Source organism: Phoenix dactylifera, unplaced genomic scaffold, assembly GCF_009389715.1.
Source record: "Phoenix dactylifera cultivar Barhee BC4 unplaced genomic scaffold, palm_55x_up_171113_PBpolish2nd_filt_p 001027F, whole genome shotgun sequence".
Classification (NCBI taxonomy): domain Eukaryota; kingdom Viridiplantae; phylum Streptophyta; class Magnoliopsida; order Arecales; family Arecaceae; genus Phoenix; species Phoenix dactylifera.
In genome coordinates, this window is record NW_024068380.1 from 557 (window position 1) to 72,645 (window position 72,089).

The 72,089-nt window shown below is 39.1% G+C and overlaps 1 pseudogene; it reads left to right on the forward strand.

The window, feature by feature from the left end:
- The first annotated feature begins 925 nt into the window (after positions 1-925).
- LOC103698671 lies at positions 926-57,687 on the forward strand (annotated as a pseudogene).
- The last annotated feature ends 14,402 nt before the right edge of the window (positions 57,688-72,089 follow it).

Genomic DNA, 72,089 nt, shown 5'->3' on the forward strand with positions numbered 1-72,089 from the left:
AATATGCTATGTTAAATAATTTAATATTATGTTATATTATGGAAAATTAATTTATACTAATAATTATAATATTTATACCTTTATTTTTGTATTATACTATAAATATAATATCATATTATATTATATCATAATACATTAATATGTTATGTTAAATAATTTAATATTATGTTATATTATGGAAAATTAATTATACTAATAATTATAATATTTATAACTTTATATTGTATTATACTATAAATATTATATTATATTACATTACATTACATTATAATACATTAATATGTTATTTTAAATAATTTAATATTATGTTATATTATGGAAAATTAATTTATAATAATAATTATAATATTTTATACCTTTATTATTGTATTATACTTAAATATGTATTATATTACATACATTATAATACATTAATATGTTATTTTAAATAATTTAATATTATGTTATATTATGAGAAATAATTTTTACTAACAATTATTATATTTATACTTTTATTATTGTATTATACTATAATATAATATATATTACATTATATCATAATACATTAATATGTTATGTTAAATAATTTAATATTATATTATATTACCAAATATTAATTTACTCTAATAATTATATTACTATTATGCTATATTAACATAATATTATTTTATATTACAATAATATTATACTATATCGTATATTTATGTATTAATTTATGTTATGTTTTATTATGTTCTGTTGTATAATACTATGGCAATGTCCTTTATGTTAATTTTGTCCTACAAAAGTACTTTCTCAATTTGTTTACCAAACATAAAACAAAGTACCACAGCACTTTACGAATGTAGTTACCAAACAGCAAACAGCTTTTTATAACAGCTCTACTTCAGACAGCTCTACTTCCAACAGCTCTACTTCAGACAGCTCTACTTCCAACAGCTCTACTTCTAACAGCTCTACTGCCAACAGCTCCCCCAAACAGGGCCTAAAAGAGTCCAGCTGAAACTTCTTACAGAATAGGAAGCGTATGAGCTCCAAGGGCATTTCCGTTATTCTCCGCCTAGAAAGGTCCCAGAAGTCATTTTAATGGACCTGAAGGGCGACCTCATGAAACACGTCGGAATGAACAGGGACGCCTCCGCCGGCCACCGCTTTTCGACCAGGGACTCGCCCCAACTTTTTCCCGAGTTTCTCTTCCTCTGATTTCATCACCTAAACGAAGAGTTCTCCACCTCTGATCGCCTCTGTGATCTCTTCTCCCCTCGAGAAGAGGTCAATTCCCAAATTTCCAGGTTTGATTCGATTCCGGAAGCAATCCGATCGTTTCTTGATGTCTTGGCATGGAATCCGATCTATTTTTGAAAGAAATCCATGTGGAATGGGTACATTTTTTTTTTATTCCTTGATTATCTTTTTGGTTTTTTTGTGAATTTATTGAAGAATGTTCTTCACGGGAGATGCATCCTCTCGGAAGAGAGTGGATTTGGGGGGACGGAGCTCGAAGGAGAGGGACCGGCAGATGCTTTTGGAGCAGACGAGGCTCGAGAGGAAGCGCCGGTTAGGGTTACGGCAGCAGACCAACGCTGCCATCAAGATCCAGGTTAGTGGGTGATCATTTCTCTGCGTGTTGTTCTCATTTGATGCTGGGTGTGCCTTTTTCATGTATTATTTAATTCTCTCTGGATTGGAAAGCTCTATCATGGAGTTCTCTATCTTCGAATTGACTATGAAGAGAACCTTAAATAGAATGTTGAGTTGGTGACTTCCATTCTCACTCTTCTTCTCCATTGGCTAGTTTTAAGTTTTAGGATTTCACTTCAGGAAAGCCTCTGGAGGTGAACAGCAAGTTGGTTCGATATGATGGGGTCATGTTGTCGGTCAGAATTTGGTGCTTGCTTGTAGAATTCACGTTACGATACTTAGTAACTTGTAATCTTGTATGGTGCTAAGTTTGACATAGGAGCAGAGTAGAATTGGTTTAGGAGAATGAATATACTTTGTACATACCAGATGCCCGGAATTTGATGATTCGACACAGCGTGATGGACTTTCCCTAGGTTTTCTTGTAAACATGATTCATTGATGAAGATCTTTTAATCATACGTGTCTGTCTGAAATTTTAAGGCCAATTTTGGGGTCACAAAGACCCCTACAAAGAAGCTAATCTCACAAAGACTCTCAAAGATAAAAATACCTAAATAAGCCCAAAGGCTATCAAAATAAAACAAAATCACTCTAACCCCAATGAAACTGGCTGGATCATTTTTCTGCGACGACTGTAGACCTGAGTGACGGGTGATCTGGTACTGGTGTCTGCACTATTACAACTCTCAGCTGCAAACATCGAGTAGAAAACAATAGGTGCTGCATCTAAAGCTGTAGCTTCCCAAACAGAACAACTCTAGCCACTTGCAACTCAATTACGTGCAATTCTTGCTGCATGCAACTTTGAGTTGCTGTGCATCTGCTGTTGCAGTGTTCCCAACAAACCCTAAGTATTTTAGACAATGAAAGGGTCTTTAGGGTACAAAAAAAGGCTAAAGGGGATTTAAACATGACATCTTGCGATTTCAAAACTACCATTTTTTTAAAAATACTATGGAAGATTTGCCATTTTTGTGCTGAAATCAGTAGGGAAAACGAAATCTAATGAATAAAAGATCCATAAACAGCTAAATCTGAAATCTAATGAGTGAAAAACAAATGTGCCGAAATCTATGTTTGTTTGGAGAAAAGTTAGTGCAAAATGAAAGGGTATGCCACAACTTTAAGCTGTCCTATAAAAGAAACCTGTGCAAACTCTGCATTTGGTGTAATGCTTGAAAGTTCTGAAGTTTGAAATGCTCACTTTCGATCTATTTGGAGTTGCCCTTGTTTTTTGTAGCACATTCTTAGGGATGCATAGAGGTTTCAATTTTGTTCTGTTTGGAAAGCTCCTTTCATCAATTGAGGAGGAAAAATGTGTTACATGTCATACCATATTTGGTGTGGAGGGCTTTTAAAAAGAGAGGAACGAACATCTTTTCGAAAAAGTCTTCAGTTGCTAGTGGATTTTGGCCAAATATCACTGAAGTCTGAATGGTTACCATAAACTGGCCCATGTAATATATTCTCTTCATTTCAAGTGTACTCACACTACTGAAAAAAATAATGCAGTTATTTTTGAAGGAGCAATAATCTAATGAACTTCTACCTAGTTTTAGAAAAACTGCAACAATAATAAATGAATTGATTTTAAAATATGAAAAATCCATCATTATCAATTAGCATAGAAATATGATTGCAACTCCATATGCTGTAGCTTTTGTGAACCCTAAAAGGTGAATTGCCCCAATTAATATATTCTATGAATGACTATATGCATATTTCATATTTTGTTTACTGTCCCATGTGACCCGCACTGGGATAAGACAGTCATGGTTCTTTGTGGATGATATTTGTAAAACTTATTGTAGGTAATATAATCTTGTTATCATGTTTTGTAATGATTTCCAAGAACTTACATTTTTGGTTCATTGGTGTGATGATAAAATGAGTTTTTTTTTGTGTGTTTTATACCTACATAAATGGGGCGGCATTAACTTTCTGTTCTTATAAATAATCATGAATTTATCAACTCAAACGGGCAACATCATCTCTTGGTTTTATTTATGGTTATCTTTTTTTTGTAGGATTTGTCTTCCATAAGATAATGCAATCAAGTGTTTGAAACACATTTATCGAAGACTTGGCTTCCACTTTTTTATATATAATTTTAAGGAAAGACATCCTCTTTACTCTTCCTTTCCTCTTTATATGGAACTTGACTAATTATTAGCTGCAGAAATGCTTCAGAGGGAGGAAGGCTGTTGAAACAGCATGTTTAAAGGTGCGAGAGCAATTCTCCTTTGCTTTTGGTAACCGTTGCCAAAAGGCAGATTGGTAGGTTGATTCTTATCTTCAGATTATGTTCTCAATACTATCTACCTTTGCCATATATTCTTCTTGCATTTCTTTTTTCTAATGCTTTGTTCTTGTGAAGCCAGGCGTTGTTTTGGTCCTGATTCAGAGTTTCTTCGCCAGTTGCTTTTCTTCTTTACTGCCAGCAACAACGGTGATGTCACCATCCTTCTGGAGGCATGTCAATTGTTGCTCCAATATGTTCACCATAATGGTAAGCCTAACAGGTGTACTGACTATTTTGCCCATCAGTACCTTGTCTTAACTATATCTTATTTTGATAACTAGAGCCAAGTGTTCGCAGTTCATTTCACAATTCACATTGTTCCAAACATGTGACAACAGCTGTCACATGTTGAGCCATCTCTCACAAGCTATGGATCTGTGTTCGAGCTTGTCAGATTCAATTATTCTGTGTTTTTACTTCGAATATCTACCTGGAGAAACAGTAGAATAATGCACAGGGTTTCTTGTATTTTATTATATTTAAGAGGTATATCCACATCATGGTACTATTTAGATTCTTGATGTAAGTGTAAATTTGATTTTTGAACTGAAAGGTAATCATGTATAAAACAGTACACAGTACTCCTTATAGATGAACATTACCATATTTGAAAGACAAAGCAGTCTCACAAAAGAAGAAACCAGAAGCTAGTTTTTCTAGCTACTCCTGAAAGTGCCGTTTTGACTAGGAGAGGCACTTCTCAGATGATGTTATCACACACTTATTTTTTCAGGAAGTTCTTTATTAACTTTAGAAATTGTAAAAGGACTTTCCTTAAGTAGCTTCAATTATGCCCTAAACTATGAAAAGAACTGTGTTATTCCATTCAATGTTCTTCTTCTTCTTCTTGCTCCCCTTCTTCCTCCTCCTCGTCTTCTTACTTCAGTCATCAAATTAGAAGAATTGTTAATTGGAAACTAAAGATTCATATGCTCGATGATGGAGTGTATGTACCAATAAACAGAAGAATGTTTGAATTTTGGTACCAACTTATCCTCTCTCTAACTAAATTCATATTCCAGTTCTATTCTGCCGATGTAACAGTGTTTGACTATAAACAGGTATGCAACAATTTTGAAGCTTCAATTTATAATTAATTTGGACACGTAGGTGATAAAGTAGTAAACATGGTGAATCTGTCAAAAACACCATGAGGTGCCACGAGAGTGGAATAAATCCAAAGTCGAAGACATATTGAATAAGAGTTAAACATGCAGGAAAATATAATGGTGGTGTCAAGTCTGTCTGGTATGGAAGAAAAAAATTGTATTGTGTTCCCCTTTCTTTGTAGTTTCATAACCTAGCTTGCTGCTGCTGCTGGCAGATCTCATATTGGGATATTGCATTTGTTGTTTTGTGAAATCTAACTTATATTGCAGTATTTTTATGTCTTTTTTGCATTCCTTTCAAGGGAGAAAAAATCAAGGTTTTGTTAGCTGTCTCAATATTTCATATCATGTAGGACTCGTTTGGTTCATGGGAAAAGAAGGGGGGGGGGTGGTCAACAGGAAAACGAAGAAAGAACTTTTGTTTAGTTGGAGTTTTCAAAGGAGAAGGATGGAAAAGTAGCATTCCCATAGGAATAAAATTTCATGTTTTATGGGAAAGAAAAATCCATGAAAAATATGAAAAAGCTACTTTTCCACCGGTTGGAAATTGGAATCTTTTTTCCAAAACTACCCTTAAGCCATCAAAATCCACAGATAAGATTTTTCTCTTTATTAAGGGTATAATGGATATTTCACACAACTTTTCGAGCAAGGTAGATGCTCAATCAAACATAAGTCACTCTGGAATGTACTATTTTTCCATGGCCAACCAAACATGCCAAGATCATTTTTCTAGGCATCTTATTTCAGGAATAAACTTCCTAAAAAAAATATTCCGGTGAGAGAAATTTTTTTTTTGCGAACCAAACGAGTCTGTAAAGTTTTCACCAAAGGATGAAACAAAAAGACCAAAGAAAATTGCCTTTACTATGAACGATCTTTTGCACTCGTGAATTCTTATTCATTTATTTTGAACTTTTTAGTCCATGCCAAAAATAACAGATGTGAATCCTTAAATGCAAGATCCGCCGTACCGGTTGGCAGACGGGTCGGTACCGACATATGGTATGCTTGGGCATGCCGGTTCCATACCAACACACCTATTTTTTAGTTTTTCAAGTTCAATTAATTGGTAATCAAATTTTTTCAAAATTTTCAATGATTTTAAATCTAATTTGATGTTTTTTTGATTTTTTTTGATTTTTTTTGATGTTTTTTGATTTTTTTTTTGATATTTCTATGATTGTGGTTTAACCTAAATGATGCATCTTGTTGTTTTAGAATGATACAAAACATAAAATGATTAGTGAGATGTTGCATACTACAAGAAGCAATATGAAATATTCTTAAATCAAGTAGTGAGGTAAAAAATATAAAATAATACAATCAATTACATATATTTAAAGTGCAATATACATACCGATATTTAAAATCTCGTCGAGTGGCGATGCCTTTCGTAGATATTCGGATCATTAGCATAGTCAGGAGGTACATCGGCCCATCCTTCTAACCAAGCGGCCTTGTAGTCTTCTATATTTATCCCATAAGGAACGCGCTCTGGATTATAAGCACTCTTGAATCTCTTGCTGAAGCTCTGGCTCTGAGAGGTATCCTCTAGCTGATAAAATGGTTAGTAAAACGACTGTGAAGGAGCCCATCCAAATAAGTCGGCAGCAAAATTCAATCCGTAAGATGCTTCGAGCTACGTAGGATAGTAGCTACTGGAAGATGCCTCGGATGCACCATATCCATATCTGTATCCGTATGATCATAGGTTGCCATGGCTGCGGATAATAGGATCCAGTATACGACTCGGAACCTGATATGTCTATGGATTCTACTCCACATGCGAGATCATCTACAACTGCATTGTGCTCTCTTGAATGATCTTGAGGTGCTCGTTTTCTATATGCAATTGTATCCTCGTGGGCTCCACTAGATCGTGCATCATGGTTCCTATCTTGTGTAGCGTGGATAAATTGGGACTCATCAGTGAATCAAAGACCACTCTGCGGCTGTCTCATAAACGGTGGTCTCATCTTATCCACTCTTCCTGGCCAACAAATCCATAACCACTATCTCTAAATCTAAGTGAATTGGCTTTTTCTCCACACTTTCCATTGGGGCTGCAAATGTCTTTTGTTTTTCTTTTTTGGTATGTTGAGCAGCTGTCTGCTTATCCTTCGTGCCACTCGCTTTCTGCTTACTCTTTGTGCCACTTGCTGTCTGCTTACCTTTCGTGCCACTCTTTATCTGGCTATATTGGGGAATGTATGTCACCTTCCTGACCGAGTCGACCGGATAGCTTAGTGGCCTCTTCTAAGCATCTCTCAATCATGAAGGCGTCCTCGCTCATCAAGCTCTGGCTCCTGCTGCTGGCTCATAAACCATCCTATTATAGGATCATCCTCACATCAACGAAAGCACTATGGATCAGATTCGTGTACTTAAGCTCTACTTCCTCCTGAATGTACTTCAGTCTCAATCTTAGATTATAGTGAACATGTGCAAGGTTGGTGAGACGCTTCTGTGTTAAACGGTTTTTCTGCTTACTGTGGATGAGGACGAAGGTGGACCAGTTGTGCTTATAGCTACTAGAGGAGATCGTCTATAAGAGGATCCAGATAGCTAGCCTCTTAAAATTTTTTACGAAATATTGAATTCAAACCAAAATAAATCCACCATTCATCTACAAAAATATTGAATTTTTTTTTATAAGATTGTATCATATTAGTAACCATCTAACGCCAGGTAAATGCCCTCATGATGTGTAATATATCTGAATTCATACTTTTCTTACTTACGACAGCTGTCGAGACTCCAAAGCTGTCAGTGTCCTCTCTAAATATTTTGGTCTGTAAAAAAGAACCGTGTTGTAGTATTTTAATAATTGAAGATACTAGTTAACTTACATGTTATTTAAGTTAACTTATTTCTTCTAGACATAGTGCCGCAACTTCTGAATCAGGCTCTATCTTGTAAATCACATTACGTAGAGCGGCCGAAGCTTGTCATCCATATTGATTCCAGCTACGATGTACTGAAACCTCGGTTTAGGTAGTATACTGCAGATAGAGTTCGTTAATTATCTTAGTAAAATTGTACAAGTACAGAAGCAGTCTAATTTTCAATGTTCTTACTTATCTGCTAGATACAAGTCTCTACTCATCTAGCAGTCCTACCGCCGCTCAATAATGTTGATATACTTTTGGGCATACGTCGAATCTGCCTTCTTGATCTGAATCTTTGCCCTCTCCATTATATGATACAAGAAGCCCATCTAGGGGTATCTTTTGCAGTCCATGGCCCGAAGTACTTCATACAATGGTCTGATAGCCTTCACTATCGTAGTGTCTTGCTGCTAGAATGTCTGTATTATCACCAAGTTCTCGACAATGCTTATTGGTCCTCATATCTGTACTTTTCTGCCACTCGAGGCTGACAGATATCTGATGTAGTACTGCTTTCCTCTTAAGAAGGCTATCAAATGCAACGTAGTTGGTAGCAAATTATGTGACTCCTAGTCTCAAGATCTCTTTCTTTCTGATACTTCTTTATCAGTGAAAAAACCTATGTATGGTTATAAATATATCTGTTGATGGTTTGGGCTGTTCCATTATTTGCTGCACTCTATGAATCTTCGCAATGTCCATCAACATGAGGTCGATACAATATGCAACAAATAGGGTCTAGAAAATATTTGGCCGTCGCTCCATCAAGATCTCTCCGACGGCTTTATATTGTGGCCCATTATCAATGATGACCTGCACGACATTCTTCTCTCCTATTTTATCAATCACTTTCCTTAATTTGAGGATGTACGTGGCGTCATGCACCTGATGGAAAGCATCAATCGATTTATGGAAGAAAGTCTTCATATCACAATATGTTAAGAAGTTGATAATGCTTCGTCTGGTGGGATCGGTCCAATCATCACACATCACCGTTAGTTTATATGTGGGCCACTTGATCTTGTATGAGGCAATCCACTTCTTTAGCTCTTTAATATTGTCAAAAAGCTCACCATAGATGTTCTTCAGTCTTGGAGGATCTACACCGGGATCGACAATCTGTATGAAAAAATGACAGACCTATAGTACGTATTGTCTACCATATTCGCTAGGATCTGGCTAAAATGGAACCAGGATCCAATAGCTCGCCACATATCCTTCTTCAGTATTGTGTCAATCCTCTGCTGCTTCGAATCTCCACTAAGGAAGGCATGTGGATCTAAATCATGGATGTTGCTCCTGCTGAAATCTCCTTGGATGACTTTTTTTTTGCTACCAAAAGCTCCCAATATAGATGCAATACGGCCATCGCCTCTGCTAACGGCCTTACTGACTGAGGTTCTCCTGAACTCTAAATCTGGCCTACTGCTTGCAGAATCGAAATCCGACTTATAATACGAGAGCCCAAATCGAGCCCTATGCTTGGCCACCTCATCCTGCTGCCACTAATCATCCAGGGTCGCCTGCATGGCAGCCTGGATCTATGCTGTCTTGTCATCTGGAGCGGACACCTCCTCTGACTTCCTCAAGTGATAGGAAGGGCGCTCTGCCGTTCGACGGTCCACCTCGGCCTTCCTTTTGGAAACTCTCCTTCGCTGCTTTGAAATTAGCGAAGTGCTTCTTCATTAGTTGTCGAACTTCTTGTGGGCATTTCCGACATATAGATATGTCGAAATAACCACCAGCTAAGTGTTGCTTCAACTTGGTTACTCTTTCTTCCTTAAACTCTATGTTGTACCAGTTGCACTTCCAATGGTGCCAACCCGAGAGCATTTGCCCATGATCCCAACCAATATCACGCTCTGGTTTCTTTTTCTTTGATGGTTCCATTTCTGACAGTTTATCAAGTACGCCGGTTTATCAATTATTTAAAAAATAGCAAAATTTTGTTACGATGAAGATAATCTTTTTATCTCAAAAAATATATCCAATTTATCCAATACATAATACTAATCTTTCATATTTATTCATTATAATATTTTAATAATTTTTAAATTTAAATATTCTTTAAATATCATAAATTCAGAAAATATGTTTTCTACTTTATAAAATACTTCTGAATTATTCAATATGTACTACTAATTTTTTATAATTTTTGGTATTAATTATATATTTTTAGTTATTTTTTAAATTTAAAAATAATTTTTTAACATAAATATTTAAAAAAAATAATTTCAGCTCATATTCATATAGAACTCAATAATGGATGCTACATATATTTTTTTAGGCTTGTGGGTATGCATTTAAGGCTATGTATTTCTTTTTTTTTCAAATTTAGGCCTAGGTCACTGTGTGCATGATCGCATCAAAACTTGAATAAATAGAAACCAAATTTTTCTGAAAAGTAGCTTGCATGCCCCAAATACGCTTCTGATTTTACAATTTTTTTCATTTTATTATATATATATTTTAATTATTTTTTAATTCAAAAATATATTTTAAATTTTTAAAAATTATATATAATAAAAAATAAATTTTTTATGTCATCGTGTAACTCATCCATAGATCTACAACATATCGTAATATCAAGCCTAAATTGGAAATTTTTGACATGATTTTTTCTTATTTTGTAAATTTTGAGCTATTTTTCGAACCCAAAAAAATAGAGAAAATGAGATAGGGAAGAGGAAGTACATCTTATTTAGGCTTGGGTCTTTCTTCAATCGTGCTGAATCAGTATGATTTTGTAAATTGGGAGGAAGGTCTAAAGTAAACAGAGGAGAAGATGTTGGAAAGGATTTTCCAACACCTTTTAACAAAAGAAGCAAAGGGGGAGGGGGCCCAGCTTCGAACTGGATCGACTCGGTGCGAATCGGATGGTTCCCACCAAATTCGAAAGGAACTAGCCGGTTCCGGCCAGTTCCAACCCTTTTCGGCTGGTTCCGGCTGGTTCAGAACTCGTTCCGGCCGGTTTGGATCCGGAACCAAATTTAATGGAACCGAGTCGGCTCCGTATGGGCTGAACCGGACGGTTCAGTCCGGTTTGGCCAACCTTGCTTAAATGTATATTTGGAGTTTTAGTTGTGTTTAATCGAAAAATCTTCTAGATTAGTATCTCTTGCTTAATATTTTTAATAAGGGAATTTTATCTGCTTTGTTTATATTACCATGTACTACTCTGCATTATGGTGCAAGATGGTCAGCTAATACCATAATTTTCTAGTCAAAAGCACTACATCATCAACAAAATCTGTAGCAAATGGTAAACATTATGCTTCTACCCTACTATAAGTTAATCATATGAGTTATTTGCCGATGGTTGCTGCAAAGAGCTAAAGCAATGATGGAGATAGGGGTAGTTTGACGGATCTTCCATGGAAATGTGACAAGAAACTAGATGTGCTGGATGCATGGTATGCTGAACCGGCCTGTACCAGCCAGTTCGGTCTTTGACTAGTCTGATTATGCAGTGAAAAATGGGGCTGGAACCAAGCGGTACGGAGCCCGTACCGGCCTGAACCAACCGGCATCGGCCGGTACAAGAGTGAACCGGACGGAACCGGACTGGTTCTGTCCTGTTTGGCTAGTGCGAACCGGCACCGAAACTTATGGCATTTAAATGCCCCGCGCGCACACTGTGCGCTGTTGGCCGGTTCGGTACCGGTCTGGTAGGCGACCAGTACGCCTACTGGTACCGGTACGGCATACCTTGGCTTGATGCCAACTGAAATCATTGGCCAAATCTAAATTCTCTATCACAACCTTTTTCTGTGCTGTCTTATGCATTTCCCTTGTTTTTTCTTGCTCAACATAATTCTTAATTTTGTATTATATTGTCCCTGAATTCTTTGTTGTAGATTCCCAAGTCATTTGGTTTGGCTCTCCACTGTTTGAGTGTAAACTATTGGATTTGTATACTTTCTTTGATTTTGTTCCGACCATTGTCATTATTAGTTTTACAAATAATCCACTCAATATATCTTGATAAGTTAAATAATTAGGTGAATTATCATAATTTAAGATAGGAGAAAATGTTGATTAGCGTGTTTAATAAGGGAGTTTTAGTTGTGTTTAATCGAAAAATCTTCTAGATTAGTATCTCTTGCTTAATATTTTTAATAAGGGAATTTTACCTGCTTTGTTTATATTACCATGTACTACTCTGCATTATGGTGCAAGATGGTCAGCTAATACCATAATTTTCTAGTCAAAAGCACTACATCATCAACAAAATCTGCAGCAAATGGTAAACATTATGCTTCTACCCTACTATAAGTTAATCATATGAGTTATTTGCCGATGGTTGCTGCAAAGAGCTAAAGCAATGATGGAGATAGGGGTAGTTTGACGGATCTTCCATGGAAATGTGACAAGAAACTAGATGTGCTGGATGCATGGTATGCTGAACCGGCCTGTACCAGCCAGTCCGGTCTTTGACTAGTCTGATTATGCAGTGAAAAATGGGGTTGGAACCAAGCGGTACGGAGCCCATACCGGCCTGAACCAACCGGCATCGGCCGGTACAAGAGTGAATCGGATGGAACCGGACTGGTTCTGTCCTGTTTGGCCAGTGCGAACCGGCACCGAAACTTATGGCATTTAAATGCCCCGCGCGCACACTGTGCGCTGTTGGCCGGTTCGGTACCGGTCTGGTAGGCGACCGATACGCCTACTGGTACCGGTACGGCATACCTTGGCTTGATGCCAACTGAAATCATTGGCCAAATCTAAATTCTCTATCACAACCTTTTTCTGTGCTGTCTTATGCATTTCCCTTGTTTTTTCTTGCTCAACATAATTCTTAATTTTGTATTATATTGTCCCTGAATTCTTTGTTGTAGATTCCCAAGTCATTTGGTTTGGCTCTCCACTGTTTGAGTGTAAACTATTGGATTTGTATACTTTCTTTGATTTTGTTCCGACCATTGTCATTATTAGTTTTACAAATAATCCACTCAATATATCTTGATAAGTTAAATAATTAGGTGAATTATCATAATTTAAGATAGGAGAAAATGTTGATTAGCGTGTTTAATAAGGGAGTTTTAGTTGTGTTTAATCGAAAAATCTTCTAGATTAGTATCTCTTGCTTAATATTTTTAATAAGGGAATTTTATCTGCTTTGTTTATATTACCATGTACTACTCTGCATTATGGTGCAAGATGGTCAGCTAATACCATAATTTTCTAGTCAAAAGCACTACATCATCAACAAAATCTGCAGCAAATGGTAAACATTATGCTTCTACCCTACTATAAGTTAATCATATGAGTTATTTGCTGATGGTTGCTGCAAAGAGCTAAAGCAATGATGGAGATAGGGGTAGTTTGACGGATCTTCCATGGAAATGTGACAAGAAACTAGATGTGCTGGATGCATGGTATGCTGAACCGGCCTGTACCAGCCAGTCCGGTCTTTGACTAGTCTGATTATGCAGTGAAAAATGGGGCTGGAACCAAGCGGTACGGAGCCCGTACCGGCTTGAACCAACCGGCATCGGCCGGTACAAGAGTGAACCGGACGGAACCGGACTGGTTCTGTCCTGTTTGGCCAGTGCGAACCGGCACCGAAACTTATGGCATTTAAATGCTCCGCGCGCACACTGTGCGCTGTTGGCCGGTTCGGTACCGGTCTGGTAGGCGGCTGGTTCGGTACCGGTCTGGTAGGCGACCGGTACACCTACTGGTACCGGTACGGCATACCTTGGCTTGATGCCAACTGAAATCATTGGCCAAATCTAAATTCTCTATCACAACCTTTTTCTATGCTGTCTTATGCATTTCCCTTGTTTTTTCTTGCTCAACATAATTCTTAATTTTGTATTATATTGTCCCTGAATTCTTTGTTGTAGGTTCCCAAGTCATTTGGTTTGGCTCTCCACTGTTTGAGTGTAAACTATTGGATTTGTATACTTTCTTTGATTTTGTTCCGACCATTGTCATTATTAGTTTTACAAATAATCCACTCAATATATCTTGATAAGTTAAATAATTAGGTGAATTATCATAATTTAAGATAGGAGAAAATGTTGATTAGCGTGTTTAATAAGGGAGTTTTAGTTGTGTTTAATCGAAAAATCTTCTAGATTAGTATCTCTTGCTTAATATTTTTAATAAGGGAAGTTTACCTGCTTTGTTTATATTACCATGTACTACTCTGCATTATGGTGCAAGATGGTCAGCTAATACCATAATTTTCTAGTCAAAAGCACTACATCATCAACAAAATCTGCAGCAAATGGTAAACATTATGCTTCTACCCTACTATAAGTTAATCATATGAGTTATTTGCCGATGGTTGCTGCAAAGAGCTAAAGCAATGATGGAGATAGGGGTAGTTTGACGGATCTTCCATGGAAATGTGACAAGAAACTAGATGTGCTGGATGCATGGTATGCTGAACCGGCCTGTACCAGCCAGTCCGGTCTTTGACTAGTCTGATTATGTAGTGAAAAATGGGGCCCGTACCGGCCTGAACCAAGCGGTACGGAGCCCGTACCGGCCTAAACCAACCGGCATCGGCCGGTACAAGATTGAACCGGACGGAATCGGACTGGTTCTGTCCTGTTTGTCCAGTGCGAATCGGCACCAAGTCTTATGGCATTTAAATGCCCTGCGCGCGCACTGTGCGCTGTTGGCCGGTTCGGTACCGGTCTGGTAGGCGACCGGTACGCCTACTGGTACCGGTACGGCATACCTTGGCTTGATGCCAACTGAAATCATTGGCCAAATCTAAATTCTCTATCACAACCTTTTTCTGTGCTGTCTTATGCATTTCCCTTGTTTTTTCTTGCTCAACATAATTCTTAATTTTGTATTATATTGTCCCTGAATTCTTTGTTGTAGATTCCCAAGTCATTTGGTTTGGCTCTCCACTGTTTGAGTGTAAACTATTGGATTTGTATACTTCCTGTGATTTTGTTCCGACCATTGTCATTATTAGTTTTACAAATAATCCACTCAATATATCTTGATAAGTTAAATAATTAGGTGAATTATCATAATTTAAGATAGGAGAAAATGTTGATTAGCGTGTTTAAATAGTTCACCTTTGTACAACAGTAATCAAATGAAATCCAATGGCAGTTTGTTGGAAATCACAGATACATCAAGGTTTTGGATTGGGGAATGTTGTAATATTATATATATCATGAGAAGGTTATCCCTCTTTTCTTAAACTCTGTATCATACCAGTTGTACTTCTAATGGTGCCGATCCGAGAGCATTTGCCTATGATCCCAACCAATGTCATGCTCTGGTTTCTTTTTCTTTGATGGTTCCATTCCTGCCAGTTTATTAAGTACGCTAGTTTATCAATTATTTAAAAATAGTAAAATTTCGTTACAATGAAAATAATTTTTTTATTTCAAAAAATACATCTAATTTATCTAATACATAATACTAATTTTTCATATTTATTTATTATATATTTTTAATAATTTTTAAATTTAAAATATGTTTAAATATCGTAAATTCAGAAAATATGTTTTCTACTGCAGAAAATACTTTTGAATTATTCAATAAGTACTACTAATTTTTTATAAATTTTGGTATTAATTATATATTTTGAATTATTTTTTAAATTTAATTTTTTTTTAAAATATAGATATGTAAAAAAATTAATTTTATCTCAGATCCATATAGAATCCAATAATGGATGCTACATATATTTTTTTAGGCCTGTGGATATGCATTTAAGGCTATTTATTTTTTATTTTTTTTCAAATTTAGGTCTAGGTCACTGTGTACATGATCACATCAAAATTTAAATAAATAGACACCAAATTTTTTTGGAGAGTAGCTTGCATGCCCCTAAATACGCTTCTGATTTTATAATTTTTTTAAAATTTTATTATATATATTAATCATTTTTAATTCAAAAATATATTTTTAATTTTTTTAAAAATTATATATAATAAAAAAATTAAATTCTTTATGTCATTGTGTAGCTCATCCATAGATTACAATATATTGTAATATGAAGCCTAAATCAAAAATTTTGACACGATCTTTCCTTATTTTGTAAATTAGCTATTTTTTCGAGCCCCGAAAAATAGAGAACATGAGATAGGGAAGAGGAAGTACACCTTATTTAGGTTTGGATCTTCCTTCAATTGTGCTGAATCGCTGTAATTTTGCAAATTGGGGATAAGATCTAAACTAAACAGAGGAGAAGATGCTGGGAAGAATTTTCCAACACCTTTTAACAAAAAATGCAAGGGGTAAGGGGGGTTGGTTCTGAACTGGGTCGACTCGGTGCAAACTGGACGGTTCCCGCCAAGTTCGAAAGGAACTAGCCGGTTTTGGCCAGTTCCAGCCTTTTTCGGTTGGTTTCGGCCGGTTCGGAACCCGTTCAGGCCGGTTTAGATCCGGAACCAAATTTAATGGAACCGAGTCGGCTCGGTATGGACAGAATCGGGCGGTTCGGTCCGGTTTGGTTCGATTTGGCCAACCTTTCTTAAATGTATATTTGGGGTTTTAATTGTGTTTGATCGGAAAATCATCTAGCTTAGTATCTCTTGCCTAATATTTTTAATAAGGGAATTTTATTTGCTTTGTTTATATTACATGTACTTCTACTCTGCATTATGGTGAAAGATTGTCAGCTAATACTATAATTTTCTAGTCAAAAGCACTACATCATCAACGAAATCTGCAGCAAATGGTAAACATTATGCTTCTCCCTACTATAAGTTAATCATATGAGTTATTTGCCAATGGTTGCTGCAAAGAGCTAAAGCAATGATGGAGATGGGGGTAGTTTGATGGATCTTCCGTGGAAATGTCATAAGAAACTAGATGTGCTGGATGCATGGTATGTTGAACCAGCCCGTACCGGCCGGTTCAGCCCGTACCGGATCAGTCCGATCTTTGATCGGTCTGGTTTTGCAGTGAAAAATGGGGCCGAAATTGAGCGGTATGGGGCCGGTACAAGAGTGAACCGGACGGAATCGGACCGGTTTCGTCTGGTTTGGCCAGTGCGAACCGGCACTGAGTCTTGTGGCATTTAAATGCCTATGGCATTTAATGCCATAGCGGGATGCTACAACTTGCTGTGGCATTGTGGTTGTGGCATTTAATGCCTCGGCGTGCCGCGCGCGCATTGCGCGCTGTTGGCTGGTTCGGTACCGGTCCGGTAGGCGACCGATATGCCTACCGGCATCGGTACGGCATACCTTGGGTAGATGCCAGCTGAAATCATTGGCCAGATCTAAATTCTCTATCACAACCTTTTTCTGTGCCGTCTCTGCATTTCCCTTGTTTTTTCTTGCTCATCTGGTTTGGCTCTCTACTATTTGAGCGTAAACTATTGGATTTGTATACTTCCTTTGATTATGTTCCTACCATTGTCATTATTAGTTTTGCAAATAATCCACTCAATGTATCTTGATAAGTTAAATAATTAGGTGAATTATCATAATTTAAGATTGGAGAAAATGTTGATTAGTGTGTTTAAATAGTTCACCTTTGTACAACAGTAATCAAATGAAATCCAATGGCAGTTTCTTGGAAATCACAGAGACATCAAGGTTTTGGAATGGGGAATGTTGTAATATTATATATATCATGAGAAGGTTCTAAGAAGTTCCTCCAAATATTTGAAAGGTTGACTTGATTGGAATTGAAGTGCTCTTTCCTTGAAGGGTGAAGAATTTAGAGTGATTGTCACATGAAGTGTCGAGTTGGTGAATGTATTGAGTTGGTCATGCTTGCTCGTAGCTGCTTCCTTCTTACAGTGAAGGATGCTTCAACTTTGTCCTTGAGATTTAAGTTAGCATGCCAAAACAGTGCACAGATTGCTTATAGCTGTTGCTAAACATAATGCAGCCAATCTAGAAAGAGATCAGAGATGGGGATAGAGGCTGAGGGGTGGGGATTGGGTTTGACAGCTACCTGTTGTGATTTTTAATCTTGTTCTTGCTCTCTTCCTGACATGTTTCTCGTTAATTGCTTCTCTTAGATCTCTGTTAACCAATCAAAAGATGCACGTTTAGGTGTTTGCTCTGATGGCATATCTGGTTTCAATGACATCCTCTGCTTTTCTTTTTCTCCCTTGACAAATTAAATAATTACTTTAGTGCTTCACTTCTTCTTATTTTGCCTTTTCTTGACTTCTTGTCCAATGTTCTGTTGGATTCTACTATTTTTGTAGCGATTGGTTCACTCTAGTTGGATCTTTTGTTATTGCTGACATGATTTTCTTTTTTACAGGGAATATTGTCTCTTTGCCGGCCTGGATTACTCTTCAAAACATTTTCTTGTGGAGCATAGAGTAAAAAAACTTGCATATATCTGTCTGCAAGCAATCTATCAGAATAGGCGAGTTACACATGTCATGCAGTTTTTGAAATAGCTGCTTGGGCCTTGCAGTAATGAGCACTTTTAATTTTGGTTTCCCATGCCTTTTAATCATTTAGAAGTGAGGTTTGGAGAATCTAAATGTCTGGTACGTCTTTGTCCTTCAAATTTGTACTTTCGAGCTCTGTATTGATAATAATGGAAAATATAATTGGAAAAAAAACAATTTTTTCATCATCCACATCAAAAGGATCTGGTTGGCTTATTATTAAGTTCATTTAAGATTGTCCTTTCAGTGAGGGTAGCTGTCATTGAGTCAAGTCCTGATTGTTTGCTGTTAGGATGATGCATGCACTGGTTCTGTGACACTGAAAACCTCATATGGTGGTTATCGGTCTGCAGGGCCGGCCCGAGCCCTAGGCGACTGGCCTGAGCCCTAGGCGACCGAGGCGGTCGCCTAAGGCCTTGGCCCAAAGAAAGGCCTCCGGGAGGCAAAGAGAAGATAACCACAGAAGGAAGGGAGAAGGCAAAAAGGCACCGACTTGCAATGAAATAAAGAGAGGAGAGGAGAGAAAGAGATTGAGAGAGAGAGAGAGAGGGGGGGAGGGAGGTTCCTTACCTTGTTTTCTGTGTCTGACCGTGACCAAAAGGAAGCAAAGGCCCCATATAAAAACGGGAACAAGAGCTGGCTACGAGTCTTCCCCCTCGATGGAAGGGACGTGGAGAGTTTCCTGGCCTGCAGAGGGGCAATTTGGGAAGTTGGGGACAGTAGTTTTGTTTTGGGCGGAGAGAGAGAGAGAGGAGGGATTTGGTTGGCTTGATACACTTGTCTGAAGCCACTCTTATCTTTCATCCCTTCTCTTTTTTGGTTTTGGTCTTGGTTTTCCTTCCCTCACATTACTCGTGATCCAGCTGGGCCATCAGCAAGAAAGATAGGGGGATTGGAGATGGACTTCTTGGAGGGTGGAGATCCTTTTAATTTTCTCCTCTCTGTTTCTTCTCCCCTCTTGGGTGGTAGAGAGAGAAAAGGAGGGAGGGGGTTGAATGGCTGCTGTGCTGTGATGTTGCAGTTGCTGCTTGGGTACTCACTTGAAGGGGAGATGGTGGGATGGGACTTTTATTAATTAGATGGAGTGAATTTCCCATAATGCCCCTACTTTCTCTTATAGAGAGGTCCCTTTCTGGACAAATTTTTTTCTTTACCTTGACCACGAAATGCCATGGGATAACCTTTTCCTATTCCGCTCTTGCTTGACATGGTAAACAGTATTGCCAAGCATTATCTCAGTTATTTAATCAGTTTCATGGCCTTCTTTTAGAGGAATTACTTTTCCATGCTTCCATTCAAGAATTATATTAAACTGAAGAGGCTTCTTGCCTATCTTTATTAGATTCATGCATCTTTGTTGAAATAGTGTACTTGACAGCTATATATTTCCATATCAATTTTTTAAGTATTTTATACTTATTAAATTTTTTTATTATTTAAAAAAAAGGCCTCATTCACTGACTTCGCCTTAGGCCTCCAAATGCATTGGGCTGCCCCTGTTATCGGATCATCCATCATAATTTTTTTTCTATGAAGTGGGATTTTGAATAGAAAGTAATGCAGGGTGAAGCCTAAGTCAGATTTAAAATTTAGATTAGTATAACTGTATAAGTGTATAACCAACAGTAGGTAAGGATGTTCCATTTGTGTAGGAAATTTGGTCTTGTTAACGACAATGAAGTCCTTGATCTCCTAGCACAACATTCTGCAGTGTCCGGTTGAAAGTTAAGTATTGATATTTCAATAAAAGTACTCAAGCTATCATTATGGATTAGACATTTTGTGAGAGTTTTGTAATGAATTTTGGGATATATATTTTTTTAAATGGCCTTTTCAAGTGAACTGCTAGTGGAGATTTTGATGGTTATTAGAGCTGAATTCATCTTCTATTGACTTAAAAATAGAATTGCTTGTTACTGTTCAACATCTTGCCTTAATATATATAGTGGTGGTCTAGATATATTTACCATGCTATGCCCAAAATATCTACAGAACTACTGTTTTTTTTAACTCTCCATAAAACTGTAAGCAGTCTTGAGTTTTCCATGCATTAATTAATTGTTTCTGCAAACTTTTGATACAATGTTAATTATTTTTGTTGCTAGAGCTATCTATAATGCACATATTTACATGTGAGTCCCTTTTTACGTGGCATCGGTTGCAATTCCTGATCTTATTTTTTTTTTCTCTTTGTGTAGGAGTCATTTGAAAAATCAAATTCTGATGCCATCCAAATACTCTAGCATGCCTGCAATCATCTTGCTAGAAACAGTAGTTTGTTTAACAAATCCCGATCTTCCATGGGTCTGCAAGGTTATTGATTATCTCCTGCAGAGAAAAGTTTTCTCTTTGTTGCGTGGCATGCTCCTAACTGGTGTGGTAAGCATTTTATTTTAAATTATATACCAAATTACATGTTACAAGATGACATCAACTTGATTAGTACACATTATGTACAAAGAAAGAAAATAGCCAAAATTGTGTAGTGCCTTTATTTGTATCCTCATGCTGTGATCTTCCTGATAGAAATGTCTTTGATGCAGCAAAATGTGAAGACTCTAGAGTCCCGTGAAAGTGTATCTTCCTTGGAGCATGTTCTTATCCTAATTGCTTCACATATTTGTCAGCATCCATGTTGTTGTTCAAATGTTGACCCACAATGGAGTTTTTCCTCACAACTTCTTACCATTCCTTTTCTATGGCATCGTCTACCATACTTCAAGGAGGTAAATTTCTTCAGGATATCTATGTAGATGTATATATTAGGACAATGACTTTTAGAATAGGCGCTTCTGTCAGTAGAAATTTCTGGAAGGGAGTCAGAGCCATATAAGTTGGATGATGTGGTAAAGAAATTCTTCATGTTAAAATTTCACCATGTACAACCATGATATGTTGAACCGGCCTGTACCGTACCGGTCCGGATCCAGACCGGTACGGTTTAGCTGTGGAAAACGGTATCAGGCCTGTACCGAGAGAACCCAGCCGGAGCCAGGGAAGAAGAAGAGAAGGAGAGAGCGAGCGAGGGAGGGAGGGAGAAGGAGAAGCCTCCGCCGCGCCCCCGCGGCGAGAGAGCGAGCGAGGGAGGGAGGGAGAAGGACAAGCCTCCACTGCCCGCGGAGGGCCGCGGGGGCGCGGCGGAGGCCGCGGTCGCAGCCGCGTCCCCTGTTTCAAAAGAAATAGGGGATGCGACAACGGAAAAAAATTTGAGGCCGACTTTACTTAAAAAATTTCAATTTTTTTCCACGGTCGCGTCCCCTGCTTCAAAAGAAATAGGGGACGCCGCCGCGGCCTCTGCCGCCCCCCTGCAGGCTCTGCCGCTCCCCCGCAGCCTCCACCGGCCCCCTATGGCCCTCTGCGAGCGGTGGAGGCCTCTCCTTCTCCCTCCCTCCCCCGCACGCTCTCTCTTTCATCTCGTCTTCTCCGGCTTTGGCTCTCGGTACGGGCCCGGTACCGAAATGGTACCGAGAACGAGGAACCGGTTCGATAAGCCACCGGTACGCCGGCGGTACCGGTTCGGAATATCTTGTGTACGACTACATTAAATTGTTCTTGAACTAATCTGAAACCTATTTTATAGCTAATTCTGAAGTAAATTATGAAATTTCCTACAACTGATAAAAAATTAAGATTTGAGCTACACACTTTACATTAATTCCTTCAGAAAAGGAGTTAATGATTTACAAGCAATGATGGACTGTACAAATTCAAGATCCAAATTGTTGAACATGATTTATACTAAAAAAATGATTAAAAACCAAAATTCATGTTTTTTGGTGGTCTCTAAACTAATCATCAAGAAGGTGCTAAAATGGATGATTTTAATAGCGTGATGCTATGTTTTACTATCATTTAATTATCAAAACCTGATGAACTTATCACACATGTTTTAAGATATGTAGATCATGACCCAAAAATGGATTTTCAACTTATGTGTGCTATCATCTATTTTATTACACTAGTGCAATTGATACTGTTCATTTTTGTACTGACTTGATCTATAGTTTAAAAACCACCAAAATGTGCTAATTCTGGTTGCTAGGCATTTTTTGTGTTGTAGCTTATATTCAATGGTTTGGATCTTCAATTTAGATGACATGATTGATTTTAAAATCATTAAGTCCTTCTACAAGGAGTTAATGTAAATTGTATAATCTAAGTCAAAAATTAAAGGTCTAGTTATTGGGTGAGTGTAAATTATGTTGTTAATTGTATGTGTGAAATCTATCAAGTTAGCTACAGTGACTAGGCTTGAGTGGCCATAAAAAAGTTATACCTTCTTTGCATGCCAGTGGTTTATTCACAAGCTGTTACTTTGGTCTTATATTAAGTGTTTCTACTTGGATTAAGCTATTGGTGTTTCAGGTTTTTTCAACCAAGCGACTGGGCAAATATTATATTCATCAGATGGCATCATGTTTGCCTAATCATGTCCGTGTCCTTCCGAATGATGCAGCACTTGAATATCCAGGCTATGCCTGCCTGCTTGGAATACTAGAGGCTGCTGGTGTTGCTTTGTCTGAACGAAACTGTGCTTCTAATACAGTAAGGGGCCTTTAAAAACTTGTGACTGGGTTTTAAGCTGTTTATCATGTGAATTGCTGTTCTTTTGTATATGATCTAGGAAGACTAATTTTGTTGCTTATATTGTCAACCCTTTATTTTATTTTATGTTCATATGAAGGAAACACTAATTTTTCATACGTTTGCTTTACATTCAAGATTAAAGCATGTCCCAAGCTTACTGCCATTTTTCATACATACTAAAAGAACAGTGTATTTCACAAGTAATTGCATCACTATATGCTTTGCTTGTTGAAAAATGAAATATGCAAATTAAAGTGAAGATTGTAGAGAAAGAATAACTCGTATAGTTGAATGAACCTCTCAAATAATTTTTGCCACTAGTTAATTGAACAGAACTTTGAGATAGAGAAAAGGAACTTTCAGTATAGTTCGATGAATTTATCAAATAATTTTAGCCACTAGTTAATTGAAGATAACCATGCCATTGCTGTTAGTGGTCAACTTGGACATTTATGGAAACAATGCTGGTTATCTGTCTTGATCTCTTATAGTGGCCTTAAAGTTGTATTTAGTAGTTGAAATGCATACTTTTGACCAGTCCCCAAAATTACGATTCCATTAGACTTAACTCAATTATGAGTTACATGTTATCTTGATAAAAATGCAGTCATAGCTTGGTCATGACCTATACTGGTTGACTATTGGCAGCTGATAAATGTCATGGCACTTAGACCAAGCACCTGTGGCATACTTATATTCATAACCATTGGTAATGATCATATTTCGTAATTACGAATTATTGCAGATTGTTAGTCAGAAGTTGTAAAATAAATTATTTAATATAGTATTGTTTGTCAATTGTTATTATTATTTATTTGTGTTTATAACCCAGTTCTTTAAATATTATTTGCAATTTTACATGTTTATCATTTCGACAACTTCCAAAACAATTTTCTGGACAATATTCTCCAGGCTCTAGAGTACTTCAAATGCTTGATGTTAGGCACATTTGTAGGAATTATATTACCAGAGTACCCTTCAAATAACAAGTAATTGCATTGTCTTGCTAGTCATTCCAATATTTTTTCCCTTGGTCAAAGTAGAAGTTGATCAACTTTCTTCGGCCAATGAAATGCCTCCTCATCCAACTGATGCAAGAGCTAGATTCTCCATTTCCCTCCATTTGCTTCATTTTATGCCTGCCATCTTGCTTTCTGCCTCATAGCCTAGTGATCTATAGCTTCAAAATTCAAAGCCTTCTTCGTTTGCCTTTGCCATATGTACATCCTTCGGACCCTGACAATACCTTTGTTGTGGTTTAAAACCAGTTGATAATACTGAAGCTCACTGAAGCTCAGCTTCGAGAGGGGTCCTCTGGCTGATAATATGGTTGTGGAGGTCATATCCAAATATGCGGATAGCTAAATCCAACACGTGAGGTCTTTTCTTAAATTCTGTGTTGCACCAGTTGTACCTCTAGTGGTACAAATCCGAGAGCATTTGCCGATGGTCCTAATAAATATCACGCTTTGAATTTAGTTTTTGGAGACATGCATTTTTGGTGGGCTTTTAACTTTGAGTAGTATATGTTACAACCAGATCCCCTTGATGCTTATTACTGCTATAATGAGATTGCTTTCGTTCTATTTTTTCCGCCATTTTTTTTTTGGTTTCTTATTCCGGTGTTTTAACTTGTAAGGTTCTTTTAATGTATCTGTGATGAGTGTTCAGAACCAAGTGACAATGATGTAATCATGGAAGAAGAGTTCAAGGAAACTCTGAATATTGATTTGGAAAGACAAATATGCAGTGCAATGGATTCATGCCTTTTTCAGCATTTGGTATGCTACATCTTTATTAATTGTTTTAGCCAATTACCTTCCATAAGGGTCCATTCCTCTCTATGCATATGTGGATTATTGTCTCTTCCTGGAGCTGAAATTTACATTCTGAACAGGTGTGCTTTGTTTAGAGATACATTACATGCTGATATTTCTGATAGGGATGGGCCATCCAGTGAGGAGGTGGAAGCTATAAGTGCTGTTTGTGCTTTCCTTCATGTTACATTCAGTACACTGCCTCTTGCACTCGTGATGACTGGACTAGCTTACAGAACTGAGCTTGTTCCTGCACTTTGGAATTTCATAAAAGGATGCCGTGAGAATAACAGATGGCCAATATATTCTAAGCTAACAGCACATTTACCTGGAGATACTTCGGGTTGGCTATTGCCTCTGGCTGTTTTCTGCCCAGTATACAAGTAAGGCTGCTTATCTGATCTTGATATTGCTCAAAAACTATTTGTTTGTATGATCTTTTGTATGAATGTGTTGTCATTTCCTTACATCAAAAAATTGGAAGGTTTGCCTGCTAAAAAAGCTTCAATATAGCATTGTAACTGGCACATTACTCTATGATCTATCAGGCATATGCTGATGATTGTCGATAATGAGAAGTTCTATGAGCAGGGGAAACCACTCTCACTGAAAGATACTAGATCTTTAATTGTAATTTTAAAGCAGGTAATTTGTTATTTAAAAACTTCATAATGAATGTTTCTAGAGTATGATGACTGGCTTAATGCAGTGACTAAACTGTAATTAGATTATGGTGCATGTATCTTGTTTTTTATAACTATGTCCATATATAAGTGAAATGCAATTCATTTTGAGGCATGATCTCTTTTGCAGGCCCTATGGCAGCTCCTCTGGACAATACCTATGCATGCCTCTTCATCACAAAAATTTTCAACCAGTCTGTCCTCCGGACATAAGAAGCTGTCTGTGGAAAGTATCAAAAACAGATCCAAGGATGTAATATCTGAACTTCTGAGCCAGGTACATAAAACTGCTGTGGACCTTTTTCCTTTTTTATTTTAATTTATATATTAATGTGTACTTGTAATTGTGGATGGAAGCACCGATGCTTAACAGCTGGTGCCAACTGTACTGTCCTACAGTGTTAGGGTATCATTGCTGCTATGCCCCTATATACCATTTTGCATCAGCACATGGTACAACATCTTAGTTCTACAGTGTTAGAACCAGGAAGTGTGTTGTGTTTGAAATGCTTAAGGGGGCATTTGGTGACCCAAATGAGATCACCGTGGTGTTATAAGATCACCGGTGATCCTCATCCTGGGGTAATATAATCTCTAGTGATTTAAGATGATCTCATTTGGTCTGCCATGTTCTTAGCAATTAAAGATCTTCGGGTATCCACAAGTAATCTATTTGGTATGTCATTGGAATCTAAGATCACTAGCCGTACAATACCAAAAATATCCATGACCATAGTTTGTCGTACTGGCCTGAACCGGGTGGTACGGGACGCACTGTACCGTACTGTACTGGTTTGGTACTGGTATCTGGTACGGATAATGTACTAACACTCGGTATACTGAAAAGACTATGTACTGTACTATGCCAACCAAGGTCCGCCGTACCGGTACCGGTCGGCGTACCGGTGGCCGGCCGGACCGGTACGGTACCGGTCCGGTACGTACCGGCCGGTACCGGTACGGTACGCGGTGGTTTCAAAAACCACAGCGCACGGTGCTGTGGTTCTAAAAAAAAAATCGTACCGGTGGGAACCGGCCGGTTCGCACCAGTACGAGGCCGGTACCGGCCGGTACGGGCTCCGAACCGGCCGGTACGGATAAAAAATCGGAAAATACCGGTTTTTTTGCCGTTCCGGTACCGGTCTAGGACCGGACCGTACCGGCCGGTACGGGCCGGTACGGCATTCCATGGTACCAACAAAGTGCTAGTGTGGTACAAGTTTGGGGTCCGGTACCAAGATGACAAACCTTGCCCATGACATAGGTCAGGTAGATCTCTTAGGTGTGTTTGGTTCATGTCCGGAATTGGAATCGAAATGGATTGGAATGGAAAGTGGAATGGTTATATTCCCCGACGCGTTTGGTTCGTAACCGGAGTCAGATCAAAGTCGTAATAAGATTTGAATGCTAGGTGAGAATCCGGATTGGATTTTGGGGGATTGGGGCATTCAAATAATTTCTCTTAGAATCGGAATGGAAATGGGACTCTCCCTAACTAAACAGCTGGAATGGGAGTCAGTCATTTCCATTCCCATTCTAGAATCTAACTTCCTCCAACCAAACATGCCCTTTATGTATTTTTAATTCTCATGAATTAAGAATGTGAGCAAATATGCTGATTCTTATGGCAGCCCTATCATTTTGTCATAGACTACTTCTAATGGCCCCTACCTCTAGAAAATTAGACTATGTTCTAGTTCTAGATATGATATATCTCTAGTATAATGAAGTGCAAATAACATCTCCATTGACCCCACAAGGTAAACTAAGCTCACCCCACATGGGGTGGGAATAGATAGATCAAAAATACTTTTCTTGACATGGTCGGCGGAATCGTCCCGAACCGTCCGGTTTGGGGCGTCCCGAGCCATACCTGCTGCGGACCGAAACGATTTCGGTAACCAAACCGAGACGCCATCGCCGGAGGGGGAGAAGAAGAAGGAAAAAGAGGAAAAGAGAGAAAGAGGGAGTTTAGGAGCCCGGAGGGTGCCCCTTTTATTTTTGCAGATTTTAAGTTGAAGTCGGCAAACCAATTGCCGACTTCACTTAATTTTTTTAAAAAATATTTTTTTAATTTCACGATATTTAAGTGAAGTTGACAAACGATTTGCCGACTTCACTTGAAAATAGCGAAATTTTTTAGCGTCCGGATCCCTATTTCGAACAAAACAAGGACTAACTACGATTTCCGCCTCCTGTCTGGGCAATGGCCTCCTCCGGCCTCCTTGTCCCTCCCTCTCCCCCTTCTCTCTCTCTGCCTTTTCCTCTCTCCGGTTTGCTCTCTTCTCTGCCTCCTCTACTGTGTTGGTATAGACCCGGCACAGCGCGGGCCCGTATCGACTCGTGTCACTAGGCAATCGGTACGGTGCTCGCATAGCAGACCGTGCTTCTTGACATCAAGTTTGGACATATTGAATTATAGTTAAATCTTTTTAGGGTCAACCATTTGCAGCATGTTCTTATTATTCTATTAAGGCCACCATGACCTGACCCAATAGCCAGTGAATTTATTTTCATGGTCTGGGTCCCTTTCAAGTACAAAATTTCTCAAGGATCTGGGCTGGCCTAGAATCTGCGTGTTGATTCTAATTAATGGATTTGCAGGCTATCCAGTTCCGTTTGATTCTGTTAATTGAGCAATTTGATCACATAGAAGTGGGTAGATTGGGCTTGGATGTAGCTTGGTCCCGAGTAAGCTTGCTTCAGATTTAAGATTCAGACACAATTCTTAGTACGACAGATCTAAGGATTTTAGATTTAGGTTCAAGCTTTTGACTTTCTATTTATGCGGCCATGTTACATTTTGGGCATGATTATTTGTAAATTTAATAATCACTTGGAAGTTGGCACTCAAGCTCCATTTGTGTGTGATTCATGATTTCGGGTGTGGGCCAGGTCTATTCTATGATTTATTTTCATGATTGTATTTTGACTGCTAGACTAACATAAGATTATACTTATGGACTGTCTCTTTGACAGTGTCAATTCAAAACTACAATTAGAGTTTGTAGGAAATAAAATACAGTAGTTGCTTGCCTATATCAAACATTTGCTGTTTCATCATGCTGATATTGCAGATCAGGGATATGAACTTTGCAATGATTGGCTCAAGTTTTGTCTCTCGAAAGCGATGGAGTCATCCCACTTATTTACATCCTGACAGTTATGTCCAGTGCAAGTTTAGAATTGCAAAATAAACCAGTATACCACTACAAATTTAAATATCCTACACAGAAAATAGCTAATTAAAAGAAAGGCTCAAATATGTAGAGGTGCACTGCGTAACTGTTTCCTTCTCTGTTTCACTGTAGTCCATGCGTAACCAAGTATAGCATTTAGGATAGCATGAAATTTTGTGATGAGAACATTGATTCTCTGTCCTATCAAAAAACTTCATCTGAAATTCATTTAGAGTGCAAGAGATTATGCTATAAAGAAAACAAAATTGATCCTAGTACTAAATTATTCTCTGCACCAGATATGAGCATATCTCACAAAAAAAAGGGGATGACGCTTCCATTTCCTCTCCTCTTCTTCGATATCTCCATGGCTAAAAGGGGATGACTTTGCTCTTCCTCGGTCTCTCCTCTTAACCACCGTAGAAAACAATGCTCAGAGGAGAGACTCTTCTATTCCTACTCTCCAGAGTCAAAAATGGGGGCAATCTCTCCTCATCCTCTTCCTCTAAGTTCCTTCTCTTCCGTGGAGAGGATGACACGAAAACCCTAACCAACCTTTCCTTTGTTTGCATAGAGTTATTTGAGAGGATGGAGTTCCTTCTCACGAAAGACGTGTGGCGATTATGAGGGGCATTTTGGTCATCGTCTTGCAGTTCAATATCGTTGCACTAGGGTGATCTTGGATAACTATCCTCAGGGATGGGTTTACCATCACCGGGTTATGTGATGATTTGAGAAATGGGGATAATCTGGAATCACTGCCACGTAGAATCACCGGGGTGCAACCAAACATAGTGATCTCGTTATCTTCACCTAGATCACCCTTGATCCTAGGGTATTCATGTCATACCAAACGCCCCCTAACAAAGTTCGTCGTTTCGGTACTGGACCCTGTACTGGTGCCACACCATCACAATGTTGGTACGGTACGATAAGAAATTTTTTTGGTGTACCGAGTGTCGATACACCATCCATACCGGATACCGATACTGAATTGGTACGGTACGGTATGCTCCGTACCGCTCGATTCGGGACGGTATGGCAAACCATACCCTTTAATATACTATTGTATAATGTCAACATGAGTATACCTTGACTGTAGCTGTATTTTTTTAAACATATATATATATATATATATTGACATCAAAGCAAAGGTAATCATTTTTATACATACAAGGGATTGCGAGTGATCCTGGTGGGCCATGCTTAACATCGTCCAAATCAAGGTTCTAAAGTTAGTATCGTGTTGGTATTGGCTTATGTCAGATTGTTACGTTACTAGTTCATCACATACCAACACACGGTATTAGGCTTTGTCTCGGTACCTTACTAGGATTCCAAAAGTCTCACTTTCTTTTAGTTTTTCCTTTTTTCTTAAGGCTTGTTTTGCTATTGGTGTGAAATTTTTTAGTGTTTTAGTTGCATTTTCAATGGATGGATGTGCAATACTTGAGTGTCGACATTGGTATTGAACTGATTGAGTTCACATGGATTAATAAACTAGCTGTATTGATAACTAAAAATGATAAATAAAGTATAGTATTGTAAAAAGAGAATGTACAATAATTTACTTTATAAATTTAATCTCAAGGAGGATGTCTATGTCCTCGTAGATGTTCGAGTTTTGTTCATAGTCCTTACTTGGTATCTTGTTACCAACCAAGAAATTTTCCCCATCCTTGGTGGTCATAAGATGCTTGATGGTAACCCGATGAAGCTTTCGATACTATGGTTATGTATGTGGTAGTCATAGGAGACTGACCCTCCCTGCTAGGAGGTAGCACCGTACTCTATCCCCTGTCTATACCTATATCGTAGGAGGGACAATGTGCACATTCGGATCCCCTCAAATGAGTAGAGGAATGCTTAACGATCATACATGGATGGAGCAGACAGTCCACTCTATCTGATCCAATAGAAGGTCCACCTCCTGCATAAGATGAGATGTGTCATGCATTGTAGCTATCCGATGCACATGCAGATCTATACAAAGGTCCATTCTCCCATTCGGCATAACAACTCTCATGTATTCTTATTCGGCTACTTATCTCCTTTCACCGCCTGCCTAATTTTTGCCATCAGCTTGGCTTCTAATATTCCAGGTACTATAATCCTCCTAAGCCTGAACATAGCTTATCTCAACCAGCTCTCCAATTTCTATATATCTACCCCCATAATTCTGATTGAGTGTGACATGAGTTGCAATATCCTTGGATCCTCTCCTTCTGTATGATATCTCCTTGTCATGTCTCGATTTTGTTCAGATTGTGAAGATCTGATCCCATGTGGTGTATGAACTCTGCCTAGCCGGTGGATGGACTGAACCGTGGAGAATAACTGCCACCATCTCCAGACCATCTATCCTGACCTCTAGACTCATCACGAGAATTGCCATTATTGTCATCGCTGATATTGTGAGATGATATAGGCAAGCTGGGATGCGATGGCTTCGATGTCTTATTCTCATCTTCCTAGTTGAAATGTCATCAGCTACCTCAATGGATCGATAACTGGTGCTTTCCCTTTGGACTTGCTGTACATACTGTCCTTGCTGCCCCTAGAGGGTTGTCTACTGCCCTGGGTTGCTGATAGTGTTTGCAGTGGGGCATCCTGGTTGGCTTGTCTACTTGTCCATACAAACCCCAGTTCGGCTGGTACAATGCATGTTGCAACTGGAATAGAAGTACCTTGACTATAACAAGCTAAATCACTTGACAAGCAAGAGGTTGCACAACTTGATTTTCGTGCACTATAATATAAGGTTGTGATAGAGGTAGAATCAAGTCAAGGAGAACAGATAAGAAGACCTCTTTGCTGATGATTTTGTTTGTAATGATGATGATCCTATGATTCGATGGGTTGTAGATCAGCAGGCTCGAGATGAGCCTGTGCTAGATGAGATAGGGGATCCTCCATGACTAGATATAACCATCGTGAGGAGGTGTGTGCGCATGAGATGGACAGATTCACAGAGAAGAATATTTCACTCACCATGAGTGAGACTAAAAAGGAGACCTGATAGGAGTTAGAGAACTCATTGGCAATCCGATTGGCAGATGTTTGGGTCATGCCACAGTGCACGGGCCTGTAGGGCTAGTCATGGTAGTAGGCAGTGCAAATCCAAGGGGAACCATCAGTTAAGGTAGCTAATGATATACCAGTTCAGGAAGATGACAGCGAGACACTAGAGCTACCATATCTTGGCTTGCTTAGTTCATCTCATGATACTAGCGTCGATGATAATGATATCTCTAGTGATGGGTCTGAAGTGGTGGTGGTTATTCTTGGGGGCTTAGTTTGTTCATCGGTGAGGCGGAGTTCACCCATGCCATATAGAATCGGCTTCACAGGGCTGGAACAAAGTCTGGATATGATAGGAAGATGCTGCTCACAAAAGGAGAGGTTTTTGTGTGCAGCATTATGAAGGTGATGTTCAGAATTAGAACTGTACTTTGTCATTGTAAACAATGAATACGGAGAACAAAGAGAAGAGGAGCTACTGCCTGGTGGGAAAGAAAAACGTGTTACTAATGATAATGTTATTCAGTTCATTCATCTTATTTCAAATCATAGATTGAATTATCAGGTAAGATCATCTATTGCAAGTTTCTTTTCTGCAGCTGTATCTCAAAGGCTTATATGTTTACTTTTTGTTTCTTTCGTGTGTGCAGCTTTGCCATCAAAGTTCACATTGTTTACGAGGGTTTGAACAGCTTATTCAGAAAGAATGGATTGGAATGTTCAATGAACATGAAATTCAGGTAAAGTCATTTGCGGACACCTATATAGCAGATCTATGAGTGACAGATGCTCGTCTATTCTTAACATCTCAAGGATTCAGATTATTGATCCGAAATTGATAGGATAAACTTATAGCTGGCTTGTCTGCGAGGACAACAACAAAACTTCTAGCTATAATACTGCTGTTATTTTGATTGGCCCATATTATGGCTCCATTTAGAGTTCAATTTATTAAATAGCATCTTTTGATAGTTCAACAGATCACACTGTTCCTCTAGTCCTTATTCATGTCACACTTTTAGAAATGAGAGTTGAGTCTTGCCCATATATTACATGTGATTTCCATCTGAACTATAATATGCTTTTTAGTGTCATTTCAGTAGAATTCCTGATAAAAATTATTCTAATAACCTCCTTTCACAGATTCTCAAAGAAATTATTTTCTAAGTCTAAGATCTGATGCTATTATGATGATAGTATTTTAAATTTGTAGGTGGTGGAAAGATGATAGTAATGATAATTTAGTTGTTCTCATTGGCTATTTGATATGCAGTGTATTCTCTTTCTCTATTAATTTGCTAGTTTTTTTTCCAATTTTGCCTTTCTTGGTTAGCTCCTGTGCTGGTCCCATAGAACTTACTAAATCAGTTTAGTCCATTAATTTGATTATTTATGTCTTAGATTTATCAGTTATAGAAACATAAGAAACCTATTTTTCTTTGAATGGTTTTTAAAGTGAAATTTCCTTTTGTTCTCTTTGTTTCTTAAACCTTTAATGTTTAGTTTTTCTGTTGTCAATGTCCTAATGAAGGGTTTATATAGTCTACAAATTCATATGCTTGTAGGATTAAGAAGCATGAGCAATTTAGCAACTATTTGGTAAATCTTATTCTCAGTGCAAGTAAATAAAATAACATATAGAAATTTAATCAAGAGATTAAGTGAATAAGTTTTAGTGGTCTGGAAATTGTTTTGTTATTTAGTAACTAATTTCTGTTATAATCTACAGTTTGAATAATCATGGAGACTTGCTCCTTAGTTGCATGAACACAAACTGCATAACCAATATAACAGGTCTCCCAAGCTGTCAACTGGTCTTTTGGCTTCATGGTTGGCTTGCCTCTTTTCCAAAGTTACATTGACCAGTTTATTGGCACTGACTCGTAGAGGAGTCCTGTTAAGTTCTAAGCTGGTTGCAAAACATTCTCAAAGATGGATGGTTTATATCATGACTCGTAGAGCTGTTCCTCTTGGGTTGGACAAAAATCCGTCGGTTAAGCTTGCTCTCTAGTTATTGTTAATTGGGGAACTCTTTATCCTTATGAGCCACTTCTTAAGAGTATCTGTCCACAATACAGGTTTGTTAGAGATCTCTGTAAATTCTAAGGAATCTAATGTATATTCTTGTCTGGCTTATATTTTTGTTTCTATTAATCAATAACTAAAATGTTTTGATCTTAAAGATTCGGCTGACCCATCTAACAATCCATTCTTAAAATCAACTGGTGCATGTCTATTTTTGCTAATTACTTTCAAGATTTCACAGTGCACCATATCATTAATACTTAAGTAAACGAATATCCAAAAAAAATTATATATTTATCATAATTAAATAAACAATTTGAGTTTTAGATGATTAACTAAATTGAGTGGAATCAACCATGCTGATTAACAGATATGTAGAGACAAACAAGGTTTTTATTTGCAGAGATGATTAAATCTTCAAATTAATGCATACAAATCAAAGCAACATAGCAAGCGGTCATGCTAGTAATAGAATCACAATAGTTTTTCTGGATTCTCACAACACCAGATCAAGTGATGGAAGAAAAGTATCCTCTTCTCTATTGTTTTGGATGATAAGAGTGCTGGTAAAGTACAATAATATTAAACCTAACTCATGTAAGATTGGCATAACCATGGTCTGCCGTACCGGTCGGTACGGGCCGGTACCGGCCGGTACATACTGGTACCGAATCCTACCGGTACGGTACATCTACATATTTCGGTACCGAACCGTACCGGCCCGTACCGACCGGTACCGATGCGTACCAGCCCGTACCGACCGGTACCGACCCATATCGACTCGGTATCGGCCCGTACCGAACCGGTCCGTACCGGCTCCAATTTTTTTTTGGCTTTTAGCCCCATCGGTACAGTATCGGTTCGGCTCGGTTTGGTCCGGTACCATACCGGTACCGATGCCCATCGGTACGTCGGTACAGTCGGTACCGCATACCTTGGGCATAACTGTTGGACCATCTTGAGTACTCTTGACTTTATATAATCACCTTGAGACGGCCAAACAAATGAATCCCATTGAAAGCCACTATTGAACAACCAAGAAATGGCCTCTGGAGAAGATGCTCGGGACTGAGTTTCCAACTAAAATCTGCCATGAGATACAGTTACTTCCACTTGGACTTCAATCCTACTTTCATCTTTTTGGGTCATCCACTTGTAAGTTTTTGACAATTTTTAAGCAACAGCTGAACTTAATAGTGTAACAGCCATTCCTGTTATTATATCCGTTATATAACAGGAATAATGGCTGTTTACTTTTCCACTATTCAAGGTTTCGCCAGATTATTTCTTTAAGAAAAAAATTGAAATGTCCATAACAGCTCAAGAAAATATATTTTATAATACAAGTAGCCCCTTCCTAAAAAAAAAGAGAGAAGAAAAAACCCGATCTGAGGGAAAAAATGATTGTGGAATAGTCACTTGAGCAAATAACACTGTTGTTTTCCCATTGTTGTCCATAATTTTCTCATTATCACAGTGACTAGTTCTGTTATAACAGTAAGCATTTCAAAGGGTTTCCATCATCTGAACTTCGCTACTATTAGAACCTTACTTTTTGTTCAACTCATTATCTCAAAGAATTGCAAATTGAGGTTTATGCCAATGGTCACAGTGTTTGATTTAAAAACCACAGGTTCTTAGTTTGATTCATGGGTGGTACATCCCTGAGGATTTGAGCCTAATTATAGTGTCAGTAGGTCACCCTCCCTCTCTCTATCAGAAAAAGAAAAATCTCATGGAATACACCATTTATTTTACAATATGCTAAAATTGATATACTATCTTGCCCCACTTGAAATGCCATGATTTCTTTGTTGATTCAGGTGCTACATGGTAGCCATAGTTAGGATATGGACAAATTCACTTTTAAAGGCACAAGTTTTATTCTTACTTGCTTACCGATTTTAAAGAAGCTTAAATTATGTAGACTGAAAAACTTTAAGAGAGAATAAAGGGTCAAAGATTCATGTAGATGAAACAGTAAAGTTTTCAGCAAAATGTGGGACAAGTTTGAAAATATCATTCATTTGCAAAAATCATCAAACTAGAAAGGGATTCTTCCAGTGAGTCGTGATAAATTCAAGGACAGAACTGCGTATGAAACTTGGGGATAATCTGAGAGTTTGGTGGAAAGCCAGAAATGTTTATCACTTTGCAAGGGCATGACAAAGTTACTTAATGTGAAAAATCTGATGGCCCTGTTTTGCTTTGTTGTCTTCTCTTTGTCTGATAAGAAAATCAATTTTCCCAATTAAAAAGCAAGAAAAAGAGGTATGTTAAAAAGTTCACATGTAATATTTTGGGCGGGAAATTACTTTTCCATCCCTCTAAAGACCCTACTGTAACAGGAGGTCCCTGTTGACCCAAAAAAACTTCTGGTCCACCGCTTCATGGATCTTTAATTTCCGGTCCCTAAGTTACTGTTTCCTTTAAAATATAGTACCCAAAGTGCCCCCAGGTTACTTAAGTACCCCCATGTTACTGGAAGCGGAAAAAAAATATCTCGCGTTCTGTTTTCTAACCGGAAGACACTCTGTTTTTCTCTACCGAAGATGCTCCCAAGTAAAAATCCCACTTGCAGCCCTTAAGCGTAGATGCCCCTGGTGATCCCACGGAAGATATTTACCGAAGATGGCTTTGGAGGAATATTTTGAAACGGAAAAAAAGGTGAAAAAATAGCCCGCAACAGGGTACGCGTTTTGTCTCCGTTCTTCTCTATTTTGTCTTTGCCAATGGAGATTGTTTGGTCTGGGAAGAGACAGGCATCCATTAGGATGGATGCTAGATGGATAGGGAGAGAGCATGTCGAGCCTTTGTGTTGACCTAAAAACGTTGAGACTCTCTCTTACTCTTTACCTGTTCCCTGTTTGACAGAACGGTGATAGTCCCTCTTTCTCTGTGTAGTGAGACTCTGCTCCACTATATTCCTAAGTCTGTTTGCAATTCGGAATTATCTGTTCATTGCCTCCTTTTTTCATTGTCATGGCTTCGGAAGACACTGCTAGCTCTGTTTTTATGGCCATTTGTTGTTATGGTAGCGAAGCTGTGATTATTTCCATCTCAAAGGACACAATTCTTGATCAAATTTTTAAGGAAATAGTTGAAAGGTGGAAACATTTATTTTCTACAATGATAGAAGTTAAGTTTTATATTCCAAACAAGTCTAGAATGCTTGTTACGCTCATGAGCGATAAGGATGTTCGTAACATGCATCAAATACACGTCAACTTAAATGCCAAGGTGGTCGAGATGGTTGTTACTCATTCTCCAACCTTGATCGAAGGTGCTGCTGTGGTAATTGAGAGGTATTCCGTTTTTAAAATTTTAGTTTGTACAACGGACTTTAGTAAGTTTGCTAAAATAATGTTTATCCTATTGTATGGAAAGTGGCTCATCCCATTGTGCTGAAATTAGTTTGAGAGGGAAAATTTTTTCGAAGGGTAGCTCAAGTAATTTTGGTCAAGTTGTTGAAGAAACAAGAGCCGCAATTGAAGAGGAAGCAAGTCAAAAAAATTCGTTGGATGATTGGAAAAATAGTATAGAGGGTGTTGGTCAAGAGTTCATGAATGTGGAAACTCTACGTGACACCATTCGCAACTGTTGCATTGCAAATTGCAGGAATTTTGTCTTCGTGAAGAACGATCGTGATCGAGTTACTGTAGAATGTGTTTATGAAGGTTGCGAATGGCGTATCCATGCTTCTCGCCTTGGGAATGGTGAAAAGTTTGCAATTAAAAAAATGCACTGTAACCACACATGTGGAGGACGGTTGCAAGTGCGGTCTTATCCAAAGGCTTCAAAACGTTGGGTTTCGAAAATTATTAAAGATCAACTTCAAGATATGCCGTTATATAAGCCAATTGATATTGTAAAAGATATTCGTCGACAATATGGTGTTGAATTGCCGTATCATCAAGCTTGGCGTGGTAAGGAGGTGGCTATGATGGATCTTTATGGTAATAGCCGGCTATCTTATGAACGGATTCGCTGGTATTGCGATGCCATTCTTCAGACCAACCCCGACAGCATTGCAAAGTATGAAACAATTGAAGGTCGATTCAGACGTCTATTCATTTGTTTTCATGCTTCACTAATGGGTTTCATAAAAGGATGTCGTCCTCTGATTTTTATGGATGGCACATTTATAAAGCATAAGGATGGAGGTGTACTGCTTGGAGCCACTTCCAAAGTGGAAATGATGATTTGTTTCCTATAGCTTATAGTGTTGTAGATACAGAAAGTGATGAAAATTGGGAATGGTTTTGCCGGTTTCTGAAATAAGCTATTCATAGTTGTAGTGAGTATCGTGGTCAACAGTTCACATTTATGACGGATAGACATCAGAGCATTATTAAATCCGTGCCAAAGTACTTTCCTGATTCTTACCACTCATATTGTATACGTCATGTGAAAGAAAACTTCAAGAATCAGGTTTGCATCGTCATATTATGAATAATTTAAACTACAAAGTATCTAAGTAATATAGCATGTGGTATATCTGATTTTAATTATCAATGCAGGTCCTTGTCCATTATCGTGCAGTTGAGAGAAAGAGGCTCATTGATTTACTAAATGCTGCTGCCTATACACTAAGGCTTAGTGTATTCCGAAAGCTAATTGCAAAGCTTACATCAGAAGCCCCTGGTGCTACCATCTTTCTCCTACATGCAAAGCCGGAGCATTGGGCGAATGCTGTATTTCCAGGTCCACGCTGGGGTATCATGACATCGAATGTGGCAGAGTCTTTTAATAGTTGGGTCATGGAGGCTCGTCATCTCCCTGTGCCTCAGATGGTTGACCATATAAGGATCCAAATAATGCAGATGATGCATGAACGGCGTAATCGAGGATATAACATTCAATCTGTCCGGATGCTGAGAATGTGTTGCATAAAAATGCTGAAGATGGTCGGAAATTAGCTGTATTTACGTCCAACATAATGATATATGACGTAAAGGATACGAACTACTCATGCAAAGTTGACCTGCAGATGTGTAGCTGCTCTTGTGGCGAGTGGCGAATCTTCCGCATGCCATGTAAGCATGCTTGTGCATGCATCGAGAAGGCCGGCAGATCACTATACCAATTCACTGACAATTGCTTCCAAGCTGAATTGTATAGAGCAACATATGCCGAAGCAATTAGTCCAATTCCTGATATGGAGAAGCCCCAAAGTGCCTCTGAAGAGATTCACATTCTACCCCCTATCAGAAAGACACGTCCTGGCAGGCCTAAAAAGAAGACAGGCCTAAAAAGAAGAGAAGACCTTCACAAGTAGAGTCGGTATGTGAAATGAGATGTGGACGATGCGGGAAGGTTGGGCACAATAGGAGTTGTAATGAGGTCATCAACTAAAGAATATGGAGATTATGAAGAATGTATCGAGATACCTGCAATGTATTTTCATGTTAGTCACAGCATATTAAGTGGGAAATCTTGTATTGATGTTAATGAAGTGCAAACTGAATTGTATATGTTGATTTTTTGTTAGATTTTGATTTTTGTACTTCAAACCAGAATGCAGTTAAAAAATTGTTACAAACACGTAATGATACACAGTTAATCAACAGTTGGCACAGCATTCCACATCAGCTCTGACAATTATAATAGTTGAATTTGGCGTGGACAAATATATATTGACACCTAAAATCCCGTTTCGTGGCTTTCCTTTGACTTTGCCTAACTGTGGAATTATCTGAGACTCTTAACGAGTCGACTCCGAAACTATTGGAGTCGACTCGAGCTGTCTAGATGTCGACTTGGTAGGAAAAGAGGTCGACACTTAGGCTTGGCTGAGCTAAGGGCTTCTCTCTGTCTTTGTTCTGTCCCACTTAACGGGGCGACTCGCCTTTCACCGGGGTCGACTCGAACTGCCCAGAGGTCGACACTTAGCCTTCGCAGATTTCCGCAGCTCTCTGTCTTTGCTCTGCGCCACGTAAGGGGTCGACTCGCCTTTCACTGGGGTCGACTTGCCTTTCACTGGGGTCGACTCGCACTGTACAGAGGTCGACTCAAAACTCGGTGAGGTCGACACTTAGGCTTCGCTTATTTCGGCTGCTCTCTTTCTTTGCTCTGTGCCACCTAAGAAGTCGACTCGCCTTTCACCGGAGTCGACTCCCACTGCACGGAGGTCGACTCAAAACACCGTGAGCATGACACTTAGGCTTCGCAGATTTCGGCTGCCCTCTGTCTTTGCTCTTTGCCACTTTAGGGGTCGACTCGCCTTGAAATGGGGTCGACTCAAAATGTGGCAGTTCGACCCAACTCATAATGGGAGCACAGTTAACTTGTCTGGGAACACAGTTAACTTGTCTGTGAACACAGTTAAGTAGGTGTCGGGGAACACAGTTAACTTGTTGGGTAACACAGTTAAGTTGTTTGGGAACACAGTTAAGTAGGTGTCTGGGAATACAGTTAACCTATCGGAGAACACAGTTAACCTATCGGAGAACACAGTTAAGTTGTCTGGGAACACAGTTAACTTGTCTGGGAACACAATTATGGAGTTTCTGGGAACACAATTAACTTATCTGGGAACACAGTTACCTTGTCTGGGAACACAGTTATGGAGTTTCTGGGAACACAGTTAACTTGTCTGGGAACACAGTTATGGAGTTTCTGGAAACACAGTTATCTTGTCTGGGAACACAGTTATGGAGTTTCTGGGAACACAGTTAATTTGTCTAGGAACATAGTTATGGAGTTTCTGGGAACACAGTTAACTTGTCTGGAAACACAGTTAACTTGTCTGGGAACACAGTTATGGAGTTTCTGCGAACACAGTTAACTTGTCTGGGAACACAGTTACCTTGTCTGGAAACACAGTTATGGAGTTTCTGGGAACACAGTTAATTTGTCTGGGAACACAGTTATGGAGTTTCTGGGAACACAGTTAAATTGTCTAAGAACACAGTTAAATTGTCTAGGAACACAGTTAAATTGTCTGGGAACACAGTTAACTTGCTGTCTGGTAACACAGTTAACTTGTCCGAAACACACTTAACTTGTCTGGGAAGGCTGTCCCGAAACCAGAGAAACCAAAGGGTCGACCCCAGTAAGTCGAGTCGACCTCGGCACCGATTGAGTTGACCCCAATGATATATGGAGTCGACCCCATAACTCTCTCAGAGTATTTCAGAGAGCACCTGCGTACCCATCAAGAGGGAGTCGACCTCCCATCAAGAGGGAGTCGACTCCATTTCCTAGGAGTCGACTCGGGGAGTTATTCGAGTCGACCCGTAACTCGAATAACGAAATAAAACCCCGAGTCAATTGACTCCCTCTTCCCTTCTATTTTCGTGGAGTCGACCTAATTTCTTCCTTTCCCGTGCTCCTTGCGTCTTTTCGTTCCGATTCCTTGCTTCCCTCCTCTCTATCTATCATCCATTCGTCGCCATGCCGAGGAAGCAAGTCATGCGGTCTTCAAAGAAGAGAAGTAATGTTCCCGAAGCTACCGAGCGAAGGTCCAAGGCAAGAAACGATGTTCCTCCTCCTCGTCCGCATGCTCCACCTTCTCCTCCTAGGCAAGTACCCTTGGTAACTCATCCTGTTTCTCTCGGTAGGAAAATAGATTTCGATTTCTTAGAAGCCGAGGGTTTTACCATAGGTCTGAAGCTCAAAGCCATGGGTTGGAAAACCCTATGTTCCCTTAACATTCCGATGTACCCGAACCTTGTTCGCCAATTCTATGCCAATCTCAAAACCGGAATTGCTAGCTTTGAAAGTGTGGTAAATGGAACTCCAATCTGCTAAACCCGGAAACCCTAGGGAGTGTTGTGAACATGCCAACCTCTGGTTCAACCGAAGATTTTTTAGAAAATAGAGTGTTGGGCCTTCAATATCTTCTAGGTATAGAAAATGTACGTCCACTTGAGGAAATTTCAGCCAACCGACTTAGTGTGGAAAATCGACTATTACATCATATTGTTAGCCGAATCCTCTTTCCGAAAACAGGTAGGTTTGATTTTGTGTCCGAAAGAGATATTCTTGTTATATTCCACATTCTGAACGGTAGCCCTCTTAGTTTACCTCACCTGATGATTAGACACATGCTAGAGTCTGCCTCTAGAGCTAAGACATCCTTGCCATATGGAATGCTCTTAACCTTAGTCTTCGAGGAGTTCGGTGTAAATACTGAAGGGGAGCCATCTACAATTCTTTCACGTTGGGATACTTACAATGACCGGTCCCTACATCGAATGAGTTTTCGTAAGAAAGATGGTCAATGGATAAGAAAAGATGAAGGGAAGACCAGTGCGTGCCATAGAGAAGAGCAGCGACCTGTCGAAAATGAAGAATCATTTCATCCTCCCACTGAAGAACCAATTGCCCAACCTCAGCAGCCCACTGAAGTTAGACTTAGTGCTGAGCAGTTCAGAGCACTAAGGGAAGATATCGTGCAAGAGTTAAGAAATTCTAGAGATGTTGCTTGTACAGACTTGGTACCTTCCAACGCAACCGTCTCTCAATTGGTCGCTGATATGAGGGCAGAAATGGTCAGTCTTCGATGTCTTGTTCAAGGACAGTACCAGAGATTTGTGGACATAGAAGAGGAGACAAAAAAGCTTCAACAATCTGTCAGAAAGGACATGGAGAAACTGAATGAAAATGTAGAGGATGTATGCAACAAACTTCTACAAGGACTTCATAAGAACAATCAGACTTTAGCTCAGCTGAACAAGTCCTATCTCTAGTCCAATTTTGAAGTTGCAGCCATTCTGCAGAAAGTTACAGAGGTACTAAGTCTTCTATTGGGGAGACAGGCATGAGCTTCTTCGAGTTTCACTGCCCCTTGATTTCTTCTTTTCCTAGAAACTTAGGTTATTTTGTCTGCAAGAGTTTAATAGGTCTCGAGGAGACTCATTGTAATATCTTTTTGTAATCTGTACAAGTGCAATGAAATGTTCTATTTTTGACCAACATGGCTTGTATAATGATATTTTTATTCTATGGTAATTGTGTATTCGTAACATCGAGAAGATTGCTAAAAAGGGGGAAAGAAATAAAAGTTAACTTGATTAAAATTTAAAACAGAACTTGTGTGAGTTAAGTAGTCTGGGAACACAGTCAAGAAGTCTGGGAACATAGTTAAGTAGTCTGGGAACACAGTTAAGGAGTCTGGGAACACAGTTAAGGAGTCTGGAAACACAGTTAAGTAGTCTGGGAACATAGTTAAGGAGTCTGGGAACACAGTTAAGTTGTCTGGAACCCAGTTAATAGCTGTCTGGGAACACAGTTAAGTTGTCTGGGAACACATTTAACTTGTCTGGAAACACCGTTAATTAGGGTGCTCATTATGGAGTCGACCCCAGTCAATGGCGAGTCGACCTCTGGACATAAGGGAGTCGACCCTTAAGAGCGGCTGGGTGCTAGAGTCGACTCCAGTCTAAGGGAGTCGACCCCAGTGAATGGCGAGTTGACCCCTTAAGTCGCACAGAGCAAAGATAGAGAGCAGCCGAAAACAGCCAGAGCCCAAGTGTTGACCTCAGGCAGACTGGAGTCGACCCTGGACATAAGGGAGTCGACCCTTGAGAGTGACTGGTGTGCCAGAGTCGACTCCAGTCTAAGGGAGTCGACCCCAGTGAATGGCGAGTCGACCCCTTAAGTGGCATAGAGCAAAGATAGAGAGCAGCCGAAAACAGTCAGAGCCTAAGTGTCGACCTCAGGCAGACTGGAGTCGATCTCTGGATATAAGGGAGTCGACCCTTGAGAGTGGCTGGTGTGCCAGAGTCGACTCCATTCTAAGGGAGTCGACCCCAGTGAATGGCGAGTCGACCCCTTAAGTGGCACAGAGCAAAGACAGAGAGCAGCCGAAAACAGCCAAAGCCTAAGTGTCGACCTCATGCAGACTGGAGTCGACCTCTGGACATAAGGGAGTCGACCCTTAAGAGTGGCTGGTGTGCCAGAGTCGACTCCAGTCTATATATTGAGTCGACTCGTGGAGGACAAGTGTCGACCCCTGAATTTAGGAGTTGACCCCAGGAATGTAATGCTGAAGACAGTTTCTCAAACTCCGACACGCTTTATGAAACCAGAAATGTTGATGCATATCATTGTTAGTTTAGTGCGGGTTGATAATGTTGCGATGAACTTGCACTGTACAAATCGATTTTCAACCATTCTGAGATTGCATTTGATTTACGAGAAATTTTCAATATGAATTACGTGACAATATGAAAATACGTTTAAGTGGCTCAGTTTAATAAGTCACCGTGGACTTTTCATTTAAGCGATGAGCATGACAGGAAGTTGAAAAAATTGCCAATCAATATGGACAAAAAAGGGGAATAATGATATTATCTGTGAAAATGTTATATTACACAGAACATGAAAATTACAGTTGGACAAACATCCTTTAGAACACATTTACAATCAAGTTTTACAACTCATTTGCATTCATGTGATACAACAAGTAGTCTACGATTTCTCTGTACAAGTCTTCGCATGGTACATTGACCTAAACCTATCAAAGGCAACGCTCCCGGAATGTAATAGAATACTCCCTACAGCCCAGCTCCTGTATAAAGATGGATCCTTCAATTCTTCCTGCAATGGTCTCGTGCTGCCTCGGGTAAGTCCCTCTGCAAACATAAGCATGTATGCCCCGCAGTCAACACTATCATTTCGTTGTTGTGCACATTGTCGAATTTCACAATATGCTAATTCAGGGATACGAAATCCGACATAGTCGTTTAGCCACGATCTCAAAAAAGATGCCTGCAATAATGTGAAGAATGCAAAATTTTAAGAACATACCTATGATAAAGAAGGAAATCAGTAATATCAAATTTCACAAGTGATACCAACGTATCTAACAGTGTCCACCCCAACGTTGAAACTCCACAAGGAGTTGTAGCATTCGAAACGCTGGTCCTTCAAGTCCAGAGAAAGTAGATACCAATGCCATCCCGTATTCATCGGAATGAAGAGATATCTACACTTTTGAAGATCGGCACATCTGAATTCTCGAAGCCATGTTTGAATACTGGGCACCAATGACTATGATTCTTTTGGTAACATTAATGGTAATTAAGAGGTAATCCAATGGTAGATGCTGGAGCACGGCAGCCTGCATACAATTTATTTGTTACAGCCCCGTTGGCACGCTGAATTTCAATTGGAAAAATGTAAGGACGAGACATCATGAGCAGTAAGTCAAAACCTGGATCTCGCAGTGCAAATATAAACACGGATTGTCAATAATCTCAGTATACGCACAAGGCAGAAGTCCAAAATGCGAAAGTACATATTGATTACCTGTACGCAATAAAAGTACGCAGTCAATACCAAATTATATTTCTCCAGTAGTAGTTCATTGTAGGAGCATACATCACTCCGTAGTGGCTTGTCATGCAGGAGCTGCACTAAGGCATCAGGGCTGCATGCAGGTTTGGTACGATCTTCGTCCTCCCATATTATATCCTTACATAATTCAAATGTTTAAGCAACTTTCAATACGATAATTGTGAAAAACGGTAAGTTACCAAACTCATGTTCTTCAAGGAAGAATTTAATAGCTTCTTCATAGTAAATAGGGAGTATACCTGTCCCCTTCCCATGAAAGCTACGTTTCAGTGCCACTCTCTCAAGATCATTAACTTTAGTGGACGACACTATATGCTAAGTTGAATAAATGGTGAAGACATATATTTTGGTTAGGAAACTTAACTGTATAGACTTAGCAAATTCAATATGGATAAATAAACACATATGGACGAGACAACATTTCTATACTGTTCCCGAGGGGGAGGTTTCCTCCCATGTTGGAGCAAATTTGTGGAGCTTCATTAATGAACTTGTCGGTGGGTCGAATATGTTGGTTGACCGAGCGGGCGAATCCTTGGTATCAATAGTAATTCCCGTACAAACCTCACCTATTTGGGCAACTGTGACCTTTTTTTAGCCCTTTTATAAGTCTTTGGCTGGTGTGATATGGCCTTCGCTTTCTCCGATGGTTTGCGCTCGCGTGCTCCCAGCTTCATGCGCTTGCATAAGGAGGACACATATGAGCTCGGAGCTCCAGCTTTCTTCTTAGCTTCAGCATCAGTGGACCAAATAACCTGATAAGAAAATGCATTTTGAAGACAATTTATACTACCATTCTAAAAACTGCGAACACTACGTACCAAAAAATTACATACCTCCATCGAATCAGCACTATGCTGCATATGATCTTTCTGAAGAGCATTGTTGTGAATAGGTGGATCAACTGTAGTATGCTCCTTCACGTAACCAAGGAAGATCATATTTAAATCAAGCAAGTCGAGTCATATTAGAACTGATAGTTAACTTGTCAGACCTTATACAGAGGAAACATGCTTACCTCAGCGGGAACTGTAGCATGCTCCCCAGGTTTGTCATCAACCAGAAGGCCCTTATCTCGTAGGACCCTCTCTATTGTCGACACCCTCTTATCGAGCTGTTCTATGCGGGTATTCTCGACATCCCCAATAGGATGAGGGTCTGGTAAACTAAAGCCATGTTGTAGCAAACACGTCTCAAGCACTGTGATACATGTGTGAATTCCCCGCAGTGGATGTCGATCACTTTGGCTGGATGACGGAATCTAAAACAACACAGTAATGAATGTGGTGTATGAATTGAACAAACTGTAGGCATACATCCATGTGTGCAGACTTGAACTATGTGCCGGCAAGTGAAAAGTGCATGCCAAATCAAAAGTGCTTTTAACTGTGTTTGGAAATGCTATGTCACAGTAAGCTGCTAATACTTGAGTTCCGACATGCACGAATTGTTGCTGTTCTGTCTCCGTACGCCTCTCATCAGGCCGTAGTAATTGTGGCCTTCCTGGCGAGAGAAGGTGCAACTCCTCCTCTCTTGGTTCTAGCTTCTTAATAACCTAAAGCATGCGAACAGTTAAATTTACGTACAAGTTAAAATATTTCCAATGTAAGAATTCAACATTCAAACCTCAAATCGTTTTAAATTTTTCATAACATCCGCAATCACGTCCACCCTGCGGGGGAATGGGGTGTTGTTCCAGCGTACGAGACGTGGATACATGAACGGTGGCCGGTGCCTTCCAACAATGCTGTTAGCATGCTCAACAGCCCATACCTGCCAAAAATGCATTGTAAACATCAAATTACATCTAAATATATATATCGTAACAATGAAATTTTAAAAAAACATCTTATGATGCTTACCACCAGGGCGACCGTGCAGCCATCCATGTATCTACCAACCCCTTGGCCTGTGATGTTTCTAGTCTTCACACTATCGGCTAGACTAGGTATTTGCTGCCGAAGAAAAGAGAAAACGGCAAGAGCCCAACTATACGAACCTAAGCGGTCTAAATCATCGACATATGAACATAATGTCTTAGGGACATAGTAGCGTACGGTTGGGAAGAGGATAGTCCCAAAAAGAGAGAACCCATAATTTTGTAAAATCCTCCACATCTTGTCGACTGCTCTTACCGACAAGGACTTGTAATCTACTTTTAATTGCATCTCTACTGGCTTTCTGGTGGTCACTATCAAAAAACCGGGTGATGAGGTCACACGTAACCCTCCCTTTCCTATGCAGTTGCACCTCATTACCCGTCGCACTCAAACCAAGGATTAGTGCGAAATCAGTCCCTACAAAAGGCACTATAACCCTACCAAACCAAAAACCCTCCTCAACATTATCCCAAAGGGAGAGCAATGTGTCCAAGATAGGCCTACTCTATTTTATATACGGTAGATCTAGCATGTGCCCAAATGGAGTGTCACGTATTCTATCCTTCTGTTCATTAGACATGCACGGGATTAGGGTGACCATAAAATTTACAAAGTGGGTGAAATAACACCTTCCATTAACCATATTACTTAGGCCAACAGAGGATTTTTTGCCGGTACTCTGCTTTGGGGCCATCTTAGATTTTTGCATCACAAATATAGTTACAAATTATATTTTTAAACGCAGTCAACGGAAAATAAATCATCCTAAAAACTAAAACAAATAACACAATTAGCACGGAATAGAAAAATTTTTTCACAACAAATATCTCAAATGTGCTACCACAACCTCTCTGTCCATTAATTCGGCAAAACCACTAAACCATTCCAACAACTATCTGGAATGCCGTACAATACTGCATATCACGTCCGTGTTCAATACATTATTCGAGAAAGTATGCGGTGACAAACCTGTTGAAGGAATGCAGAGACGCCTCAGGGAAGGTTGGAGAGACCAATGTCCACCTAAGCTTCCGCTACAAACGAACAGGGCGAAGTCGGTTCGAAGGTCGACTCCGAGGCCGGACAGAAAATATCTCCTTGCTCCTCAGAATCGGATCGGAAGGGTTCTACTTTTCCAAAAGGGGAACGGCTTAACAGGGGAAAAGAGGAAGATCGAGTACCGTTGGGAAGTGGTTTGCAGTTCTAGGGTTTGAAACCGGGGCGTAAAAATCAAGCGGAATCGGGCGAGATTTTTATGGAATTTTTTCCGTCGGAAGAGAGGATTAGGATACAAAGATTGGGGACGAAACGAGGGCTGGAATCGGTAAGTTTGAATACGGCTCGTTCAAATGAACACAGAGCATACGAGGAACGACGGAAGAGGAAAAAAGTCAGGGGTATTTTGGTCTCCTTATGGCATTTCATATGTCAATGGACCGCTTATTAAAAGAACAGTCAACAGGGACTATTTGTTATAAACGGATCTAACTTTGGACCTCTAAGCAACTTCCCCTATTTTGGGTTGATCCATCACATAGAAGCTCACCCCTCCATCTCTCTATCTCTTTCTCCTCCCATGTGTGTCATTTGATTAGTTTCCTTTGGTATCTGGAAGTTGTCATGAGATTAGTTTCCTTTCTGGTTAATTGGCCCACTTGTTTTTGGGGGGTTTTTGGCGTACATATCCTCCTAAATATTAAAATTTGCATGAATACCCTTCCAAAATTGATATTTGCATGTATACCCTTATAAAAAATATTTGTTTTGCGTGTATATTCTTCATTTTTTTTTCTTGCATATATACCCATGCCATCTAACGCCATTAAGAAATTAGCAGTTTAAAATTAAAAATGACTGAAATACTCTTAATGGGTAGATATACAAAAAGAAACATTTGATAAGAGTATATATGCAAATGACACTTTGTGAGGGTATTCATGCAATTTCATATATTTAGGAGGGTTTACATGTAAAAAAAAAAAGAGTCTAATTTTACTTTTTTTCTATTTCAACATGTTTTAACATTGGGATTTGTCTGGTGTTTGTTCCTCAATATTTTCTGTAAAAATATTTCTTAAGAAAAAGATTGATCGACAGTTAGATAACAAAAAGAGTTATGAAAGTTCTTTTACTAATCATGGGATTATTCAACTTTATTCTTTTTCATTTATAACAACCACCATATCTTATTTCATCAAAACATAGCTTATAATATTTATTGTTATAGATGCATATATGAGAGTATGTATTAGAATATAAAAAATGATTAGAATCTCTTAAAGACACACAATAGATTGCAAGGATCAAGCTTCCTTGCTACTGCTATGCTCATGGATGGAAGAACAACATCAATCATCCGCAAACAAAATCATTAAAGTTCTTCAAATCCTTCAGACTTATTAACAACCTTCGCGGCCATGTGGTAGAAGGCCACCCCTTGTATACCTTAAGCTACTTTTCTTTGGAGCTTCAATTTTCTAGACAAAAAATCTAGAGTATGAGGTCCATCTTGTCGCCGTAATTTTAAATCAGCCACCAGCCTGCCCATGAAAAATTTTTCAACTCTAAAAGATAAACATTGCAAATCTCATACACTTAAATATAAATGTTGCAAATCTCTCACAACACTTTTTTTTAAATAATTCATAAAACTAAAAGCAGGATCTGACCATCTTCATGTAAAAAAGAATACAATGAAGGGTTGTCTATGGTTGAGAAGGGACTTGAGGGAATGGTTTTGATTCCAGACGGAGAAGTGAAAAAGAAGGTCGAGGGAGATCAGATTATTTCTCAAAGGAGATGGAGATATTAGTTTTCAGTGAGACCTGGTAACATGTTACCCACTTCAAGAATAAAAAGATGCTTTCATAATTTTAATTAATTTAAATAAATATGATTTTGGCTAATTATGTTAGCTAAATCGCTATGTCAAAGGTATTCATAGAAAAATAGTGTTTTGTGAGGGCATGCACGTAAATATCAATTTGGAGGATATTCATGCAAATACCAATATGTAGAAGGGTATTTATGCAAAAATCTAAGGATTTTTTTTTTTGCGTATATACCCTTCTATATATAAAATTGCATGAATATCCTCAAAAATTGCTGTTTGCATATATACCCTTATAAACGTTTCTTTTTGCATGTTTTACTATTAATGGTATTTTTATCATTTCAATTTTAAACTGCTAACTTAACGGCGTTAGATGGCATAGGTTCATATGCAAAAAAAAAGAAAAAAGAAAAAGAAGTGTATACATACAAAACAAGTGTTTGATGAGGGTATATATGCAAATATCAATTTTTGAAGGTATTCATGCAAATTTCAATATTTAGGAGGGTATGTACGCAAAAAACCCTTTTTCTTTTGATAAATCAAGCCTTAGAGTAGTTTTTTTAGGAAATTACATTACCAATGCTTAATTTTACCTAATTTGGGTGGCTACTGGAGGAATCAATTCACACCCTTTCCCAGCCTTATATAGTTAATCTTGTTTGTGATATCTCTTCTGTCAGGACCTTGACTGTTCATGTTATATGAGGCAATGAATTTATTGGTTATCTTATATTGAGTTTTTTTTTTTATATCAGCTTCTTATATCAGGCTCGCTAGAAGGCATGGATGTCGATGATCTGCGCTCGAATGCTCATTATAGCGGTGGCTATCATCCAGTAAGTTCTAATTGACTGAACGTAAAATAGAAATAGATGGTGATCTGTATTTTGGACTTGTGGACTTGATCATAAGAGCATGTCACTCTGGAAGCTTGCTGCCATTGTGCTTTATTTGTAAATATGTTGTTTTTTGCTTATGATCACAATATATTGTAAATATATTGTGCTTATGTTGATACCAGTTCAAAGTGATGTACCCGTTCTGACTTTTCAGGTCAATGACCTTCAACCTAGGACTGGCAAATACTTCAAATTGCATGCCAGTTCATATCTGCTAGCTTACTGGATTTGATACCTGTTGTATATGGTTAGCACTTAGGACGTGTATGGGGCACTTATTTTTAAGTATTGCGTTATTTAAAATTATGCCAAAGATGAGGTGAAGCGGGACTCCCCTCCCTCCCCTCCCTCCGGCGCTTGGATGAGTATTGATCTTTTAACATTGGATGGTTCCTGTTTGGCATTGTTGTTTTTTTTGCTTTTGTTTCAATAAAAATTGGTAGAATACCGTGTGGAGATTGATGTTGATGATAGCATTTGCACACAACTTTTTCCATCCTTGCTTTTATTTTCTTTTTTCTTTTTCCTGAAAGCAACAAATCTTGTTGTCGAAAGCTATAAAAGTTTTGCAAACAATCTGAAAAAAGGGAAGTGTTTCATCAAGCTTTTTGTTCAATCTAGTTCAGTTTCTTCTTAGATTTTTGAAAATGAAAACAGAAAAAAAAAGCAATACCAAATGGGTCCTTAGTTTTAGTGTTTCTTATGTTCATATCATTGTATGTTATTGTGATAACCCATTATACTTTATGGATGCTCTTTGGCAGAAATATATAAAAAAATGATATGTATGTATCTATTTATGGTTGTACCCCAGCCCTTTTTGCTTTTTTTTTTGTGACTTGATCGGTTGGCTTATCCATATTGTGTCATAATCATATCATGTATTTGAATGTGTGCTTCATAGTCTGCATCCCAGTGTTCATTATTGTTGTGATTATTATCCAGCAGTGTGCTATTTTTTTTTTTTAATTTTTCGTTGCATAGATCTTATCCCTTGGATGCATGCGAAGTTGTTATTACTTTCTTTTCCTATAAAAGAGGTGTTTGATTCAGTGTCACATGGACACAGATGTGAGAAGCAATACATTTAGTTTTTCTAGAATGTTAATAGTAGAAAGTTATTATTTGGTTATTCCAGAATAATCAGATTAAAAAGAGTTAATTGAAAGATTTTAACGCATTTGGTAAAATTTTGGTACAATGCTCAAAAAATTTTTGGTACAATGTTCAAACCACAATATGTTATCAATATAAATATTCATAGAGGTACATCATTAACAAAGAGCATACAAAAAGGGGTTATTTCAGATCATGTGAAATGAGAGCGATAAAGCTCTGGTAGCAAGCATCAGATCGAGTGGCAACAGAGTTGCTTTGGCTCAAGGGTTTTGAATTGGATCGTTACACTTTTTGATGTGAAGGGAAGGTTTCCACGGATTGAAAAATATGAACTTTGCACCATTTAGCTTGCATACAACCAATTCATGTTTCATCATCCAAGAACAAAACCAATGCTGGGTTTCAGCAAATTAGCCAATCACCACCAAAGCTACGTACTTCCGAACCACAATCATTACAAGTTGCAACTAATAATGTTATAAACAACTATTACTTGCTCGTTTTCTTGGCATAGCTTGTACAAAACCACCATGCATGCTTCCACCTACAGAAATGTTGTTATTGAACACATTAATTTGTTCAGGACCTCATTGTCAGTGAGGTGACCATTCAATCCAATTTGACACGAAACTTCTTAATGTCATTAAAGATATGATGCTTCCCAACCATCAAGTAGAGTGCCCTTCTAGGCAATCTTGGGTGCCTGTAGGGGTGTCAAACGAACTGAGAAGCTCGAGCTTTGTTCGGAAAAAGCATGAATCAGGCTTGATTTGGAGCTAAACAAACAAAGCTTGGACCAGCAAAATAGGCTCAAATTGATTTCAAGCCAAGCCAAAAATGATCCTAGCTCAATTAGGCTCAGCTCGATAAAGCTTGAATATATTTAAATTATATTTAAGTACTTTTATGTCTAATAGATCATTGAATGAAGGTTGTATTTGGTGCATATTTTTTATTATTTGGGTTAATTAAATGTTAATTTATGCTTGAACCAAATCTTAATGTTAGCTTGAAATCAAGAATTGAGCTTCAATTCAAGCTTGAAACAAGCTTCATTTAGTCTCAAGTTGATTTCAGTTTGATTTAGGATTATAATGCTGATAAATGGACCTGTTTTTGACTTGGTTCGAAAATTGAGCGCGAAATAATGGCAAACAAATCAATCTTGATCTTGGAGTTCAAGATTGAAATTAATTTCAAACCAATCTTCAGCGAGCTCTTTATCAGACCCAAGCTTGAAGCTTGGCTCAGTTACTGTCCCAGATGCCCATAAGTGTAATAATCATCCTGGTCAAACATCAAAACCTCGCTTGGTTCCCTTTCTCACTACTCAAGTGAATCCCCAAATCTAACATCCTTCCCACTTTTCCACTCTCTAGTTTCATATGAGAACATCTTCCTATCACATAACTATATTTGGTGGCTGAATAGTATCAAGTCATCTGGTGATGCTGGATACTTGTTTATTTGAATGTGCATGTTGTCTCAGTCTATAGCCATTATGGTGTTAGATGCATTGAGTCAAACAAATTGAAGTTTCCTTTCTGTTACATGTGTGGCTTGTTATACAATATTCTCTAATTGGTGACACTGCTTACTCCTGAGAACATATGAAGACTAGGATCTAGCATCCTAAGGCTACTTGTGGTACTTTATTATGCAAGTAGACTAGTACAAGCGCTGCTGGTTTTCTTTTTGATTGATGGGCAAGAGCCAAATCTGATGTGCTCCATAATTCATTCTGTTGGTGTATGAATGTGTTTCTTGTTCGGTATACCATCTATAGGCTGTTCGATGCTATTGGTTTGACTGTGTCTATCATTGCAGGATCATCATGTGATTGAGATGTTCTGGGAAGTCCTTAAAAGCTTTTCTTTGGAATATCAGAAGAAATTTGTTAAGTGAGCCTTTTTCCCAGTTTGATATATGCAGACATACATTCACTGATTCACATACTCTGACACGCAGACATGCATGAAACCTTCTCTTATAGACAAGCCCTTATATGTGCTCTTATGCGTGCATGCACACATACTAGCCATTTGGTGATCTCTTGTTTTCTTTCAAGTCTTCCACTTTTTTTTCTTTTTTTTTTGATTGTCTTCAAGTATTTAACAGTAAGATGAGCAGCTGAACTAGAAAAAGGTTCTGTGCAATTCATTCTGTATTAGCAGTATGGTTTAAAAATTGACCATTGACTCACTTACAGCTTGATGTTACATGAGGTTAATCTTGAGACGTCAGCCAACTTTCATAAGCAATTTTGCTTAGGATTAAATAGAATGTTCAGGATTGAATGATTGGTGTAAGTTGTAACAAGTTCATCTTGAGACAATTTATGCATGTGTCAGCTAGCAGCAACTAAAATTCTCGGCAAGAGTTTGTATGTTCATGCCTCTTGATGAATTGATCAAAATGTGGGTAAATTGGTATTCAGATCTTTCCTTATGGTCAACAGGTGTCACAAGAATTAGCAGATCTGCCTCATTTTCTGATCTGCTCCTTTAGATTTTTCTCATCTACAAGGATCGGCTGTTCTTTCTCAAACATTTCTCTGTCAGAAGGAAATATGAAAAAGCTCAAGATTGCCACCAGATTTCTGGTGGACATGCATTTTATTAGTCATTGTTATTAAATCTGGATTATACTGTCCGGTCAGACAGGAAACCCATATACTGGCCCCTTGTCCAGTCTGTTTTCATAATGGGACTGGAAATGTAATTGACCCAGTGAAAAATCGGATGGTTTTTGTGAATCAAGTATCGGAGTACCCCTGCACGCGTTGCGACGATCGCAGCGGAAAGACACGCGAGGTCGTTCATCTCATGAACGTTCTAGAGAACATAGATTTCAAAAATTTTCTAGAGTTCTCTAACTCAGATTTATGAAATCTAAAGGGAAGATTAAAATTAAAAGACTAGATTAATTTCAGATCTACTACAATTCCTAATTGTATAGAATTTATAAAGATCTAATCTTTACCTTTGAGCGGGTAGAACTTCACCGCTATCTGATGATCGTAGAATTTTTGGTTCGCTCGAAGTCGCACAAGCGTCCGGCCACTACAGGCATCCACACGAGGTACAGATCGCTTCAAGATCTCACCGGGGTGCTAGCTCCCTTGCAGAGATCACCTTTAATAGCTGAATTCCTCTTCCTTTTAATCAACTCCTTGATTACTCTGAGAGGAAGGAGGAAGGAGGAAGAAGATGAAGAAGACGCCTCTTCTTCTTTCTTTGCTCACGCCAGGGAGAAGGGAGGAAGGGTGGCCGGCTGCAAGGGGACTTCAATGCTCCTATGCTTCACGCTAGGGCCCTTTAAATAGGCATCTCATGCCCATACAAACAAGGAATAATTTCAAGAATCAATCACTTCTTGATTCATCCCTCTAAAATCAGCTACACCCCTTACTTAATTCTATCACAATCCTTACTTAAAAGTGATTGAAAAGAATCCAAGGGACGTGCTCATGCCATGTAGCAATCTGCGTGAACAAGGAGGAAGAGGAGGGGCATCCGCCCCTCCTCTTGGCGTGTGGACCATGAAAGGAAAGTAGGGGCGGACACCCCTCCTTTCTTTGTGCGTGTGAGGAGGGGCGGACGCCCCTCCCTCTTTCCTTATTTGCCTCACATGTATGGAGGAAGGGATCTTTCCTTTCCTTCCATGCATGGGTCTCCGAATCCAATTAGAAATTTCATGGTCCCACTTGATCAATTGAAGTCTAATCCAATTAGAACCCAATGTGTCCTCCAAATTGATTTATGTGAATCGTAATCCAATTAGGATCCAAATTGGACTTCATGAATTAAGTTCTTTATCTCATAAGGAGTTCTATTTAATTAGGCCTTCCCATCCTTATCCAATAAGGTTAAGCCTAATTTAATTAGGTCCAATTAAATCAATTAAATTGCAATCCAATTGCAAATCCTTCTTCTTTAATTCACTAACTCTAATTGTCAATCAAATTGACAATCAAGATCAATTGCGATTCTAAATCACTATTCAACCATCGGAACGATCAAAACTTCTAATGTGTGTGACCTCGTAGGTTCTATTCTGACTGATAGTGAGATATATTATGATCTCTATCATAATTTCATCGAAACCTCTTTCAATGGGTTGAAACGATTTCAACTCTACTCTTAGGGTTCACTGATCACCAAGTGAATGCCTTCGAGTCTCACAATCCACTAGTGACACCTAGCAGCATATAGTGACGATTCAGCAGAACGGAATGGATGAACTTCTAGGTGCAGTTAGCGTATGATACAGTACCTCTATCATGGATCCCGACATGACGGAGGTTATGGATAACTCGTCAAACTCCATCGTCTGTCTTATGTCAGATTTATTTGACTCAAGTTCGAGATTTAGAAAACTCTTTTTGCAGAACTGCCCTGGCCAAGTTCTTTCGAACTTAGTCTCATAAATCACATAGGATCACTCTTAATCTATCAAGGTCGATAGATCCCATCTAGATGCAACCCTAATCCAACAGTGAACCTACTGCAGCCAATCTACGCCACAAGGATCCTTAGGGTCTATGTTTATGTGCTCGTCAAACTACAGCAACCTCACCGTGATTAGCTGAGGCATCGCAGGTCTAAGTACTAGTCATACAACTGCAGCATCAAGTAAGTCACTGACGAGTGGATAGACATCCAAGTGATTTCTTGCTTTGGTCACGCTCAGTACCCTTGTTCTCTAGCAAGCACTTGCACAATCACCCCAGTGTCGCCACACTATGGACTTAAGACTCGTCCATCAAGGAAAGTGATCTGTGCACTAATCTCATCGGATCGATCACTGTCCTTCGTGATGATCCATCGATCAGGAGCTATTCAAGAATTAACTATTAATTACACATGCCTTAAATTCTCAACTCTTGAGAATATGTGTTATCATTTTATTAATTTCTAGGACGATTCATGGACACATAATAACACGAATGAACAAAATGCCTGATTTTATTAATTAATAAAAGATCAAGTACAAATTTCATGCCTCCAGAATAATTACAATGCGTCTGCCAAATTGGCTTCTAGGGCATACTCTTAACATCCAGCGACCCGGTCAGGTGGAAAACCGGATAAACTGGACTCTAAATTAGAGAATTGGAAGAATAATGCTTGAATTGAGATTCGATCTCATTATCTCGTATGTGCTTAAGAACTGGTCAGCCATTTAGACAACGTTTGATGCTCTAGTATGGTGATTATTTATTATACTTCCATATTTTATATATGTCATTAGATGAAGCTATTATAAATAGATAGTAATTTCAATAATCAATTCTTTTTTGCAATAGACAGTCAATTCCTTTTGCCTTTTGTGGTAAATAAAAAGCAGATATGCTTCTTTTTTTTTGGATATTATCAAAACTTTTCTATTTATGATTATAAAAAATACCAATATGGTCTCCATTTTCCTACATTAGATATAATTTTTTCTATATTTTTTTAAAGTATTAGATGATTCATGATTATTTTCTATTTATGCTGCAACTAAAGAGTAGTGCAGAACGTTGGTCTATGTGACCTAAGAGTAGTATTTAAAGTAGAAAACTTATTAATAGTTATGCATAATTTTCTTACATTATATCAAATTTTCTATGATATATATATATACACTCTGACCGATTGAGCCCACGGTCGGACCAGTGAACCGGTGATCCAGCCCCTTGCTTGGCTGGACTCTGGTCCGTGCAAGCTTTGAGTTATCGTAGTTTGCAAGCTTGTTAGGTTCAGCTTGCATTCCATGATTGTTGACAAATCATTGTAATCTTTGATAAGTTTACAATGTTTTTGTTGAACAATCTTGCAGGTTTGTGACTGGCTGTTCTCGTGGACCACTTCTTGGATTTAAGTATCTTGAACCAAAGTTCTGCATACAAAGGTTTGTTGCACTTTTCTTTTTTAATTCTCGTCTTAATATTGACAGTTGATCTTGATTGGGCTTTTCTCAAATGTAGGGCTGCTCCTCTGATTGTTTCTGAAGAGGATCTTGACCGATTACCGACATCTGCCACATGCATGAATCTGCTGAAGCTCCCACCATATAAAAAGTAAGTACTTGATTCTTTAAAATGACATTCAGCTTCCTACATCCATGAGTACCTTGATATTACTTTGTTCATTATCATTGGCTTACACAACAGGATATCAAAATTGCATAATGTTTCATATGTTAGAGATGGTACAGCATTATTAAGTATTTTTAGATAATTATAATAGAGCCACTCTTTATTTTGAAGTTGTTGATATATTGTTTTTGTATTTCATTCCTTGAGCTGGCCTGTTCTAGATGAACATCTAATTGATGCCAACAATATTGGCGTCCTGGTTGTGTATTAAGCACTCATGCATTCTCTGCTAACAATGTTCTTTTTCCCGTCTCTCGATGGCTCGGACATTGATGGTGGTTCAGTAAAGAACAAATGCGGACCAAGTTGATGTACGCGATAAATGCAGATGCTGGTTTCGACTTAGAGTTGATCACTGCTTGGATTAAGGATACATGTCTTATATGATTGTGGTGATGGCTGCATGAACCTGGCCCAACAGAGCGATTCTGTTTTCTAGTGGAATTCAAGGACAGGTTAAGTTACTGAATTACAGGGGCCGTGGCAGGGCTCCAACTTCAAAAGCTCAAAACATGCAGAAGTAAGCAAGAGAGGTGAAGAACCTGTAAATATTTGAAATATTGGTATGATTTACCCATGAAAGTATACATATGTTTGGGTCCTACAAAATTGTAATTTTATCTAAGAACAGAGCTTGAATCATCAGATGTCTCCTTGGGTACATTTGTAAAACTGGAACAGCATTTAATTAAAGGCAATAGCCCTTTGATTCATCACCTACAAAGTGCTTTTGTGTTGCTTCTATAGATGTTATTCACAATACAGTAAGGGGCAAGGTTTGCCATACCATTCAACACCGGTGTGTATCGACCGTACCGTACTGTATTGGTACTAAACCGGTATGCCGTATAGAGAGTGCACCGAGTATGCCAGCTCTCATTACCGGCATACCGATACTATAATAGAATGATACCAATATAGGGTTCGGTGCTAAGATGGTGAATCTTAGTAGGGGGTTTTGTAGGACTGGAAAGTTATTGTTTTTAGTGTGGTGCCATCTTTGCTCACAATTTCTGAACCCACTGAATTACCTGCTGCACTTTGCGGAAGATTTAATTTGGTAGCACATGCAAACTAACAGGTTTACCCGATTTCCTGTCAGCAAGAAGTGATTACAGGATGGCGTATGCCTGCTTCAGTCTATGTGGGTTTAACATGCAAGCATACGAATCCAGATGGTTGGGAGGAATTCAGTTTGGCGTAAGGGCAAGAAAAGCACTTTCAACGCATAATGTCGAATGTGGGGTCAGAATGTTTTGCTTTCTGCTGAGGTCCTTGTGCAGGCAGTGCATTGGGATTTATGATGTTCATTGGTATGAAAGCTAACGGCCTTAATTGGTTAAGTTGTTCCAACAAGTGCGATTCAAGGGGGAATGCACAGTAATGCACAGAACACTTGATACTATTATCATTGCGCTGAAAGAGTGAAACTGATCACAGGAGCCGCTGACCGTAAGCCTGGAGTAGACAATCGTTGTGCTTGCAGAAGTGGCCAGTTGTCTACGCGATATCATACAAGTCTGAAAAAGTTCGATAATGACATGGTGAGAGCGAACAGGCTGACAGAGGGCCGTGCGATGTTATCCTGATCAGACTCGATTTTCCACATTACAAGATGATATGCGCCAAAAAAATAAAACTAAAAATAAAAGACAGAAAGACTTTTGATTCATCATCGTCAGAAGAATGGCACATAGTCTAATATGCATGAACTCACTCTTCTGTGTTTTTTTTTGGTAAAATCGGCATTTCATATAGTTCTCACTCTTCTGTTTTTTCCACGCGACTCATCCGGCACTAGATGGTGACTGTAGTGATGTAAAACGGGAGGCTAGAGTTTGTGAAGTAGATTGCTGGATCTGTTTCTTGGTATCTGGAGGCCACAAACAGAAGAATAGATCAGCAAAATGGTATGTACATATGCTGACAAATAGAGCAAACATACCAATTGCAGAAACCAACGAAGATGAGATTTAAAACAATATTTGAGCTTCTGCGACTAGTTCGGTTGATTGTAGATGGAATTAGAGATGGGCATCGGGTCGTGGCTCATGCCCACCGGGCCACAGACCAAACGGGCCGTGTCTGGCCCGGCCTGCTTAACCTAAGGCTAAGCCTGGCACGGCCCTAGGCTCGTGGGGTGGCGGGCCATGCCGGGCCCGACACGGGCCGTGCCAGGCACGTGACGGGCACGGCCCGTCTGTCAAAAAAAACAGCCATTTTTTTGCCCATAACGGCTATTTGTGGCTTTTTACCATTTTGCCCCTCCCAACAGCCATAAAACGGCTAATTTGAGGGGTATTTTGGCTAATTTCCGGGCTAGCCCACGGGCCGTGCCGTGCTTGGCTCATGAATCGTGCCAGCCCAGGCCCTTATAGGCCGTGCCGGGCTCGGCCCGCGGGCCAGAAATCCTTAATCCAGCCCGGCTCCCTTTTATGAGCCGTGCCTAGCACGGCCCATTACTGTAGCAAGCGGACCGTGCCGGGCCATGGGCGGCCCGTCCCAATGCCCACCTTTAGATGGAATGGGGCTAACACATGAACCTCCATTCTCTGAATTAGGAAAAAGAAGATGACGATAGAATATAATTACATAAAAAAGTGTGAGATCGGAAGAACCAAAGCCTTCAGCTTTTTCAAATCCTAATTGTCAGCTCGATATGCAGAGGCATGCTAAAATTTTTCCCACCCCTAGCCAATGAGAAGAGCATGCACCCAATATTGACCAGAAAATACGTGATCGATTAAACTCCTGTCGTCCAAAGGATCACTTTTGAGAAGTCTCCGATACCACCTTATTAAGAGCAGAGGTTCTATTATTCCACTAATGAAAAGCATAATTGCAATAAGTGATTTTGGTTTAGTTCAGTCAAATATTACTGCCAAGGCAACTAAGCATGTTAGAGGAGCAATACAGGGCAGACGATCTTTGACAACAAAATATTTCAACAGAGGCATGTTGTTTCCCTGCTACAAACTTTAGCAGGCATTTATACTAAAATTATTCTAACTGATCATTTAGTTCGAAAGTTAGTTAAGATGTAGAAAAAAAAGCTTAATTTAATGATAGTAAACTCGTTTCAACACGTCACCATCAATTAATCACTATTGTGCATCCCAGTAGGAGTTCAACACATCTTCTGCGGAGCGAGCCATGGTTTAAACTAGAGCTGGTATAACATTATGACGGCCACCATGAAATTTCCAGTACCACCCCTTACAGATGTACATAATACCTACACAACAGGAATTTGGATACCAACCCATAATTTAGATATCATCCCATGATGACATCCATATAGGCACAATTTGACATTTGCACTTCATCTGATTATTTTTCAGACTAGCAAATTGCACATCACAAGTATATAAGTGGATGTGCAGTACACGATCGATGCTTGTGATTGTCTAGAAACACTCAAGTCATTTAGATTCTTGAATGGTTCAGACTGAAGATCAATCTTTTTTTTTTTTCTTTCGAAAAAATGATCCAAAAGGATCACTAGACTCAATAGCCACTATGGGGATGATTAGATGGGGTCTAGGAGTGGGATCTGCCATATTGGAACCTGAATTGCGTGCCAAATTTTTAAAGACTATAATTTGCCTATATAATGCATGATTGCTATGTTCTTTTCTTTTTCTTTTTTTTTTGAAATTATATAACTTTTCGAGCTCTATAATGTGGCAGCCCCCCTTCTCCCAAAAGGATGTGGCGCATGAAATGATCAGGGCCAAATTCTATTGTTTGGATCCTAAAATGGGCCGGTAAAGTGAAAATTTTCTTTTCGTAAAAGACTTTGACTAGATATATCTTCTAATCTGGGAAGAATTAGGTAGAGTGGCTGAAAGCAAAGTCGATTAGAAGTCAAGATCTAACTTATGTAGAATTTTAGCTTTTTTATGATTACTTCTACTAGTCATATCTATTTTTGGAAAGTTGTCATCTTTTTTTTTTCGAAAAAGGGATCTGACCCAAAATGTGCAAGAGCAGACGTCACTAGGATAAATAAAAGCTAGATATCTTAGTTCGTTATACATTAATGAAAGAATAAGGGACCTACACTTTACTTTCGCCAATCTTTCTACTTTTTTCTAAATTTTCTTGAAAGGTTTGAGTTGAGTAGGTTGAGAGAATTATTTTTTAAAAGATAGTAGATATAAAAACCTGAATCCCTAAAATTTCTTTGATGTTTTATTTTATTATGGGACGCAAACTAAAAATTGCAGTACAATCAACAAGATAACCTAGCTATTAGGTTGATTTGGCGACAATTTATCATTTAGTTATATGCTCGAACTATTATCACTATGCATGAACCCATGAACTATGCAATGCTAAATGTTGTTTTACAAATAATGCATATGCTGGATTAACCTAGTCAAGAAAATTATGTTGTGCTAAAAAGAAGCAACTTCGACTATCTTGCTCATAATTATTCAAAATAAATGCATAGACTTGGGTTACAAATGGGTCGGATTGGACTGAGCATATTCGATCTTGATCCGATCTGATTTTTTGTCCAGGTCACGATGTTGGATCCAAACCCAACATAATAGAAGATTGGGTCAGGTCGTGCTTATGTATGACCCAATCCCAATCAGAAAATTGCAGGACTAGGTCCAGATCAGGATCAAAATTGGGAATAGCTTTTTGAACTGTCCAAATTGGGAAGGGATGTGGACCCTTTTTTTTGGGGGAGGATATATAATTTTGGAACGCGGCCGAGAAAAAGAATGGTGTCAGACTTGGAAGGTTAAGAGGGAATTTCATTTCTGACAATTAGTGTGCATTTTGCCAGGTTAATACAGGTGATTTTACTCCCTGGTGAGCAGTCAATATCTCGCATATCGCAGGCCAGTCTTTGGACAATGGTTGAACTAAGGAATAATAATAGAAAACAAAGATGTGGTTATTTAACTTTTTTAAGTGCAAGTTGCACTCCTCATGCTATTCGGTGCTGAAGCACAAGAAAATAAAATATGAGCATCATAAATCACCCACGAGATAAAGAAATAGGGTCCTTAAGAAGCTGGTCCGTTACAGTTACAGGGATGTTATCAAAGGCTGCTGCTTCGTATCATTATGGCGCTCTTGATGTATTAACCTGTGCAGGGCCGCAGGACTTTACCTTTACCCATCCGGCAGCTCTTCTGCCAGCGGGATATTGCTATCAACTAGATCATGATGACCAGGACTGGCATAAAAGGGCCTGCAAGGGCTTCAGAAATGAGAATCCACTCTGCACAAAAAGTGGGAAAAGTTCGATTTAGAACTCAAGTTAAACAGCCTTAACTGAGACAATTATAATTAATCATAATAGTAATTATCAAGCCTCAAAGAACTACTTGGGATTCTATTTTTAATCAGACCTTGCTTCTAAGCAGGACTAATTAGGAATATCTTAAAGTGTCTCTCTACTACTTGTCAATCTCTGTTCTAGAACAGCATCTTCAGAGACATCCATTTTGACGGCCAAAAAGACTATATTAGAAACATGGAGATGTTTGTACGTAATCACAGCTTAAGCTTGTCATCTGTAGCGACGTTTTTTTATCACTAAAGAACATTTAGCAAGCTGTTCTTTGCCTTCAGAAATCCAAGAGCGGAGGGTATCAGTAGGCTAAGGGATGTTTAATTTTGTAGAAAGAAAGCTGGTACCTCAGGCTGAAACCTAAGCATGTAACATGGACCATCACCTCTGCTTGAGCAATCCTCTTCCTGAAATTCTGAGCCATCTCATCTGCCAATAACAAAAACATTGGAACAAAATAGTTAATAGTCATAAACTGTATGGCCTTAAAGAAAGAGAAGAATTACATGGAGAGAGCATAACTTTCCCGAAAACAAGCCTTGGATTGTGAATCATATTACCAGGTGTTGGCTCTAGCATTCTTGCAGAGGGAGCCACTTGGCCTCTTTCCAGGTCGATTCAAAATCATCACCATTTAGCAATAAGAAGCTTTCTATGAACCTTCTTGAAAACATTAGATCAAATAAGAGAACATGAAAGCAAACATGGATACCTTTAGCCTGTCACCAGGTTGCAGGACTGTTGCTACGTCCAAAACACGGTTATGACTTATCTGGCTAATATATGGAAGGCCGATAACTCCACCAATGTGAATTAAGGCATCATATAGTTTCAGGCTCAGAACAATTCCAATGACAACTAATCCTACTCCAAAATGACCTTGACTGTTTGTCACAGCTCACAACATCACAGTTACTGCGAACAAGCCTACATTGTTCTCTATTAACCTCCACCTATTTCATATTGTTATATAGGAAGAAAGACTCTCTAGAGAGGACAGGATGAAGAGGTGAAATATTTCAAAATTTTTATTCACTTTGGCTCTTACCTCTTACGAAAACCACAAGACTTACATAGAATTTATAGTACTCCTAGGTACACATAGAAAACCTAAATACATGAACCACCTAAATGCTCATTGAAAACCCAAATGAATTGAAAGCCCAAATACATAAACTACCTAAATACACATTGAAAACCCAAATACATGAACCACCTAAATGCACATTGAAAACCCAAATGAATGCTCATGGAAAATCCAAATTCATGAACCACCACTCTCAAGGTGATCCTTCATATTTTCATAAACCTCCCAAAAGGCATTTATTAAGTTTATTTTCTCAACACCCCCTTTAAACTTAATTCCTCGTAACTCCAAGTATCATCCTCAACTTGTTAAAAGTGTCATACTTGAGAGGCTTCGTAAAAATATCCGTAACTTGATCATGGGTCATCATATACTTCACTTGCACTTCGTTCTTCTCAATGCAATCTCTAAGGAAATGATACCTCGTATATATATGCTCGCTGTTAGAAAACCCCGATCATGCCGCTGAAATTTTTAAAAAATTCAGATGCAGCGGAAGAGGCATGTGCGGGATCAACCATTCATCACATGAATGTTGTTCAAAAACCGTTCGTAGATAGATAAGGATTAAAAATTTTTAAAACCTTTAGAAGATCAGATCTTCACCTTGTGCGGGTAGATGATCACCGCAAACTGAAGTTCGTGGTTTTGAAAGAAGGTTCGCTTGAAGCCGCACACGCGTCCGGCCTCTACGGGTATCCACACGAAGCAGAGGACCAATCCAAACACTCTAATCTCCCCGGGGTGCTAGCTCCCTTGCAGAGATTTGTTTTGATGGCTGATCACCTCCTTCTCAATCAACTCTTGAATGTCAGAGGGAGGATGAAGAAGAAGAAGACTCCAGGGAGAAGAATCAAAAGGCTAGTTGCAGCCTTTTGATTTCCCTGCGTTGGAACCAAGGATGAAGGCCAAGAGGAGGCACACGGCTCCTCTTCTTTTTCCTTTGCTGATGGCGGCTGAAAACCCAAGAGAAAAGGGTGGCTCACGGCTGGAAGGAGGGGGAAAAGAATTCTCTTAGGGTTTGTTCCTTTACCTCCTTATAAAGACACATGAAGCTCCTACTCTTTAGGAGCTTTATGTTTTTCCTTTTGGAGCCAAGAAGAGGGGCGCACGCCCCTCTTCTCTTCTCTTTGATTTCGGCCAAGGAGGAGGAGAACCCCTCTTCTCTTCTCTTTGATTTCGGCCAAGGAGGAGGTTCTCCTCATCACGCATGCCCTACTTGATCCAATCAAGTGGGGCGTGGGGTCTAATGCAAGGTGGTCTAGTCCTCTTCCAAAGAGGATTAGGTGCACCTATTTGTTTTCCCTTCAATTCCTAATCCAATTAGGATTTGATTGAACCATGACTCAATTGAACCTTTCAATCCTAATCAAATTAGGAGTCATCATAATTCATTAGATTAATAATTAATTAGGACTTAAGAAATTCTAATCCAATTAGGACTTATTTAATTTTAGTCCTAATCCAATTAGGACTCTACTTTGAATCCGAAGTCCTAATCCATTTAGGACTTCTTAGGATTCCTATTCTAAGTAGGAATCCAAATTGAATTCAAAATCCTAATCTAATTAGGATTGTAGGAATCCTACTCCAAGTAGGACTCCCAGTCCTAGTCCAAGTAGGATTTCCAGTCCTAATCCAATTAGGACTCTAAGAATCCTACTCCAAGTAGGATTCGTATTTTAAGTCCAATTAATTAATTCCCAGTGTTCCTTCTTCAACTGATTATCAATCGAATTGATTACTCGTGATTCATAATCACTATTCAACCATCGGATCGGTCAGTACTTCTAGTGTGTGTGACCCCATAGGTTCTATTCTGACTGGTAGTGAGATATATTGTGATCTCTATCACAATATCATTGAAAACTCCTTTCAATGGGTTGGAAGGATTCCAGCTCAACTCATTAGGGTTTATCAATCATCGAGAGAATCCCTATGAGTCCCACCATCCACCAGTGACACCTAGCAGCATGTAGTGGCCACCCAGCAGAATGGAATGATGAACCTCGAGGTGCAGTTGTCGTGTGATACAGTCCTTCTATCGTGGACCCTACAGACCGGAGGTCATGGATAACTCGTCAAACCTCGTTGTCTGTCATATGTCTAGATTTATTCGACTTGAGTTCGAGAGTAGAAAACTCTTTTCCACTATATATTGTGCCCTGGCCAAGGTCTTAGAACTCAGTCTAATAAATCACATAGGATCACTCCTCATCTATCAAGGTCGATAGATTCCTTGTAGATGCGTACCCTACTCCTACAGTGAACTTACTGCAGCCAATCTACACTACAAGGACCCATATGACTAGAGACCATGTGTATGTGCAGTCAAACTACAATAACCTTACTGTGAGTAGCCGAAGCACCGCAGGTCAAAGGACCAGTCACACTACTGCAACATCAAGCAAGTCACTAACGAGTGGATAGACATCCAAGTGACTTCTTGTCTTGGTCACGCTCAGTACCCTTGTTCTCTAACAAGCACCTGCATTATCACTTCAGTGTCCCTACACTGTAGACTCGAGTCTCGTCCATCCATAAGGAAAGCGATATGTGCACTGATCAGATCGATCATCGTCCTCGTGATGATCCATTGATCAGGAGCATTTAGAAATTAATTACCAATGATACATGGCTCAAATTCTCAACTCTTGAGAATATGTATCATCATCTTATTAATTCCTTGGACGATTCATAGACACATAAACAATATGAATGAAAAGAATGCCCATTTATTAATCAATAATAATAAAGTCAAGTACAAAATTATGTCCCAGAATTATTAATGTGTTAGCCAGATTGGCTTCTAGGGCATACTTCTAACAATCTCCCACTTGCACTAAAGCCAATCAGCCATAAACCTAAGCCCCATCTTCTCAAGATGCGCTTCAGTTTTCTGCCGACTTAGCTGCTTAGTGAATGGGTCCGCCATATTTTCTGTGGAGTCTACTCTCTGATCCTCTACTTATTTTCTTTCGAGGTAGTCGCTTATTAGGTTAAACTACCGCTCTATGTGCTTCGATTTCTGGTGAGACCTTTGGCTCCTTAGCTAGTGCTATGGTGCCTTTGTTATCGCAGTAGAGTGTTATGACATCTGATGACATTACACCTAACTCTGCAATAAACATTTTAAACCAAAAGATTTCCACTGCACCCTTAGAGATGGCTTAACATTCAGCTTCTAAGGTAGAATCTATAATGATCGGTTGTTTGGAACTCTTCCAATTTACTGAACCACCATTGCACATATTCTGATGTAGACTTTCTATCATCAATATGTGTGCATCCTTCTACCTTCAACTCTGATCTTCTCCCAAAGACCAAGAACAAGTTCTTAGTTCTTCTCAAGTACTTAAGACTGTTCTTCACAGCTATCCAGTGCTTTTTGCCTGGATCTGATTTACATATGCTTGTGACATTCACAGCATGTACTATATCAAGTCATGTACATAGCATGGCATACATGAGGCTCCCTATTGCTGATGCATAGGGGATCTTGCTCATGCGTTGAATCTCTTCAGATGTGTTGGGTCACATCTTCTTGGAGAGATTAATTCCATGCCTTAGGGGTAAGAGACCCCTTTTAGAGTTTTCCATGCTGAACCTTTTCAGCACTTCCTCTATGTACATCTTCTGTGATAGGCCAAGCATCCTTTTAGATCTATCTCTATAGACCTTTATTCCCAAAATATAGGATGCTTCCCCAAGGTCTTTCATGGAGAACCTTTTTGACAACCAGACCTTGACCGAGGTTAGCATGGGAATATCATTTCCTATCAGGAGGATGTCGTCCACGTACAGTACGAGAAATACGACAGCGCTCCCACTAACCCTTTTGTAAACACACGGTTCCTCTTCGTTTTTGATGAAATCAAACATTTTGATTGCGTCATTGAAACGAGTGTTCCAACTCCGAGATGCTTGCTTTAGTCCAAAGATGGACCTTTGCAGCTTGCAGACCTTGTGATCTCCATCACTGGAAGTGAAACCCAAAGGCTGTTCCATATAGATGTCTTCATCAAGATATCCATTCAGGAAAGTTGTTTTCACATCCATCTGCCAGATTTCATAATCATGAAATGCTGCAATGGCAAGCAATGTTCGGATGGATTTCAGCATGGCTACAGGTGAAAAGGTCTCCTGATAGTCAATGCCCTCACGCTGACTATACCCTTTCGCCACAAGCTTTGCCTTATAGGTCTCTACCTCTCCATCCGAACCTATCTTCCTTTTGTAGATCCATTTGCATCCAATAGGTATAATACCTTCTGGTGGATCTACTAAGATCCAAATTTGGTTGGAATGCATGGAGTCTAACTCTGACTTCATAGCTTCCAACCATTTCTCAGAATCGATATCAGATATCGCCTCGTCGTAGGTTTTAGGATCCTGCGTGTGATCCCTATGTCCCACTAGGAACATTTCCTCGGTATCCTCTTCTAGTATACCTAAGTATCTATCGGGAGGATGGGAAACCCTACTTGATCTGCGAGGTGGTTGAGGGACATCGTGTACTGGCTCTGTATTAATGGGTTCGATAGGATCCATGACTCGTTGCTTTTCAGAGACTTTCTCTTCAAGCTCAATTTTCCTCCCACTGCCTCTATCAAGGATAAACTGGTTTTCCAAGAAGATGGCATGACGGCTCACAAACACATTGTGCTCCTCTGAGACGTAAAAATTGTATCCTAATGACTCTTTAGGGTATCCTATAAAACGAGCACTTATGGTCCTAGCCTCTAGTTTGTCCGCCTGTAGTCTTTTGACGTGGGCCGGACATCCCCAAATCTTGAGATGACCAAGACTTGGTTTCTTACCATACTATATCTCATACGGTGTGGTAGGAAGGAATTTAGAGGGAACTCTATTCAACAAGTAAATAGCTGAAAATAGGGCATCTATCTAAAGAAACAAGGGTAAATCAGTGAAGCTCATCATGGACTGGACCATATCAATAGAGTCCGATTCCTCCTCTCTGACACTCCATTGAGCTGAGGTGTACCAGGAGGAGTCCATTATGAAACTATACCATTCTCCTTGAGATAATCACGGAACTCTCCATTAAGGTATTCACTTCCTCGATCTGATCGAAGAACCTTAATGAGTTTTTGTGCTTATTTTTCTACTTCATATCTAAGCTTTTTGAACCTTTCAAAAGTTTCATATTTGTGTCTCATACACATATCCATACCGTGAGTAATCATCGGTAAAATGAAGTAAAAAATTACAACCCTAGCCTGCACATCGAATGGGCCACACACATCAGTGTGTACTAGGGTAAGTATTTCAGTGGACCTCCCTGTGTCCTACAAAGGATAATTTGGCCATCTTTCCTTGAAGGCAGAATTCACAAATCAAATATGACTCGGAAGTCAATGAGCCCAAAAGCTCATGTTTCTCCAATTTGTTTATTTTGTCTTCTCCTATATGGCCAAGCCTGAGGTGCCACAAATACTTTAGATTCATCTCATTTTTGGATCTATTAGATCCTATGGTATTCACTATTTGCTCAGATATATTCACAGATACATCCATATGTATGTGATAGAGACTGTCAATCATAAAACCATGTTGAATCAATTTATTTTTCAAATAAAAATCTTTCTATGCTAAATAAAATACAGAAATCAAATTTCTGCTAGCAATAGGTAACAGTCCCTAAGTATCCTGAGCATATCTGACATACCTTCTGAAGGTCTGTCACCCTTCATGTTCTTTATGCTTCCCATGTATGTAGGACAGTTCCTCTTTCAATGGCCGTCCATGATGCAATGGAAACACTTTTCCTTGCAATTGGCCTTTTTCTTGGAACTTCCTTACTTGGTGTTTTCTTAGTCTTCTGCTTCTTCGCAGGCTTCTTCTTCTTCCAAATAGACTCTCTCTTGGAATTAGAAACCAACTTGACAGCGAAAACGATGCCCCTTGAACTTCTTCAAGGTCCCTAAGTTAGTTACCAATTTATTTAACAATTCTATTTTGGTGCATACAATCTTGTTCATATGGCAATTTACTATAAACTGTTCATATGAAGCTAGAAGGGATTGTGGGATCAAATCCGTTTGCAATTCCTTGTGCATGGTCATGCCGAGCTTCTCAAGCTTCTTCAAGTCCTTTATCATGGTCAAACCATGATCGTGGACAGACTGCCCCTCACGCATCTTTGTCTTAAAGAGCTTCTTGGACACTTCAAAACATGCTGCGCGACTCTGATCACCATACAACTATTGCAGGTGATTTAATATGTCCCTGACAGTCTCATGTTCTCATGCTAGCATTGTAATTCATTGGACATGGATGCCATTGTGCAGCACCTAACTTTATTGTCATTGTTCGTCCACTTAGCATGCGTCTTACGCTGATCAGTGATCGGATAGATTGGTAACACGGAGATTCCATGGTCTAGCACATACCCTAATTTCTCATAATTCAAAACTATTTTTGAAATTTACGGAGCCAGTCTTTATAATTGGGTTTGGTCAAACGGTTGTTCTATAGGATATGAGTTAAAAGTCTAGAAGCTGACATTATAATCCTCAGAGAGTAAAGATTCTAGTTAAAATTTTGTACTTGATCCTAATTTGTTCTAGGGTCTTTTAGAACAAATGTACCTCCCACTATTTTCTCGAATCCCTCACATCCCCTGGTAGGGAAACGGAAATCCTACGCGACTAGGGTTTCTAGTGGGTACTGCGGTCCCACCGATTTACATGCCACCTCACCTAACAGTTATTGGTGACACATAAATTGATGAATGTACAACTCTTGTACAATGCTTCTCAAGCATGTTGCAGTGCTACTTGGTCTCTAAGCCATGAAGACCTCACCTAACAGTTATTGGTCCCATTTCTTAGTTAAGTCAGACCCACCGTATAACCGTAGAAATAAAGTCGTCATTGGGTCCTCACCTAACAGTTATTGGTGCCCAACTCCACCTTTACCCTACAACATCTCATGTCTATAGAGAGGTCCAGCCCTCCGATGCAACTTGCCCACTGTGTCCAACCGAGACAAATCAACATCAGAAAGACCTTAGCAGCTCTACTACAGTGGAAGACCTATTGACTTAATATTGGTTAATCAGGTCTTAATGTTTGCAACTTAAGCTCTTCATAAGAGGTAATCGAACAATTGGCCAGGTAAGCAGGTGGGAGGCTCCCCTTACTCAGAGAGTAAGGTCCTAATTAAGTAACCACCTTTCATGCTTTCCTAGACACCAATTAGATCAATTAATCTAATATGACCTGCTCATGTTGGTTCACTCTTGACTTGATTGAGGAGGTTTTAGTTTAGGTCTCTTTCGATTGGCAACTCGCATCTTATGCACACTTCCATCTACCCGCTATGCATAGGCATAAACATTAAACATCCAGGCATATATATAAGAAAGTAAATGTAACTGGTGCTGATCATGGATCCAGGATGGGTCATAGTACAAGCACATGCATATCAATTGGTTTGATCGTCTTCAACTCTTGACTCGATCTTGATCCCTTAGGTTCAATTGTAATCAACTCCTTGATCCATCTTCAATCAACCTATGATCTGAATCCGCGCAAGGCTTGCTTGTAGGAGGCATACATCGATCAACCATCGACGTGCAACATACATCACAGATTACATCCCAGATAAAATTCAAAAATAAAAGAATAATTACAACCCTTTTTCGTTGAGACACGCAGGTCTCTAATACATGAATTTAAGATGCTCGCAGGCATCTGGAAAAATGATTTACATGTTATCACATAACATCACAGAATATTTCAGGCATTGCAGAACATTTCAGCACATTCACAAAAGGGTCATCCATGATCATCACCATTCGCATCACATGCATAATTTTAATTTACAGATCTGAAACTTAATTGATTACCTCATCTCATGAGTCGCTGATCATGCAAGGGATGATTCTTAAATAATTGT